Source organism: Nilaparvata lugens, chromosome 3 (assembly GCF_014356525.2).
Source record: "Nilaparvata lugens isolate BPH chromosome 3, ASM1435652v1, whole genome shotgun sequence".
NCBI lineage: Eukaryota > Metazoa > Arthropoda > Insecta > Hemiptera > Delphacidae > Nilaparvata > Nilaparvata lugens.
In genome coordinates, this window is record NC_052506.1 from 44128329 (window position 1) to 44200417 (window position 72089).

General features: G+C 37.1%; 1 protein-coding gene across 1 annotated transcript; it reads right to left on the minus strand.

Moving 5' to 3' along the window:
* Positions 1-25410: 25410 nt before the first annotated feature.
* On the minus strand, positions 25411-35253 carry LOC120350230. Its single transcript, XM_039422798.1, has 2 exons — positions 33905-35253; positions 25411-26236 (listed from the first exon to the last, which is right to left on the minus strand). Exons 1-2 carry the CDS (start codon positions 35251-35253, stop codon positions 25411-25413), a joined length of 2175 nt encoding a protein of 724 aa, XP_039278732.1.
* Positions 35254-72089: the final 36836 nt, after the last annotated feature.

Here is a 72089-nt window from a genome sequence, read left to right on the forward strand (position 1 = left end):
ATTCTATCGTATGTTCGATATATACCTTGGTGTCCTGCTGTGGGGGCATCATGATTGTAATTCATTATTTTAAGACGGCAATCACGAGGTACACATAATTTCCAATGATCACTGTGTTGACCGTCTGGTACTTGTCTCTGTGGCCATATATGTCTATATAGCAGCCCGTCTCTCACCACATAGTCCGAATATTTTTCGGGTGTCTCAGTAAGGCCTTTTTTTATCTTACGAGTCCAATTATCATCTTGTTCACGGTCAATACTGACTGGTATTACCTGTTTCTCGGGTTGAGTAGACTCGAGATCGTCTTGCTCAGTCAATGGGCCACGAGACAGAGCATCAGGGACCATATTAAATTTTCCCCTTCGATATTTAATTGTTAATTCATATTGTTGCATCTCCATGATCCACCTAGCAATCCTCCCTGTTGGATTAGGTATGGCTCGGAGCCATTTCAGAGATTGATGATCAGTTATTACTGTGGTTTCATAACCCTCAATGTAGGGTTTAAATTTCCTTAGCGCAAAAATTACCGCCAAACACTCCTTTTCAGTAGTGGTATATCTAAGCTCAGGTCCTTTCAGACCCCGACTCGCATAAGCTATGACCTTTTCTTCTCCAGCTATGTCTTGAGTCAACACGGCTCCAAGTCCATAATCCGACGCATCAGTCTGTAGTGTGAATGGGAGCTCGAAGTGCGGGTAAGTCAGTATGGGAGAGTGAGTGAGAGCATCCTTTAATTTCACGAATGCTTCCTCCTCTTCTTTGCCCCATCGCCACTTCACACCCACCTTTAATAAACGGTGTAAAGGGGTGGCTAAGTCTGAGAAATTCGGGACGAAGCGGCGATACCACGAGGCCAGTCCTAAAAAACTTCTAAGTGTTTTTATACGATTAGGTATCAGGAAATCGACAACAGCTTTTATGGTATCTGGGTCTGTCTGCAGCCCTTGTTCAGTTACAATATGTCCGAGGTAGCGGAGTTCAGTCCTCAAGAATTGGCATTTCTCTTCATTAATAATTAATCCGGCCTCTCTTAGCCTACAAAACACCTCAGTCAGGTGCTGTTTGTGCGCTTCAAGTGTTTCTCCAAGTACTATTAAATCGTCCAAATATGCGAACGCATAGGGCTCCAGCTCTGGGCCTATCACCCGGTCTAACAGCCGTTGGAAGGTAGCACCAGCTGAATGAAGTCCGAATGGCATCACCCTGAATTGGAAAAGTCCGCGTCCTGGCATGGTAAATGCTGTCAGCTCCTTACTGTCTTTAGCGAGAGGTACTTGCCAATATCCGCTTTTTAGATCTAATGAAGAGATGTAACGAGCGTTGCGGAGTCTATCCAAAATACCCGTCATGTTTGGTAGGGGATATGCATCACGATGTGTCACTCCATTAAGTTGCCTAAAGTCGATGCAAAATCTGACCTTCCCATTCGCTTTTTTCACGAGTACTATTGGTGAACTCCAAGCACTGCAGCTTGGTTCAATAACCCGTTGAGCAAGCATAGTATCCACTTCGTCATTTATCACCTTCTGCATGATTGGATTCCGGGGATAGGGACGCTGTCTGAATGGTTCAACTCCCTCCTTTAACTTGATCTTGTGTTCGAGTAGATGTGTGGATCCAGGTACATTATGAAATTTCTTCAACTCTGCTTCTAGGAACATTTCAAAATCCTCCTTTTCCGTTGCAAGTGCGATATTCTTCTGAAGCTTAGCCACTGGCAAGTGTAGCCTCCTCTGTTGAGTATTAAGTTGTGCTCTCATATCTCTCAGGTGTTTCAACCCCAGGATCATCTCGATTTTCAGATTATTACAAACTGAAACTCGCAAGTAGTGCTTCCTCTCACAAATTATGGCAGCTAGTCTCAATTCCTCGTCCACGGGTAATTTAGTGCCATCAAGAAGAGCAGGTTGATGAGTGATAGCTCTTCTACTGGTCTCTCCAGACCGTTTAACTTTGCCGGCTGCTTGCTTCGAAATGTATGACAACTCTGCTCCCGTATCAATCAAGGCATTGAGTTCAACTCCATTCAAACCAACCTGCATGAATATCCTTTTGTCGCGATCCTTGTTGTCCTGAGATTCGGATTGTACAGCTGCTATTGTTGGGATTATTGTTGTATTAGTTCCCAATAAGAGAGATCGCGACGTAATTAGCTGACATGAAGGATTCAATGGGTGAGGATCCCACTGTACCTCTCTCGTGAATGTGTCAATTGTCACTCTGTTCTCACGCATGAACTCCATGCCTAATAGTAACTCCTGCCCAAGTCCTTCCATTATAGACGCCGCTAGTGGAATTGTGGTTTGTTCAATGGTCACATTAGTAGTCACTTTCCCATTTAACGGGGTTGACCGTCCATCAGCTAATATCGCGCGGTGACGTGCTGGTCCTTTCCGTATCATCCCTATTTTCCGGATGACTTCATAGACCTCGTTGCTCATATAATTAGCTTCAGCACCCGTATCTAGCAAGGCCTGGCACTTTTTACCGCCGATTATTACGGCAATGAATAGTCGGTTGTCCCTTGGTGACTCTTTGATCACAGGAATCGTCCGTGTCGTTCGCACCACTGCTGTCTTGTTCGATGTTTCATTCCCCTTTTGCATGTCACAGACACAGTTCCGTGCCTTCTTCCCGCATTTTTTACATGGTGGGATTTCGGGACATTGTGATCTCCAGTGTCCCGGTTTTTTACATTGCCAACACACTGGTTCAGACTCATTAAGAGAGGGTCTGTTACTAGGAGTTTTCTCTATTTCCACCTTGGATCTTGTGGTTTTTTTTGTGTCCTCGGTCTTGTGAACTCTCAAACTCTGTCTGTTCTGTTTCTCCTCTGCTTTGATCTGTTCATACTCTTTCGCGAATTTTTCCAACTCATCAATACTAAAAACATCCGATTGCCGAATATACAATTTGTACCGTGGGAGAAGATTTTTATACACTCTCTGTAATTTATTCTCGTCTGTGAGACCTCCTCGTCGCCTCATGAGTGTCAGTACATCTTCGAGAAATTCGTCAAACGATTCACCTTCCCTTTGCTTCCTTGCCTGTATTAAATTCTCGAGGTCCTCCTCATAGGTGAGTGGGTAGTAGCGTGATCTGAAATCTGTCACAAAGTTGTCCCACGATTTCCACTGGTCACGACGATTACGCATCCATAGAGTAGCTTTACCAACTAGTAGCTCAGGTAGCGCGACTAGTAGTTGGTTGCCAGTGAGCCCATAGGCTTGTTGTAGCTCGTCTAGCCTTTCTAAGAAGCTGGGAGCATCTGACTGGCCGTCGAATGACAGTCTCCAGCTTCTTACTTTGTCACATACCACGCCTGGGTCCATGAGTGGGGTTTGTGTTAATGTTGGTTCTGAACCCAGCTTGGGCACCTGTCGCTGAGTGGTTCTTACTTTGTTGCCTCGTGCCCCAAGTGCGGGCGCCAATCTATCACGTACACCCTGAGTAGCTTCAGAGGTGGGTGATTGATACCCAGGTGTTGCTCCTGGATGACTTCGCTCAGTCGTAATGTGGGCGGGGAAAGGAGGCAAGTCGAAGTTCCTCTTCCTTCTTCTTTGTGCCTCAGCTGGCGTGAACAGCACCTCCTGGTGCTTCTGACGGCGTGAAGGTCGCTCTCTTCTCTGATGACACCACTTTGATGTAATTTTGTATCGGCCTTACGGCCTCGGTTCCGCTCCAGTGAAGTAGGAAAAGGAAGGACAGACAGGATAGGGACGGCAGACAACGGTCCGCTGTGCCCTGGGGAGAAGGAAGAATAGGGACGGCAGACAACGGTCCGCTGTGCCCTGGGGAGAAGGAAGAATAGGGATGGCAGACAACGGTCCGCTTTGCCCTGGGGAGAAGGAAGAATAGGGATGGCAGACAACGGTCTGCTGTGCCCTGAGGGGATGGAAAGAATAGGGACGGCAGACAACGGTCCGCTGTGCCCTGGGGAAATGGGAGGACAGGGACTGCAGACAACGGTCCGCTGTGCCCTAGGGAGATGGAAGAATAGGGACGGCAGACAACGGTCCGCTGTGCCCTGGGGGAATGGAAGGTCAGGGACGGCAGACAACGGTCTGCTGTGCCCTGGGGAAATGGGAGGACAGGGACGGCAGACAACGGTCCGCTGTGCCCTAGGGTGATGGGAGGTCAGGGACGGCAGACAACGGTCCGCTGTGCCCTGGGGAAATGGGAGGACAGGGACGGCAGACAACGGTCCGCTGTGCCCTAGGGTGATGGGAGGTCAGGGACGGCAGAAAACGTTCCGCTGTGCCCTGGGGAAATGGGAGGACAGGGACGGCAGACAACGGTCCGCTGTGCCCTAGGGAGATGGGAGGACAGGGATGGCAAACAACGGTCTGCTGTGCCCTAGGTAGATGGGAGGACAGGGACGGCAGACAACGGTCCGCTGTGCCCTAGGTAGATGGGAGGACAGGGACGGCAGACAACGGTCTGCTGTGCCCTAGGGAGATGGAAGGTTAGGGACGTATGGCAGCCAACGGGCCGCTGTACCAGGGCAGGAGGTCGGGGACGTACGGCAGCCAACGGGCCGCTGTACCAGGAGCAGGAAGGTTGTGAGCGGAATGCTGTGGTCTGGGGCTTGTCCGGCGTTTAAATACTCCCGCAAAGTGGAGGGGATGGAGTTGTGCCGCCGCCAGAGGCGGTGGAAATCGTCTTGATGCGCGGAAGATGATGCGCCATCGGTACCTTCCTTATCTCCGCGGTCGGCTAGCCTTGCTGATAGCCGAGCGTCTTTCAATAATATTATTTATTATTTTCTTGTCACAATTTTACTTTGTGACAATACAAAACGGAACATGTATCACTTTTTCATAAGGATTTTCAATAATATATTTGCAATATACACATTGCAGATATGATTTCTCATGTAAAAAGTATCCATTTATTGCAAAATAGTCTGCTCTATTAATAAATACCGAGAGCTTGAATGGTTCTGGACAATGGAAAGTTAAAACTCGTTCTTCATATTGTCGTAGAATATTATTATCAAAATTCTCCTCTTCACATGAAATATTATCTTCTTTGCACCATCCACAATTTGGACTACATCGCTCATGTTCCTTACTAGGATCGTCTGTTGCCAACCAATTTTGTAAAAATACTGAACAAAACACACATTGAACAACGTCAGGTGCTCGCACAAATTTAAAACCCTGTTTAGCCATATTTTGAGGTGACAACAGACTCGATTCTAATTTCCAACGATTATCAAATGTTAATAACCTCAATCGTTTGTGCATGAAAATCTGATCCTGAGATAGCATTTTTTTTTGCACTGTACTTGCAGCTTGTTAAATCACAACTGATTTTTAGATTAATGTTTACTTGTTTTTATATCTAATTCTGTGCCATAGTAATATATTCTTTGTTTGTTTTCAGTAACCCGCTAGTAGCAGAGATGGAGCATAGCAGAGAACACAGGGTTGGAGGCGTGAGTTTGCGAGCAATTCGCCATCGCATTTCCTTCGAAAACGTAGCACCTGACATTGAAAATGTGCTTCAAAACTCGAAAGCTCGTGTTTTCGAGATAATAAGAGAACATGCTGCACGTTTTGAAGGAAATGTGAAATGGTTTTTAGTATTAAATGTATTATTGTATAAGATGGTAGTTTTAGAATCAGAGGAATCCAAAGCTGTTTCATCCATTGTGAATCTTCATAGCTACTCGGCCATAGGCTTGAATGTCTTGGAGAGTTATGACGAATTGAATGAACAATTTATGTTAGCAGTAAGGAACATTTTAAGTTCATTCGATAACTTTGTTCGATTTGAGAGTGGGTGGGTGTTGAAGAAGATCGACTCGCTTGATGTAAATGTGATTAGATATAATCCAATATACACAAGCAGTTATATTCAAACACCCCAGTTCATCAAGAATAAGACATGTGTTATCAATGTCAAAAATCTTTCTGATAAAAAGTGTTTTCTGTGGAGTGTTCTAGCCTATTTTCACCAGAAACCAAATAAATCGAAATTAACGGTGAAATATTTGAGCAAATTTGCTCACAGGCTGAACACTCGCGGAGTTAATTTCCCAGCCACCGATTGCGACATGAAGAAATTTGAAATTCTCAATACAGACATCACAATTCATGTTATCGCATATGACAACAAAAAGTTTTTCCACTATCGAACAAGCATATTCCGTACGCGTAAATACCAAATTAATCTTTTAATGTTGAAAGGCGATGCAGGAAAAACTCATTTTTGTTTAATCAACACCGCAAACGGGAAAAACGGATTGTCTCGTCTTCTTTCTCACCTTTCGAAAAATACTCGTCAAGTAGATGTTTGTAATTTCTGTTTTCACAGATTTACAACAAACAAATCTAAAAATTGTGATGGGAAAGCAAATTTGATGAGACATCTAGAGCTCTGTTCAAAGTTCCAGTCTCAGAGAACTTCATACCCAAAATGAGGTGAGACAATCAAATTTAAAAAACTCGGTTCGACTTTGAAGAAAAAGTATACAATCAACGCGGATTTGGGAACATTTGTTGTGAATATGGATGGTAATGAATCTGAGGATGTACCTATTACCAGAAGTTACACCAAGAAAACAGTGCGTCATATTCCGTGCGGGTATTGTTTCGTTGTAATTGATGTGAATGGAGATATCGCGTACGGCCCAGTACTCTATAGATTGAGTAATATCAATGAAAAGATCATGGAGAAATTTCTCAAGGATATAATCGAACTGGGCGATTTATTTTGTGCGGATATAAAATGCGAAATTCCGATGGAGCATTTAAGTGAATGTCAGCAATGCGAATTTCAAAACGCTGATAAGTGCGGCCTTTGCGATGAAGTTTTTACCGAAACAGACACAAAGGTATGCCATCATGCACATGAAAATGGAAAGATTTTGTGTGCTGCTCATGTGTTGTGTAATTTAAATACTCGAACTGACGATACAATTAGCTGTTACTTCCATAATTTTAGCGGATTTGACAGTCATTTTATTCTAAAAGCTCTCGGAAAATGTAAAAAAGAAATTTCCTGTATCACCAATACATCAGAAAGATTTTTGACATTGACAGTGGGAGAAATCAAGTTTTTAAATTCATATAAATTTATGAATGAATCTTTAGAAGTATTAGTGCGCAACTTGGTAGATAGTTCAGATATGGAATCGAAGTTCAAACATCTGTTTTCAGTATTTAATGACCCCGATCTCAAACATAGGCAACTCTTGTTGAAAAAAGGAGTATATCCCCATTCGTACATATCTTGCCCTGAAAAATTCGCTGAGACTTCTCTCCCTCCAATAGAATGTTTTTATAATGATCTTAACGATACACCCCTCTTCCCCAAAGAATATGAGCATGCACAAAGAGTGTTCTCAACATTCAAGTTGAAATCTCTCGGCGAGTATCATGATTCCTATCTGTGCCTAGACATCATGCTATTAGTTGAGGTTTTTGAAGAAATGAGGTCAACGCTTTTTAGGTCATATGGCCTCGATGTGACTCATTTTCTTTCGCTTGCTCATTACACTTGGAATTGTATGTTAAAGTTCACCCCGGTTGAACTCCAATTGATTATCGATCCCGATATACATCTATTGTTTGAATCAGGAATGCGCGGTGGTGTTTTGTTTATTGGCAAGCATTATTGCAAAGCCAATAACAAACACATCCCTGACACATATGATCCCACAAAACCAAGTAACTATTTGCTTTATATAGATTGTAATTCTTTGTATGCCCACTCTATGAATCAATTCTTACCTTATGGAAATTTCAAGTTCCTCTCAGAGGAAGAAATCCATGCTCTTGACTTTACAAATTTGGAGAGTGAATCAGAAACTGGTTATGTAATTGAATGTGATCTCAAGTACCCACAGGAGTTACATGATATGCATGCCAATTTCCCTCTCGCTCCACTTCATCAAATTCCTCCTAGCGAATTGTTCTCTGAGTACCAAACCAATGAGAACGGTCAAACTCTGACTAAAAAACTCATGAACACACTTTTTGATCGAGAGAGGTACATTGTTCATTACATGAATTTGAAACTGTACCTTCAACTCGGATTGCAATTAACAAAAGTACATCGCATCATTAGCTTTTCCCAATCGCCTTGGTTGAAGAACTACATTGAGTTCAATACCTGTAATAGGCAAGCTGCGAAAAATAAATTTGAAGTATCTTTTTTCCAACAGATGAGCAATTTAATTTATGGGAAGACACTACAGAATACTCATCATCATTGTAATGTTCAAATTATCACAGACGCCAAGCGTGTAGATAAGTACATTTCAAATCCCCTATGTAAACGCTGGCAGATAATAAGTTCGGATGTGATTGCGGTTTTCTCGTGAAAGTTGGAACTAGAAATGAATAAGCCAATCTATTCAGGTTTCTGCATCCTGGATTTGAGTAAACTACACATGTATGATTTTTTCCATTGTAAATTGCAAAAAATCATACCATGGCAACGCATCCAGCTTTGTATGACTGATACAGATAGCTTCCTCTTATCGTTGGAGACACCCGACGTCTACCAACTGATAAGAGAAAATCTAGAATTGTTTGACACTTCAAATTACCCAGCTGAGCACGAATGCTTCTCCAATGAGAGGAATAAAGTTGTAGGGAAATTTAAGGATGAGGCAGCTTCAATTCCTTTAAAATCTTTTCTGGGATTATGGGCGAAATTATATTCATATCTTGTAAATAATGAGAAAGAGGAAACTGTAAATAAGTGTGTAGCAAAAGGTGTGAAGACACATGTGAAAAATAGAAAACTTAGTTTTGACTTGTATAAGAAATGTTTGATTGAACGATGCCAACATATAGAAAAATGTAATATGTTGAGATCCTTCAATCATAACATGCATCAAATTGAATGCGCAAAGGTTTGTTTAAGCCCGTTCGATGACAAGCGCTTTATTGCAGAGAACGGAATCGATACATTACCATTTGGTCACTACAAAATAGCAAACTGATCGCACAGATCAGTGTGTGTGTAACGAGGTAGTGACCAACACATCAAATTCTGTTTCAAGCATGTCTTCACACAAAGAAGAAGAATGAGTAATATTAGAGCAAAATTAGCAGCAGAGCTTCACTCTGCTGCACGTATAAATTACCCCACTCATAGATATGAGTTGAAGAATGAGAACGATTTATATCAATCAGATCTGATTGAGATGGGTAGCTTATCTAAATTCAATAAAGGATATCGTTATATCTTAGTTAATTGTCTTATCTTATAATTGTCTTAGTTAACTTATCTTATTAATTGTTTTACTAAGTACGCTTATTGTATACCTTTAAAGAATAAGACTGCACAAAGTGTTTATAATGCACTCGAACCCATTATTTGTAAGAATAAACATATGCGTTTTTTCCAGACAGATGGAGGGAAGGAGTATTTTAATAAGCATGTGAAAGATTTGTTAGATAAGTATAATATCAAGCATTATTCTGTTTTTACTGATAAGAAAGCTAGTATCGCTGAGAGATTTAATCGTACAATAAAAACAAAAATATATCGATCTTTAACTGAACGTGGGAGTAAAAACTGGGTTAATAACTTACAAAATATTGTAGATGATTATAACAATACAGTACACAGTAGCATTGGAATGCGACCTAAAGATGTAGCTAAAATTTTTTTTTTCTTTTTCCAAAAATGGATTGAGATTTAAACATATTTATTTAAATACTAAAAGTCAATATCAAGATAAGTACTTGTTTTTAAGAAAAGTCTTTTCAAAAATGAAAGGTATTGAATTTCATGTCAATGATATTCCTGAGAGAATTCCCCACCCGAATAAAATACCACAATTTTCTCTTGTTATATTCGATGATTTACAACTTAGTCACACACCTCAAATAAGAGATTATTTTACTATGGGTAGACATCGTAATATTGATACAGCATATTTAATTCAAAGTTATGGTGCAACACAAAAACATTTCACCAGAGATAATGCAAATATGATTGTTATATTCAAAATTGATCAATTATCACTCAAATTAATACATAGAGACTATGTGGGTGAAGATATTTGCTTCAGAGATTTCAGTAAATTGTGTTCAAATGTGTGGAATTCTAAGAAGCATAGTTTTCTTACTATTATGACCGAATGTGTAGCTAATAGTGGAAAATATAGGCAGGGTCTGGATAACTTTATTGACATTCAGTAGAGAGTGAGTAGCAGTGAAAGAATGAGGATGTCTCGTAGAAGACAGAATGCTAGTGTTGCTCTAATCGATAAGATAGAGAAATTGAGGAAAGTTATTAGAGATAAACATAGAAGCATTGTACATTTTGAAAAGCAATCTGACGATTACAGAGAAAAACTTTTTAAACCGATTATCACACCTCTAGTTGAAATGGGGAAAACTAAATCTTCTCACCACTCTGATCAGAGTTTTATACCAAAAAAGGAGGGACAAGAAGAAGAAGAAGACAAAGAAAGTATGGAACTGGGAGAAAAACATGATGATGATATTAGTGAAACAATAGAAGTTGCATCACCATCAGCAGCTGAAAAAGATCTAAGCATGAACAAATCAAGTATATTTAATTCAACTAGGCTTGAGAGTGATACAAGCAGCAAAATAAAGAAGATAAAGAATCAAGTGCTTGCACAATATTTGTATACATTTCATAGTGAAAAATTGGATAACTCGATTCCTTATGGAATTTCCTATGATTCTGACCGAAAATTATATTTTATGGGTGAGATGGTTGTTAGCTTTGATAACTACTTCTTTTATATTGATAACGAAAAATTCCGAATTACACATGGACTATTAGAACTGTTATTTGCCCAAAGACCAAATTCATATCTCTTTGATGAAAAAGATCCAAATAAATACAAGAAGATTTTATCAATAACAAAAGTTCATTTGGATAGACGAGGATATGTGAAACGTAACAGTGGTGTAAAGTCTCGCTTAATTCAAATGCTGTTTCCTGTTAAAAAAACAAGTAAGAGAGGTTCAGGGTTATTGAAATTTGCAAAAAATACTTCTAGCAATAGAATTTACCAATATTATGACAACTATGACAAATTGGTTCAGAGACTTCATTTATTAAAATCATCAAAACTTGCTGGACACTCGGGTCATGATGTTGAGATTGCATCAATTATAGAGGAATTGTGTGAAGGTAAAATTATTGTTTAGTTGCAGAATGAGTGTGCACAGATTCGGAGGTAAAAGCGAGAGAGTCGCTGCGAAGAAAGACATTGTATGGAATGAACCAGATCTTACCAGTTTTAGTGAGAGAATAATACAGGCAATTAATCAACAGGGTGTTAGTGAATCTCTGCATTCGTATTTAGATTCACAATTATCTAATATAGTTAAGAATATTGGATTGAACAAGATCGAAAAGGAACACATCTTCAGTACATTACAACAGTTATCTGACAATATCGATAGGGGACTTAAAGAGAAATCTATCAATTTGGAGAATTCTCTTCATGATCTCAAATCAACAGCAGAGATATTCAGATCACACTTGAATACAATCAACGATAATAAAGTTGACAAGAATTATTTGGATGAGAAATTGAAAGTTATCTCAGACAAGATTAAAGATTTGCAAGTATTAGATAGAAATTATCTAAATACCAGATTGAAACAGCTTAGCACAGAACTTTTTACTAGAGTAAATGAAACTCATTCATTATCGGTTGATAAGGAATATTTGGATAAAACTGTGCAGGCATTGAATAACATTGTTATAACAAAACAAGAGTTTGAAGATCGATTATCCGCAATGACTAATACGATAAAGACAAATCTTATGGAGGGGATTGAACAATTTGTTTCAAAAAACAATTTGAATACATTGCTAACTACTATAAAGCGTTTTTTAAAAACTTCACATATGTATAATCCTGTAATGCTACTTTTTAAATGTCTCACATTGTGTCGGCAAATCATGTAAAGCAGTTTTTTACTCGCCTCCCATACGTAGAGTGAATCTTGTACTAAATCGACGGTGTTGAGGTTATAAATCTTGTAACTGCGTGCGTGGACGCTAAGTGTACACCAGACTGATTGACTCACTACAAGATTCAATACAATTGTTGGAATCGCAGGAGGCCTAAACACTTGCTCACCCTTGATTCTTCTTATGACAGATTGTATGGTGATGAAATTTTTATAAGTAGTGTAGCGGACGCTAAACACTGGATACGGATACCTTAAAATTATTACCTGTGAAGAATGAGCATACAAAATCATACAGGTCGAGCAAAAATCCCGATGTAGATAATTTACGGGACTGTGTCTCTAATAAGTTCTGAAGGATTAAAATACGGTACTTGGACCAAATATCGTTCAGAATATATTTTGAGAACAGAGTCTTGTCGGGTTTTAAGCTCTATTGTAGGAAATTATATGATCTCTGGCTGCATCTGCTGTACTGTTGATGTATTCGCTTCTAAGTCGAGGTTGGTAACAGATAAAAGCTGATATATGAGCAGGTAAGGACAAAGAACAAATATCTCGATCTGACCCCACTCACTACATCCACTTAGACCTGTTCCAATATCCAGCTTAATTCAATTATTTCAATGATCGTATTCGATTGGTTCTTGATGATATAGAACGTATCAGACACAATAATTGACAGGCTTAAGAAATAATCGAACTCAGAAGACGAATTAACAAAATTGAAATATATTATAATAAAATATATGATCTCACAGTGCAGATTCAGAATATGATTTACAGATTGAAAGTGGTTTAACATTAACAAAAATGATTAGCAATTTTCTTGTACTTGCATGATACCATGCATGATCCGACAGAATTTTACAATTGATAAAAGTTAACAGTTTTGAAAAAATAATGAAAAATGAATAAAAAATGTTTTTTTTTTTTTTAAATTGTTCGGGGTCGTGGTTCTGGCAGCGGAGGATAGTTAATCAACTACAAGTTCTTATAAATTCTATATGAATAAATTCTAGGCTCTTAATAACTAAAAGCGCTTGTCGGCGTGGCCAATAATTTAACGAAGAAAATTTTATATTTTTCTGCACTGAAATATTTTCGAAGCGTAGATTGGGGCCCCTTTAAAGTTATAACTCACGTGAAATTCCTTGGCGGTCGTGGTTTTCTTCTTTAGATAAAAATCGTTTGATCGGCGGCGGGTCCAAGCTTCGGTCTCAGCACGTGGGGAAATTTAATTTAATATTTCCTTCACCAAATTAATTAAGGGATGATTTAACTTTAAACTTTTAATTTATCGATTGATGAAAATAGATTTACAAATAACAAATAGATTAGCCTAAAATATTGGCTCACAAATAGAACATATAAAATCGAACGAAAATCTTACAAATAGGTCTTGGTAACTTTAACGAGGTCTGAACGGTGAGGATTTCAAAAGGGAAGTGAAACGTCTTCTTCTAAGCTTCTTGGCTAGAATCTTTCTCTGAGAATCTCGGTGTAATAAATTTGCATGAAAATTTGCCATTGGTAGAACGATTGTGACATAGACGTGACGTCAGTGGCAAGCAGTAGAATATAATTCCTTTAATTACAATAATAACTCAATTTGTATAATTCTTACAACTGCTTAATCTCCTAGACATAGTTCCTCTTATACAATGTACATGTGCCAGCATATATGATAAGGCAGGTTTGTTGTCTGATAGTAGATTAACATGTGTTGTTTTCAAACGATCACCTTTTTGGTGCTATTTCTATGCACTATGATTGGCTTAGACTTGCCAAAGAGGTTCAATCACCATGTGGTTCAGTTGAAATAATAATTAATGAATGAATATTCTTATACAATTTTTATTATGTCTGAGACTGTTATAATTAATTTCTGCTGTTTTTATCAATAATATAATGTTCATGCTACGACCTAGTTAGTTACAATAATACTTGACATTATAATATAATTTTTTAAGTAATAAATAATTTCAACAATAATACATACATTTTATTTTTTATTCGAAATTCTTGGTCCTTTATTGATAGTTTTTACTTTTTTAGACATAAAATTATAGCTTGCATGAATCTGGCATGACATTTTAAAATTCGCTGAATCAGTCAGCTGTGTTTGAGCTGCTTTAAAACATCTGATCAGTAGTAAACAAAGTGTAACCTCAATATTCAATGAGTAATTCATAAATGGTTCGTGCTTTATTTGCAGAATAGTTATAATTATATTAAATAATTTTCTAGAAAATATGCAGTACAGAACGGTACTCTTATCTAATATACAGTTACTGATAAGTAAGCTTTATCGCTCGGTCGCTAACCATTCCTTTAGCAAATTCTTTCATTTTAAAAGGTAATCACAATTTTCCTCTCTTCTCATGAGGTCTATTTAAAAAATTCATCACACTACGTTTAGCGAAACTTATGTATTGAAAAATGATCTGAGTAGTGAAATGCAAGCATTTATTAAGAATGATGAATTACAAGCTACAGTCAAATCAATTCGTGAGGAAATAGCAACTTCAATTAAAAATACAGAGAATGATGGAGTGACGAGATTAAAATGTTCAGCTGCATTCACCGATTATCTAACTTTATTTATACATCGAATAGCATACCAAATAGTACGGAATTATGCTAAAGTTAGCTTTCATATGAATTGGATTGAGGCGAAACAACATAATTTGACAGAAGATCAAGTAGGTGATTTAATTACTGATAAAATGGGTCTCTCAATCTACGGTGATGTTCTAAAACCCTAAAGTTAGAATCATATCAATCTTTAACCAATTTTCACTATGCAAATTGCTTGGGAAAAATAGCTAGCTACATTCTATTTCAATGTGAGAGAGTGTTCACATGCATTTTTTCCAAGGTGAAACAAGATTATGCACGAAACGTGTTAATGCTCGAATTTGAGATGAATTAGAACAGAGATGCATTCGTCCTTGTGAACTCTGTGAAGTAAAATTGCAAAAACGTGCCAATGATTGAGTATTGAATTAGATCGGAACCGCATTCGTCCTTGTAAGCTATGTGAAGTAAAATTGCAAAAATGTGACAATGCTCGAGTATTGAATTAGACCGGAACCGCATTTGTCCTTGTAAGGTCTCTGAAGTGAAATTTTGAAAATTGTTAATCATCAGCCAAGAGCAGAATTGGTGCGTAATGATAACGTCCAAGGTTGTCTCACGGTAAGCTTATCTATAAACGTTGCTACATAGTGCTGTGAGATGAGTGAAAACTACAACAAGAAATGACAAACTTTGATATGCCAATGTTTTTCAGTTTGATTGGTTCTATGTTGAGAATGTAAGATTTGGTGAGAATGATTTAATTTATATCAATATAGATTCAGAAAAAGAACTTCGAATTCACTATTATTCTTCCAAAAGAATATTCAACTGTGCTGAATACACACACAAAGAGTTTTGAAAAGATGGGATTTGAATGTTACTGCTGGACATGTATTCTTGAAAGAATGGTAAAATCTCATCCTAGTTGTCAAGTACATCTGGAATTTATGACAGTAAGAAGTTCGTTTCACTTAAATCTGGCAGTGTTCGTTGTGTGTACAACCCACTGCTTCACATCGTTGTCAAGAACATGTTTCAGTTAAATCTGAGAGTAAGATATTCATTTCACTTAAATCTGGCAGAAGTTCGTTTCACTTAAATCTGTCAGTAGATTGCCTCTCTCTCTCTCACACATATCTCTCTCTCTACTATTAATCATCAAATAGACCATGACTAAATGTAATTGAGCATGACTGAATGTAATTAGCCATGACTATATTAACTAGAGCATGACAAGAGAGAGAGAGAGTATCATCGTTATCATCTTCTCCTTCTTCTTCTCCTTCTTCTTCCTCTTCTTCTTCCTCTTCTCCTTCTTCTTCCTCTTCTTCTTCTTCTTCTCCTTCTTCTAGAGAGAGAGAGAGAGAGAGCCTCTTCTCCTTCTAAGGGGGTGGGGGAAGGAGAGGGGCGGCAGGAGCGGGGGAGGTGGGGGGTAGGTAGGATAGGTGCGGGGGGAGGGGGGAAAGTAGGATGGGTGCGGGGGAGGGGGAGGGTAGGATGGGTCCGGTGGGAGGGGGGAGGGGGGGGAAAGTCATAAAAAAAGGTGATGGTTCATACAAACTCATACTACTCATACTATACTCATACTCTACTCATACTACTCATATTATTTATTTAGTAATGCACTCAGCATTGGTTACAGTGCAACAGATAACAGTGGATGTGAACCCCACTTCAACATTAGTCAACTTGCAAGAATGCCTACAATAGAGGTATGTGTAACTCAGCTTTACACTTTGCACTCAAGTTTAATTATAAATGTCAGACTGCCTACATCTGGCATTGTGAGATGACTTAACAAACAAGGAAAATTGTAAATAATTGATTGCAAACATTGTGCGATTGGTATGAGGATTGTATAGTGATAGTTTTGTGTGACTCTCACTCACTCTCTTTCACTCACTGTCTCACTCCCTCACCCACTGTCCACTCACTGTTCAATCACTGATCACTCACTATTCACTCTCTTTCTCTCTCACTATCTCTCACTTTCTCACTCTCAGCCCTACAGTGGGAACATTATTGAGATGTATAGGCATAGTTGAGGGATGATGTCATACAGACTTATTGGAAGCATTAGTCATGTGACAGGGGGGTGGAGTGGGGTCGTTGAAACAGCCTTCGTTGAAAGCATAGCAAGGTGATTTCTTACCTATATGATGCAATAATATTATGGTTCATAACAGTGTTTTTTTGTTCTCTACAGATTATAATGTTGGACAAATTAATTAAGAAAGTGACTACACATAGCACAATGGAAATTTCATCCGCAACAATTTAATGAATGACACATCATCATCTTCTTCTTCAACTTCTTCATAGCTGCAATAATAATAATAAGCATATAGCTTTTATTGGTGGACAGCCCTTACAGGTGGATCCATTTTGTCATATGAGCCATGACATTGGATACATGGACCCTACAATTTTAGGTGGACTCCGAGCTACCATGGAAGACACTAGTGCAGTGGGCATGGACCCTACAATTTTTAGGTGGACTCCAAGCCACCATGTAAGACACTAGTGCAGTGGGTGTGCACTAGGTGCAGTTGTATCTAACTATATGTGTAATAAATTTTTTTTCTCTCTCTTCTTCTTCTCTTAAATACCTACTCTTAACACTACAGTAATAGATAATAGAGATAATATTAGGAAGAACTACAATAGGGAGAAAATCAATTCAATTACAATTGAGGTAAGCTGCTTGACTGGTCAGTATGGGTTCACCTGTAATATAAGTTAGTGCCTGAACAAAATACTAAAACACTGAAATATTAAACTGAACTGGTGGTTCTTGTTCTAGAGGAAAATCAATATAGCAAGTTTGTCTTGTGGCAGTTTTTACATGCCCTACCCCAATGATGGGGAGGGGTAGAAAAACAAGTAGTTGTGTAGGCCACCAGAGCAATTTAATTCATAGTGCCAATTACAATTGAACAGTGCTAAGCTACCACCCCCTCCCACTCTTTCTCTCTTTCTCTTGCTCACCAACTGAAAACACTACAGTAATTGTATGACAAGGAAAATAACAGAGCTATGGACTCATTCCACTCTTTCTTTGTATTGGCCTTCCTGCTCCTGGGCGGAGGTGAACCTCAAAAAACGTGGAGACCATTACAAGAGGTAACCCCCCCAGGAAGCCCATTACAAGATGGCGCCCAACGTGGGGCCCCATCACAAGATGGCGCCCATCGTAGCAGCGTGATGAAGGAATGAGAAAAGCTACAATTTTTCTTTACAGGTATATTGGTGCTGAGAAAAAAATTTGTTTCTCTCCTGTGTGAAAATTCATACTCTGACAGATTAAAATCCGTAAAATCAAGGTATTGTGGTCAACACTCACAGTTGGTAAGTGCCTCTCCAAGGATCAGAGTAAACACACTGTACTGTTGTGGGTCTGCCAAACGCCCGAAACATTCTGGAAGTTATAAATTCTATTACAAGTAGTATAAAAAGGAGGAGTCTGGGGCACAAGTGCCCCAGACTCCCCCTTCAACTCAAGGTCACCCAAGTTGACCAAACCTAACCTCAAGGTCATCCAGGTCAACCAAACCTAACCTCAAGGTCATCCAGGTCAACCAAACCCAACCTCAAGGCCATCCAGGTCAACCAAACCTAACCTCAAGGCCATCCAGGTCAACCAAACCTAACCTCAAGGCCATCCAGGTCAACCAAACCTAACCTCAAGGCCATCCAGGTCAACCAAACCTAACCTCAAGGCCATCCAGGTCAACCAAACCTAACCTCAAGAGTAAACACACTGTACACAGTGGGTCTGCCAAACGCCCGAAACATTCTGAAAGTTATAAATTCTATTATAAGTAGTATAAAAAGGAGGAGTCTGGGGCACAAGTGCCCCAGACTCCCCCTTCAACTCAAGGTCATCCAAGTTGACCAAACCTAACCTCAAGGTCATCCAGGTCAGCCAAACCTAACCTGAAGGCCATCCAGGTCAACCAAACCCAACCTCAAGGCCATCCAGGTCAACCAAACCTAACCTCAAGGCCATCCAGGTCAACCATACCTGACCTCAAGGTAAAAAAAAAATAAAAATAAAAAAAAAAAAAATTAAAAAAAAAAAAAAATTAAAAACACATAAAATCGGGAATAAATGGGAAATAAATCACTGGGGATCTTGAACTGGGGCTATAAAACGAGTTGTTCTGCAAGGAGTGGGACATTGTGTCTTGTGCAGTCGTGCCACCAGTATGTGTGTGTGTGTGTGATTTTCATGTATTTGTTTTGGATTACTTTCATCTTTATCATCATCAAGAGTAAGTACCAATGCATTTTATATCTATATATATTTATATTATATTCCTGATTTGACAATTAAGTTCAAAAGAGTAGAATTTTGAAGTAGATGGTTTGAGACTGTCAATTTAATTCTAAAATGATGTAAATTCAAAAGTGACTAGTTTAATTGTGAATTAGGTTCCAATACATAGAGTAAATGACATAGTCAAAAATGACTAGTGTACATATGAATTAGGTTCCAATACATACAAGTTGAGAGTTTAATTGTGAATTAGGTTCTTTGAGTTGGTGGTTGTAATTCATCCTAACCTGAAAAATGTATGACAAGTCTTTGTCATAGAATTAGGCTGTACCCACAGTATGTTTGACATTGATAGTGATGAAGGTGTGTATGTCATTTCAGACATGAGCGGCAATTGTTCTAATGATCAGGAGCACCCATCCCACCTTCCCCCCTATCACGAAGTAGATCCTAGACCCCTATTCACATTCCCCACCCCCACCATACAGCTCCCGACCATCATCCCTAGAACATTTAATATAAACATCTATGAACCTCCATCCCCGACACACCCACACATCCGACCCTCAATCCTAGATATTTCTATCCCACCTAACCTTTTCTAACCGAACCTAACCAAACCCAACCTAACCTATCCTAACCATTCCTTAACCTATCATACCATTTCAGAACCTAACCAATCATTGCTTTGTTGAAGATGGCTGAGAGCAATATCTAACGGAGTCATCACAGTCCAATTGGGTCATCACAGTGATGATGGGTCCTGCTTCAGCAATTATGAGCCGCCTCACACAAATAATTAGGGGTCGTCTCATTTGTCAGCCAGCTCCTCATCTCGCCGCTGCCACCAGTCACCCCACCACCACCACCAGTCACCCCACCACCGCCGCCAGTCATCCAACCACCGCCGCCAGTCATCCAACCACCGCCACCAGTCATCCAACCACCACCAGTCACCCCACCACTGCCGCCAGTCAACCAACCACCGCCACCAGTCATCCAAGCGCCGCCAGTCAACCAACCACTGCCACCAGTCATCCAACCGCCGCCAGTCACCCCACCACCGCCACCAGTCATCCAACCACTGTCGCCAGTCATCCAACCACCGCCACCAGTCATCCAACCTCCGCCAATCACCCCACCACCACCACCAGTCACCCCACCACCGCCGCCAGTCATCCAACCACCGCCACCAGTCATCCAACCGCCACCAGTCACCCCACCACCACCACCAGTCATCCAACCGCCGCCAGTCACCCCACTGCCATCAATCATCCAACTGCCGCCACCAGTCATCCAACTGCCACCACCAGTCACCCCACCACCGCCAGTCATCCAACCGCAGCCACCAGTCACCTCACTACTACCACCAGTCATCCAGCCGCCGCCAATCATCCTACCGGCCGAGGCCAAGACAGCTTCAATTTGGCAGTAGCCCCTCATCACACCAATCAGCCTCACCGCAGGATCCAATAATACAAACTTCCACAAGGAACTGGGTGATCCCTAGAGCTCCCATGCCTCCCACGCCTCTTGAGAACTGGGAGTTAGCAAACTCAGAGGAGAACCTTAGGAATTGGGGACTGCTGAATTCTGGTCAGAACCAGACTCCAACACCAGCTTCCCCTTCACAAGATTTGGAGTCTTTAGCCCGGATTGAGCTGTGGGAGAATGAGGAGGAGATAGTTGATCCTCAGGTTTACAATGCAGTTGAACCTGAGGATGATCCACCTCCTCCTTACAACCCTGAGTGGGGAGTTGCCTTCAGAGACAGACAACAGCAAACAGGCAGTCCTCCACCTGCCAAGGAGATTTTAGACTATGAAATGGATGAAGAGGATCGGTTGGATGAAGCAGCTGGGACAAGTGTGGAAACTCCTTGTCCACTACCAGAAGAGATCTCTTGAAGAAATAAGTATGGTGGTGGTGTGTCATTTGCAAACTATTCCCCAACCATTGCTCCCAATATGTTACTCCCTAACCAATTGTATGATGGTTTGACACACTATCAACAACAGTAATGGTTATCTATTCTAGTCAGTATTATATATATTTATAAAATGTTATTTTATTGTACATAATATATATAATATATATATATATGTACAATATAATAACATTTGAATTCAATTTTTACAGAATGCCAGGCCCTCCCAGCCTCTACAAATTGGCGCAGTGTGCAACTGTTGAAGCTCTTTACTATGGTGTAGACATTTATCAGCTACCAAACTGCATAAAATATGATCTATATCGAATCCCAACTAATAATACCTTTCCCACACAAACTCAAGATTTGATGTCAACAGTCAACAAACGTTTCAACATGAGAGATCTGATAATAATGATGGAGAAGAGTGGCTACAATGAAGAGGAATACTTGGCTGCAACTGATGTCCTGGCAGAATATAGATTCGCACATAGAAAAACTATTTACCCAAGTCATCATCTACCCTATTGTATGAGTATATGTCTCCTCCAACCATTTAATTGCTTGGATGATGCACCCTGCCGGTGTTCTGACCTGCAAGAAATTTTACATTACTTGTCATATTCAATATTAACAACGGACCCCTTCTTGCTGGACTACTTAGGTTTAGAAGATAACTTTGAGGTGGAGGAGGTATTAAACCGCTATATAACTATGAATGATCATTATTTTATAGACTATAGGGACTATTTGGAGGGGAGAATCTCTCCTGAAGATTATGACTATCAACTATTATGACTACTATAATTACAATTGTGATTGCTGATTACAGAATGGAGGAGTATAGAGAACGTGTCTACCTTGAGGATCTTAGACAAAGAGTGGAAGGACTCATCAGACTGGTTGAAGCCATGAATCTACCTCATCAATCATATGCTCGAGCATATCAAAATGCTATAACAATGTCTGACACTATAGGTCATTTATCCTTGAGAATTCTACATGTACCCCCTTGCCACCTCAGTAGAGAGCCAGTAAGACTAGGAGATGTATGGTATTGCAAATGTCTGAATCTCACCTGCATGCTGAAACGGCTGTACCAAGACATTAACCTCAATCTTGATAAGGATGCAGATCTGCTAACAAGCTATAGCTGGTGGACATCATTGATACCAGATGGTGATAAAGAATCACCAGTAAGTTTGCTGCATGATATTGGAAAGTATTATTGTATTAACTGATTTTTGAAACAATGAATATTTTGAATTGCAGATGTCAAACATTGAGGGTGCTAACAGCTCTGTCAGTGGTCTAGCCAATACCTCTGCCAATGGTCCAGCCATTAGCTCTACCAGTGGGTCAGCAACCGCAAATCAAATCTTTGTTGATGGAGAGGACATAAAACCATTAATATTCGGCAACATGAAGGACCTGCAGCAGGGACAGCTGTATGACATGAAGGCGGTGCGGAGACTTACAACTAGATATGGAGAGAGAATCACAATCGACCTTGAAAAAGAGCATGAAATACTACGAGTCTTTGCGCCATCTCAATACACTGACACAATGTTCAAGAGTGTCACTACTGCTGAGCCGGTAAACATGAGTGGGTACAAAATTGCTATGTACTCGACAGGAAATACTCATAGACTGAGACTTTTCAAGAATTAAAATTATATCGAATGTATTACCATTTGTAATATATGATAATAAAGAAATAAACCCTCATTGGCTGATCCACTGTCTAAAACTTCTGTTCGATAAAGTCAAATACTATTGAATGTATAACCATTTGTAATATGATAATAAACAAATAAGCTCTCATTGGCTGATCCACTGTCTAAAACTAACTCTCATGTAATGATGTAAACATGTACAGAATAAACCTCATTTTGTGTGTTAACCATTGATTGAGAGTTTCATCAATTCATATAGGTAAAAAATCACCTTACTTTACTTTCGGCAATGCAATTTCAGCGACCCCCACTCCACCTCCCTCTGTCACATGACCAATGGCCATGCCCACCAGCATTAAGGGACTCTAGCTCAAGATGGTCATGCAGGACCTGTCACTCTACATGGTCATGGAGACCTATCACTCAAGATCAATATGTCCATGGTAGACCTACTGGATCAAGATGTCCATGAGAGACTCTAGAAGATAGATATTTTCAATGACTCCCACTCCACCTCCTCCATGTTCAGACATGACATATGGACATTCTCAATGACCCTCACTCCTCCTGTCACATGTCTGTATGGCATAATTGGGTCGTCCACTCAGTGGTCAGTCAGTCAGTCCAATTACTGATCAGTCACTGTTCAGTTACTGTTCAGTCACTGATCAGTCACTGTTCAGTCACTGTTCAGTCACTGATCAGTCACTGTTCAGTCACTGTTCAGTCACTGATCAGTCACTGTTCAGTCACTGTTCAGTCACTGTTCAATTACTGTTCAGTCACTGTTCAATTACTGATCAGTCACTGTTCAGTCAATGTTCAGTCACTGTTCAATCACTGTTCAGTTACTCATCAGTCACTGATCAGTCACTGTTCAGTTACTGTTCAGTCACTGATCAGTCACTGTTCAGCCACTGTTCACTTACAGCAAGCTGCAATGAGCTTGGACATAGTTGTTAAAGTATACATAGTATAGGAGTTACAAGAAGGGCCAGAATTGGTCATTATTGCAATCAAACAGGTATACTGTAGGAACAATAGTTGATATATTTTACAGTTTGAAAACCTTGAAGCATTGTATGTGTCAAACTATTGGATAGAGGAAGAATTTGAGAATCCCAACATAGATTTGAATTATGAAATTAGAATCAAGCTAGATGTTCTAGAGCATAACCCCAGTAGGAATAAGGGAAGAGTTATTTTCTGTATCTGATTGCCTTGACCACATCATCGGCTGACTTGCTTTTAATTGGTATAGCAAAGGCAAACTTACTAAGACAATTGATAATAGTAATTATGTATCTATAACCTTTGTTCTGTCGAGCATATGGTATCATCTCAACAAGGTCAGCTTGATAGAGGTCATCAAGACCTTTGACTGTAACCTTTCTTGTTGGGAAATTCCAACAAGCTTGCTTGTGCAGCTCTTGTGCTAATACTGTCTTATCCATACTGGATATATGAACTTGCTAATTAGCATTTATATAGGCATCAGGCTGTTGAGCTCAACCATCATGAACTTCCTGCATGGTATGATAAAGACAAGTTTATCATAGTAGGATGCTTCCTATTGTATTTACTCTATCTTAAATGTCTAACAGTGCTTACTCTAGAAGTTGAAGGGTACATGGAATAAGATGTACAACATCTTTCTCTTGAAATAACACACTCTCTCTTCTATTGATACACAGCATAATATATATATAAACTGAGAATTCATATGAATAATAAGATTATTTACATTACAATTCAATAGATTCAGTCCAATATATCAAGAACTATCCAGTGATATAATTCACCCAATCTATCACTTATTTTGCAGAATCCTCTGCAGAATGAGAATTTCAAGATGACTGCTCCCTCGCATGGATTGGTATAGCTTGACACTTCGGCATCATGAAAGATGGATGTTAGTGTCTCTTGAAAGCTTTGAGCTGTTCCAAACGGTTCTGGTAGGTCCTTATCTCCAAACTTCAGAAATGGTTTCACAATCCATTGGTTGCTGGTTACTAGTAGATAGTCTCCACACTTACACATATCTGCTTGCTCCACTGCAGGCTGATGTTGGCACTGGGTCTGGAGCAGTGGTACTGGTAACAGCAGGAGTACTAGCTGGAGTAGTAGCTGGATTTCTAGTTGCAGCTGATGCTAGTTCTTTACAGCACGGTGCACGGACCTCAACTGATGATGACCACTTCCAGAAAGTCCAGTGATGTGAATGTTGGGTGGAGACATGCGTGCAGATTGTATGCGCAGTGGATTTGATGACACTTCCTGGCATGAGGTATGATGTCACTTTTCAAGCAATTTTCTCAGTATGCTAAACTCAGATGCTGAGCCATCTTTGTTGATTTCATCAATGAGCTGATCTCACGATGATGGGGTGCATGGGCGTTTAGCTGTGGAAGGGTATGAGTTATCATCATCATCATCATCATTGTCAGATATATTCATTTCTTCATCTGTCCATAGTGTAACACTGCTGCTGTGTGACTTATCCTACTCCTCCTCCTCCTCCTTCTCCTCATCCCCATGTGCTAGAGTGGGGATCTTGTAATGTCCATGTGCAAGAGTTGTAATTCCATCATCTAGAATATACCTCTTCTCATCAACTTTGCTCAGTGCCTTCTTTCTCATGACTTGAGTCATGATCTGATGTTTCCTAGTGCCAAACATCACTTGTTCTCTATAGATATCCTCATCACCATATAGACAATCTAGATAGTCTTGGAAGACTATGTAACGTTCAGCATCTGGATGCATTTTTGAGAGTTCTCGCCCAAGTATTGGTCTCCGTACTCCTTTAGCTTTTTTTATCAATCCACTTGTCAACTGATTTGGATCACTATTGTAACACCTACAGGCATATAGCTTTGATTGTAAGCCTACATACTCAAGTAGCGCTCGGCCAGCATATTCATCTTTAAACTTTCCAAGCACCATTTTGTTTGCATCCGAGTAGCATGGGTGGTCTGCAGGGTACTCTGAAGTGTCAAAGGTATCTTTAAGCTATTGATTGTTGATGATATCTTTGTACATGTCCTCTGTCTTGACAAGGTAGAACAAGCTATCAGTATCTTGATATAAGAGTTGAAGACAGTCCTTGTAGATGGGCTTCATGATGTTATAATGGAATTTGTACATGAGGGTTTTGCTGATGTCAAGCACTGATAACCCTATATAGAATGGCTTATTGAGCTCCACTTTCTCTTTATGCATCGTAACAGCACAAATATTCTCTCCAAATATGATACGATCCTTGTACACTGGTCGAGCAATCAGTTTCTTCAAACACTTCTCATCATCCACTAGCTCCATGCTCATTCTTTTTCGCACATTCTCCATTGTTTTACCAAACACAGCATTGTTCATGAGTTTGAAAAAGTTATTTTCAAACTTATTCTTTGACTGCTGTCTTAGCTCTGTATTAAGCATGATGTATGATGCTAGAAAGTTTTTCTGCTCAAACCGCACACCTCGATGAGCCTTTTTAATCTTCAACCCATGCTGTATTGCCTGTTTTAGGGTGCGGTAGTGACATACATAATGTTCGCAATCAGACAGTGTTGTCATGAGTCGTACATGATTAGATTTAAGAGTTTTCTTGTTCTCTGCAAGAAATGGGAAATCATTGTGCTCACTGTGCAAGTTGGAAGGGTATTCAATGTCCACCTCTAGAATGTATCCAATCTCCATATTATCCCCTAAACCTGTAATACCCATTGTTACTGCTTCCAATTCTTCTTTATCCATCCATTGGAATTGGCGACATGGAAGTGGTTGGCACATTGCCCAGCCATATAGGTTGTTGGCATCTGTATATAACAGATAGGATGTAGGCTGGGTACGCGCCACCTTAGTCCTCCGATACACTCTGAACCTGACAGGAGTGGACAGCGACTATCTCATCCATCGACACCATATGCCAGCAACAGGGAAAGACTGTTTTGAAAGAGTCTCGAATTGGCGTGTGCATTAGGCGCCAAAACCGGACACTTTTTCATCCGTACAGAAACGACAAAGTCAGACACATCGAACCTCTGACACTTCAAAAACAAGATGGTCAGGTCATACTTCTTGGACGGACTGTACTACGCAGAGCTGTCTGGTTTTCAAACAATGGTATTGTTCTGATGAATCCCCAAATGTAGGCTATTCTTATTTCTGAAACCTATCACTCTTTCTATCCCTCTTCATAGTAATATCAGGTGATGACTTATCTTGTAACTGTATAATTCCTATTTATCAGTCCCATATATCTATTTATAAGTCCTATATATCATTCCTATTTTGTGCAGTTGTCTCTTTTTTCTGCAGTTATTTGGAGCTTAAATAATAGAACTATTAGTAAATTTCTTGACACGAGACAAAAATAACTTCACTTAATAGGTCGATTGTCAAGATTGGTGAGTACACTGAAACTTCTCTATAATTTGTAGTTTTGTCATCAAAAACACTGTAATTAGTATTCTCATAAAGATAAATACACTAATATGCCATAGTAATTCCAGTAATGAGTTCATCGAAGATTATGCTACAGTAACTAATAACTCCAGTGATGAGGAGACTGAAAATCACATCAACTGATGAAGTGAATTGGAAAAAAGGGTGTTGTGATTTATCATTAGTAAGCTGGAATATTAATTGCATGCAATCACCACAATTTACCCATTTATTCATAACAGCTAATGCTATTTAAGAATAAATACATAAATACTGTCCTTAATGCCCCGAATTCAGCTGATTAATATACAAATTTTACATCAACTTGCTTTTGTTAATGTCTGTCTGCCTGTCTAGGTATTGTTTGTTTCCAACATAGCCTATATGTATTAGATAATACAACTTGTGATAGCAATACCTTTAACGTTATAGTAATTGGTATTATTAGTTTAGGTATTTTGAATTCTGATTGTGAATTATTCACCCATACGGAGTGAACTTTAAAGTTCTATGGATTCACATATAACATGACATGAACAGTTGTATTGATCTCTGAAATCTTTTACAAGTATGTCAAATTAATATTTAACAATATTCTCTAATATTCATTCATAGAGGCTATATTATGAATTATGGGCAATGATGGGATCAGTATCAATGATATAATTTTCTCATATTTTGTTTTATCAGCCTCGATATTGCAGAGCTTGATATTAATTCATCACCCTCCAAAATTTGTATTGAATGCTTGGTCCCGTAAGCTACAAATTATATAGGTTCTACTGTGTTTAATGTAGTCTAGGCCTACTGGAGGGTTAATTACTCGAGAATTGAGAATTTTGAATATAATAAAATTATTCAGTATTGTTTTTCATTTTGAATGTAATTTTCAATACTGGAAGATATACAGTTATAATTTCCCAAAATAGCGGGAAAATGTTATTTTTTCATGATAATATTTTGATGATTGATTTTTCTGCGTTTCAACGACGGGATTTGCTTTTGTCTGTATATGTATGTTGGCATGTTTGTAAATTAGCTTTTGATGATTACAGCTTGGCAATGCTCGCGGTTTTATTTATAACAGGTAATATTGTCATTGTCAATACACGCCAGTCAGTCATTGGCCATTTCAACACTTATGATTTCTCGTCACAGTACCGGTTTCTTTTTCCCGATGTCCGAAGGGCTAATTGGGGTGACATATTGACAATGAGATCGGTTTATAAATGCTGTACGAGGTCTACTGTTCACAGAACCACTAGCTACAAGTATTCAACTGCAGAAGTCAGAAATAGACATTTCATTTTACTCATGGAAGACACCCACCCTTATCTATCTACTTCACGTCTATGAAGATAACAATATCAAAGAAACAGAGTTGAAAGTACAAAGACATAGAGATGGAAATTTAGAAGTGAATGAATTGTTATAATTCAATTACTCAGGTATATTAAAACTGACTACTTTAGCATTTACCTGATTAATATTACTGCAATCATTATGTTTCAAATTCAAATTTGTGTTGCATTGCTGTCACTCGGCTGCTCTCTGCACCTATTTTCTCGATTCATGCAATAACTTCAAAAAATTGACATCAACAAACTTGGTGACTCAACACATCTGCCACGTTTTCAACTGACAATGGCCAACTCTCTCGATCAGCTATTTTCAACTGACCATGAAAAACTCTCTTGATCAACTGTTTTCAACTGACGAAAAACAAAACTCTCTCAGTCAGCTGCTACTCGGTTGATGAATATTATTATACCGTACCTAATCATTTTTAAGTTCCCTCAGTGAGTTATCCTAAACATGAGTCCTAATCCAAATGATGATTTTCGTATCACAAACTCTATATTTCAAACTATCCTCTATATTTCAAACTTAATCAAAATTGTTAGAGCCATTTTCGATTTCCAACAGACATACAAACAAACTAGCAAACAGAAATTGAATACGATGATAAATACGTCTATAGTAACATCCATATGGGAACGTCTGCTATAGTAGACTGCACAAAACTAATCCGATGTTAGTTGGAAGAGCTGAGTACCTCCTCACCCCTTACCATAAACTTTGCCAATTCTTCAGGTGTACTGTATTATGGGAATATCAATATCAATTCTTACTTATAATCAGCTGCCTAGGGGGCCTAGGCCCCCCTCAAGGATCAGATAAATAATGAAAATGCGGGTCTATCTACACGAATCCTTGGAGTCTCATAATGATTTAATACTTTTCTTTATCAGCAGTAGTATAATTCCTTCTACAGTATCAACAATGTAGCAAAATTGCCTTGAAAGTATAGATACGGGTACAGAGTAATAAATAATATATTTTTCTCTGTCGTATAGTTTGAATACAGAATGGGTACACTTATTGATCAGAGCACAATAAGTGAGTTATTGAATAAATTTCAATGTGAGATTCAACAGGTTGCAAGATGTCACAGTGAAAGCAAAAGAAAGGGCACAATCAGACAATCAAGAATGTATGTAAAGGGTTGTTGAGAATTATGGGAACAGCTTGATGTATCTTTAGCTTTCTAACTGGAAGTTATTTTCCAATTAGAATATGATCCCCATTGAAATTGTTGACATTGTCATTGTAAAAGAAAAATTTATCTTTTTCCATGATTTTTAGGAAATCTGTTTCAGTGTATTCCTACTCTAGGGCCTCTCTGTAGACCCATATTTCTAATAAATATTCCATGATTGAATTTAATAACTAATAATGTATATGTTTGTATTGATACTTCAACCACATTTGTATGAAATTGGAAAAAATGAAGCATAATTATAATAACATCTTCTAATGTAACATTTATGGGGAAAAACCCAGGTCCCTCTATCCTTTGGGGGTATTCCTCCCCCCCCCAATACCTCTTGGTTTTTGCCCCCCCCCTTTAGCAGTTTGGTGAAATGGCAGCACTGAAGTTGAATGAAATCAACTTCAATTATTGTATGGTAATTGTATGGCAAGATTACGATACTTATGAGCTCTACTTAGAAATGGATTGTGAAACATATCAGATAACTGTACTGGTAAAATATTACAGTTAATTATTATTATTATTATTATTATTATTATTATTATCATTAATCATCCACTGACCACCTATAGAAGGGGTATTCGGATTTGTCAATCAATATTATTCAGAAGAATAAAAAAAAAAAAAAAAAAAAAATCATTTAACTTACATAAAACATTACAAACTAATTATTTTGTACCTCATAATAGGTAAGGAATTCTTCAATTGAATATGCACATATATTCAGTAATTCATTTTTCATCAAGGCCCTGAATTTACGGCCTGTCGTTGCTTTAAGGCTGGCAGGTAATTTGTTATAGAGTCGAATCCCAGCACTTTTAACTCCTCTCTCATATAAAGTTGTTCTGTGGGTATCATCTCTTAAATCTTCACGATGTCTAGTTCCGTAACTGTGGAAACGTGCACCAGTTTTAAATTTGTCCTTATTTTGATCAATAAAACACGAAGCCTCTAGAATATACAAACTGGGAAGAGGGAGAATTCTCATCTGTTTGAAGTGTGGTCTACAGCTTGATCGTATTGTCTCTCCAACCATCACTCTTATTGCCCACTTCTGGATTCGAAAGATGTCTATTACTTGAGTTGAGTTTCCCCAGAAAATGATTCCGTAGGCCAGAAGAGAATGAAACATTGCAAAATAGACATCTTTGAGGGTTCTATTGTCTAATAATAATTTCAAATTTCTAAGAACAAACACCACAGAGCTCAACTTGTTTTTTAAAGATTCTATATGAGGTTTCCATGAGATTTCAGAATACAATACAACTCCTAGAACTTTAATATCATTTACAGACTCCACATTGCTGTCTTCCACTCCCAAAGTTACTTCTCTAGCCGTTCTAAAAGGTAATTGCTTAGTCTTTCCATGATTCAATATCAGCATATTAGCAGTCAGCCACATCTCAAGTTTCTCAAAAGCAGTTTTGCACTCAGATTCCATTTCTTTCTGACAGTTATTCCTCAATAAAATGCTTACGTCATCAGCATATAACACACAGTGTGCCGGTTCCAGATAAGATGGTAAGTCATTTATATACAGAAGGAAGAGGAGTGGACCGAGCACCGATCCTTGAGGGACTCCACTCCTTGTCTTCAACCATTCTGAATTATATATATAGGGGGGTGACTGAATCTCAACCCGCTGATATCTATCACAGAGGTAAGAGTGAAACCATCCGAGAACCACATCCCGAAACCCATACATCTGTAACTTATGACACAAAATTTCTCCATTAACAAGGTCAAAAGCCTTGGAAAGATCAGCCACTAATCCACATGCCTTGGATCCACCATCCACAGAAGTAAGCACCTCATCCATGAATGGAAAAAGAGCATCGCCTGTTGAACAGCCAGGCCTAAAACCAAACTGTTTGGGTGACAACAATTGTAACTGGCTCAAATACTTTCTTAACCTTTTAAGTACAACATATTCAAAAATTTTTAGAAATATCGGAGGATTTGCCACAGGTCTATGATTCTCTGGAAGTTCATGTTGTCCTTTCTTATAGATGGGAACTATTTTTGACAGTTTAAGCTTGGATGGAACATAACCAGCTTGCATCCTTTCTGTATCACAGATATCCAAAAACGTAATTGTACTGGAATGTAATAAACTGTGTTATTTTCATGATTATATAGAAGCAATTGAGCCATTCATTTCAATCATTGAGAGAAAAACCAATAAGATGCTCATATTATCTTCTCGAATCTTAATTCATTAACAATACACTACCGGTAATTCACATGTAAATAATACTGATGTGGTCGATTTCAATGAACATTAAATGAAATGTTTGTTTTCTTCTGAATGTCTTTACTTGAGCATTCTGTTGATTTCGAACAGAGATCACTTTTACGGAGTTTTCTCAGATGATGCAGCAATCACTGAGGAATATCCAGGAGAGAGTCATCTAAAATTTAAACTATTAGTGCAATATTGCTAAATTATTAGTGTTATTCAATGAATTATTAATCCCATAAATGTCTCTCAATTAAATGATAAGTTATGAAGTTCCAAATATTATAATATTTTTCGCATTTCCATTTTTCTTTTTTTTATATTTGAATCGCTTCATTTGGGTCACTCATTGTTTAGTCGAATATAGTAGTATTTAATAGTATTATTCAGGTATATCTATCACATAAATCTCTCTCAGCAGCTACTATATAAATGCTTGAAATAGGTTGCTAGGGAACGATAATGATAAGAATATGTGATGAATAATCTATCCTGTTCTAGGCGAGCAATATTTCTGTATCACAGATATCCAAAAACTTCAACACTAAAATGTGAATATCTTTGAAACGGTTTGATATATTTATGAGCGATTTCCACCATTCATTGTCTCTTGAAATTCTTTATTATTTGAATCTTGTATTAAAACCTTCCCATAGAAAATTTCTTATTCAATGTGGCGGAACGAAGATGGCAGACCAAAATTATTTTGAAGCTACCTACAGAATTTTTTTTCAATTTGAATAAGAATCCCAGTGGAACCCACTGTTATATTATATTTGGAAAAGGAACATTAAACTGTTTTCCTATTAATATTATGCTGTAGGCCTACGTGAATCCATAGGACTTCATAGGTCTCTCTGTATGGGTAAATGATTCAAAATCAGAATTCAAATTTTGTTAAATCAATAATACCAACGACATAGCAACTCTGCCATCACAATTTGTATCATTAATATTACGTGTATGCTACTGAAGGATAATAGTCAGGCAGACACACAGGAGCAAGTACCTTTTTTGTCTCATGCAGTACTTTCAATGTTACTTTTATATCCTGAAAAAGGACGAAGAAGTGAGTAAAATATTATGTTGTTCAACAAACTTGACATGTAAAAAGGTTCGAAGAGTGTGTGTTCAAAATTTTAAGCTGATCGATCAACTCTTTCTAAAAGTTATTGTAGTGCATTCAAACAAACAAGCAAACCCTCAGACTGGCAACAACTTTGAACTTGAGTAAAAAGTAAGAACTTGCTAACACTCGTTCAACAAATATTATTGAGAGAACAACGGGCGGTATTATCAAGTTGGGAGCACATAACTTGAAGGAGTCAAATTATTTCAGTGTAGGGGATTGTGTATTTCACAAGAGAGTGTGGTTCTGAGGGATATAGGCCTATAGTGAGAAAGTGAAGAAGTGAGGATTTAATTGAATTGCAGTTTTAGTTTTTTTTGCACGGCCGGCCCTCTCTCACATTCAACCATCAACCCTCCAGTACGATGCTACATCAACTATATTATACAATCCTACTCGATGGAATGGGGGAATTCACAATATTACAAGCAAGAGTTGATAGTAATGAATATTATTGACACAAAGAAATTTACAAATCTAGGCATGGGAAAGTCAAATTCAAGATAGGTTGTAGATAATTATGTCTGAAGCATTGTATGAAATAATAACAAAACCCTGAGGGGTTTTGAAGAAAAGAGAGCATTAGCACACAACCGGGTAAGAGAGAGAGAGTTAGAGAGAGAGAGAGAGAGAGAGTGTGTGAGAGAGAGAGTGAGTGTGTGTGTGTGTGTTAGAGAGAGAGTGTGTGTGAGAGAAAGGCGCAGGAGTGATAGAGAGAGGGCAATGGAGGGGGAGAGAGAGAATGAGAGAGAGGAAGCAATAGAACTAAATAAGGTTGAGATAAGAGACAATGTCATGCAGGAGTATTGTCCAATGGTGGTCACACACACACTTCTACAGTCACACTAAGTTCTAAAAAGAATATTTCAAAGAGAGTACAGTCTGTGCCAAAATTGAAACCAGTTTACTTCCAAGCTATTCTGCCAGCTTAACAGACATAAGTGTCAAAAGCTGATAGCGACAACCAGAGACTGTTTTCCAGGTAGAGAAATTAGTCACGGACTTGCCCCGCCAAAACAAGACACTTCTTTTTCAGCACAAGAACGACAAAAGTGGCCACTGCCAAAACAAGACTGATTTTCAGTGCTAGGATGGATGTGTCTGACTTTGACGGTGGTGTATCCTGACATTGCCCCATGTAGGCTTCTCTGGATCCCAAGGTGCGCCAGTGCACTTGTTGTTGGCAATTGCATGACGGTGTATACAATTTGTTATTCCTCCTCTGATACCTCGCTCAATAAACATGTACATGTCATAGTCAGTAAGGAGCTCAAGCTCAACTTTAGTATATTTCAGCATGACATCAAAGGAAAAGCCTGGAGATGTAAAGTAGTGCGCACAATCCAAATCATAAGTCTTCATGCATACATCACGGAAGCTCTCAAAGATATCGGCCAACAGGAGAACATCTGTTTTCAAGTACAGGTCACTGTACTCTCCCAGAGTTCTACAACTGAATCGGTTCCACACAGTTTGAGCATGTTCATAATCATCACTGCTAACACTCCTATCAGCCAGCTTGCTGAAAAATGCCTCTTTGGGTGGTAGCAATGTTTCTTCGAGTCTCTGCCATGAATCGCAGTAGTCATATGGAAACACTCCTTTCCTTGAGACGAGGCTCAATTTGTTTCCAAACACTTTGGCAGTATGTAGCAGCACTTTGGACAAGTCTTCCGGATTCGATGCTGATTTGACTAGGTTAGTAACCAGGTTGTCTAAACTATCAGGCATGAACCGGAATGTATCGATGAATTGAAGGTGCATTTTTGGAGATATTCGTTTGGTGAATGATATATACTTCTCCAATGAGTTTGGGATGACAAACAGCTGATCCTTATCTCTACCCAGCTCTGGAATAATGAAGTGTGTATCGTAGTTTGAAGAGTTGTGGAGAAACACTGGCATGAATGATTGTCGCCGTCGCTGCAGGTTGCATTTACGACACAATGCATTCCAGTAGATACCAGTTATATGACAATGGTCATACACCTTATCTTCATTGAACCGTTCATTGCAGGCCTCACAGAAGTTAGCCGCATTATGTAGTGCTTGTTCTCTTTTGGTTAGTGGGAGCAACTTGATATTCCTGCAGTCAATTGCCTCATCTAAATCTTTTGCATGCATGGTGAGGGTCTTCATTAAATGTTTGGTGGCATCAGGACCCCTGTAGACAATCGGCTCATGAGGGATTAGGTTAGTGATTGTCAGCCAGGAATCTTCCAAATCTGGGTCCCGCACAAAGTATAAGCAGTAACTCATTGCCCGATGATACTGGATAACTTTGGTAGCTTTACCAATCCATTGTTCATTGTCTCCATCAGGTTTCTCCAGGATGCACTCAAAATCAGCGTATGCTACAACAGGTACTCTATACTTTTGCACATGTTTCTCAAACTTTAAGGTTGGAGGTTTATCATCTTTTCCAACCTGTGGCATGATGATTCTTGCTATATTATTGCTAGCACAATACTCTTCATGCTCAGCCATCCTGCGTTCTCCATTTCTGTTGAGGGTGTAATGGGTGAAACATTGTCTGCAGATGATAATTTCACCTTTACGTTTTGTGAGTTGGGATCTCACAAGTCTTTCAAAATTTTTAATGTAGCAGTAGTGGCTATTTAATTTATGTTCATTGTCATCCTCAAGGGTACTGTTTTCATCATCAACATCATTACTCTCATAGAGGAGGAGAAGATCAAAGTGATCTGCCTTCATTGCAATTCCAACTCTTCTTGGAAATATAACGTTCTCCTCATCCACACCATAAATATTAACTGATACCCCTGGATTATCTTTCTCAAATCTATCGATTTGACTGATGGCAGTGGGAAATCCAATGCTTGAAAAGTTGTATCTCTCCTCCAATTGATGGTATCGGTTGTTGACTCATTCATTACTGCCTTGTACATGTTTGGCGAGGATAGCCCATTTGAAACATTGCTGGTCCCTGTTTATAGGATTGATGATTGCCTTTCGTGCTGATAGAAGAGGTGGAAGACTGATGTAGGATGATCCATGCAGGGGAATATGTTTGCTGATCCTGATGAGCAATCCATCGATGATAAGCAAACTCCATCCACTGGAATTTCCTTCAAATTTCGACTCCTCATCCAGTAGGATCATGCACGCTTTGTTGATGATGTCTGGAAGATTGATGATACTGAAGATGGTGTAGTTTGGAGTTTTGAAGGCGACATTCTGAAACTCATCTAGTTCGAGGATGTTCTTATCAAGGGTGCTGCGGAAATATGTTGCCTCCAATACTAGATTGAACTTCATTGCTCCATGTGTCTGCTGTTGCTGACTGATGATGTGAACAATTTTATCCTTCAGACCATTCAGAAAAGTGTGGAAATCTTTGGCAGGCTCATCCTTGTATGCATTATTGTAGTATAGAGTCTGGAGCCGAGATATAATGCCTCCTCCAGAACAACAAACTCGTCCACTGAGTTTACTGTTTGTTGACATTGTGCAGCTTTGCTCATCTGGAACAATGCAATACAATATTGTATAACTATGGTATGCAGTATTCAACTCTATATATATACCTTCATCACTATCAACAGATGTTGGGGATGAAGGCTGTGATTCAGTATCAATATCTAGGATCGAGGGTCGGATGTGTGGGGTGTGTCGGGGATGGAGGTTCATAGATGTTTATATTAAATGTTCTAGGGATGATGGTCGGGAGCTGTTTGGTGGGGGTGGGGAATGTGAATGGGGGTCTAGGATCTACTTTGTGATAGGGGGGAAGGTGGGATGGGTGCTCCTGATCATTAGAACCATTGCCACTCATGTCTGAAACGACATACACACCTTCATCACTATCAATGTCAAACATACTGTGGATACAGCCTAATTCTATGGCAAAGACTTGTTATACGTTTTTTAGGTTAGGATGAATTACAACCACCAAATCAAAGAACCTAATTCACAATTAAACTCTCAACTTGTATGTATTGGAACCTAATTCATAATTACACTAGTCATTTTTGACTATGTCATTTACTCTATGTATTGGAACCTAATTCACAATTAAACTAGTCACTTTTGAATTTACATCATTTTAGAATTTAATTGACAGTCTCAAACCATCTACTTCAAAATTCAACTCTTTTGAACTTAATTGTCAAATCAGGAATATAATCTAAATATATATAGCTATAAAATGCATTGGTACTTACTCTTGATGATGATAAAGATGAAAGTAATCCAAAACAAATACACGAAAATCACACACACACATGTACAGGTGGCATTACTGCACAAGACACAATGTCCCACTCCTTGCAGAACAACTCGTTTTATAGCCCCAGTTCATGATCCCCAGTGATTTATTTCCCATTTATTCCCAATTTTATGTGTTTTTAATTTTTTTTTTTTTAAATTTTTATTTATTATTTTTTTTTTTGACTTGAGGTTAGGTTTGGTTGACCTTGATGGCCTTGAGGTTGGGTTTGGTTGACCTGGATGGCCTAGAGGTTAGGTTTGGTTGACCTGGATGGCCTTGAGGTTAGGTTTGGTTGACCTGGATGGCCTTGAGGTTAGGTTTGGTTGACCTGGATGGCCTTGAGGTTAGGTTTGGTTGACCTGGATGACCTTGAGGTTAGGTTTGGTTGACCTGGATGACCTTGAGGTTAGGTTTGGTCAACTTGGGTGACCTTGAGGTGAAGGGGGAGTCTGGGGCACTTGTGCCCCAGACTCCTCCTTTTTATACTACTATTATATTTGGTGCTGATAGAGTCCCCAATGTCGAACCTCAAATAGAGAGCTTAGTTGAATCTAATATTTTTAAGGGTCAAGCTCCATTAAGTCTATTACTTATGCAACTTAAAAATAGTACTTTTAAATTACAACTTAAATAGTACATATTTTCATTCTACAACTATTTTAGTATTCTGGTTATAGGACTATTGGTTACTTTATTTATTGTGTTCCCCTATTTGTTTTTGAGGTTTGTAGTTGCACTTATTTGTATTCTAGTGTAAGCACTCAACCGTCAACACACACACACAACGTGCTACCAAGTTTCACCATATCGCACGCGCGCATCGCGATCGCACCTCACAAGCATTCTATTATCTCAGCCTATTCCATTGCCCAGTTGTTCCACCGTTTAGCTTAGAGATGTTGCACTCACCCGCGAATTCCAATATATCATATGTGGATGTCGGGGGCCCTACATATGGTACAACCCAGGCTACAACCACCCCAGAACATACACACCAGGCCGAAGAGCACCATACACCGCGCACAGAGAGAGGGGACGACATCTGTTCAGTGGGCTTCAACCCTGATAACATGGGACACCTATCATCCATACAGGCTGAGCCCGTCGACCAACCAACATCCACACCGGCTTCACCTGAGACACCCGAGGAGTATAAGGTGGATCCAGTGAGTGCAATCTCGAATGATACTTCAACTGACCTGCACAAACTGTTCCAGATGATTGGTGAAAGCATACTCACTACCTGGAGGAAGGAATGTGAAATGGTGAGAGACCAGATGCACACTTTTGGTACTAAAAACGACCAAAGACATATCGAGCTTACCACAAATCTCGCATCAATCGTTTCAAGTGTCGCTAAAAATGACCAAAGACATACCGAGCTTACCACAAGTCTCACATCACTCACTTCAGATGTTGCGGCGATAAGCACAAGAATGGATACCATGGAAGCTAAGTTGGATACGAGATTCAAATTCGTGTGAATCTTCAAAAAATGAATCATCATATATCCACCGGACTACAGATCACTACCACCAGAGTCAAGCCTTTAGTTACACCAACAGCTGAATCCTGTAACCCAATTCATTTGAAGAGACCCCGAGTACATGGAGGCATCTCACAACACTGGCGACATGTACGTTTCAAACCTGACAAAAATAATCATCATCCGAGATCTTAAGGATATGGGGCCCTATCACAACACCGGCGACATATACGCTTCAAATATGTCACAAATAGTCACAGAAAAAGATCTCGAGTATGCAGAGACATCTCAAATCATTGGCGTCATGTGCGGTTCAAATCTATTGGCAATAATCACTGGGCAGGATTCCAGGTAAATAGAGACTTTTCTCAACACAGGCGACATACACGCATCAAACCTAAGTTACCTCGGGTTAAACAGCTTACTTCTGTATATGTGCTGGGGCCCGACATGCTTCATAGATTTAAAAATAAAGTAGTGATCAAATTGTCTAACCTAAAAAGTCAACATAACCTTTGTACCTGTCATATACGATACCAACGGAAGAAAGCAGCCAACCAAAGTAAAAGATATTATCACAAGGCATCAAAACGAGTTAATACGCAACATTGGAGACAAAATAACAATAAAAAGTTGATAGAAAATAAGAGTCAAATACAACATGAAGCAGTCCAAAACAAGATAGCCTATTCTCAGAAAAACCCATCAACAATGCCTAGGTTATTTGTGAGGTACTATCATGACTACAGTAATTATACAAGTTATTGTCTAGTATGCACAATAAACGTAACAAATATATTTGATAAATTTTGATTTTCAACAATTTGTAAACTCATTACGTGAACATGAAAACTCCACTCAAACGTAAATCGTTGTAAAGAAAAAATTACCCAATGCAAAATTGATTTTTTGCACACCATAATGCATTGATGACTTATATAAAATTGTTTGTGTACGGTGTTTCCCTGTTTATCGAAAAAGGAGATAAGTCATTTATATTTTTATACCATATGTAAGTTATTTGGGGTTAAACTACCAAAATTTCTGTTTGTTTATGTTTTTTTTTTTAATGGTACGTCATCAGCTGTTTCCAGTCTATGATCACCGATGGAAACCGACTAGCACTTGAATAATTTCATGTTTATAAAAAAAAAACCTAACCTCAAAAAAAAAATGTAAATTATGTTCAAAGTTTGTCATAAAATTATTATTGTCAATTAAAAATTCATAAAATGTTCTGATGAACTAAAATAATAATTTGAATGTCAGTTTCGGGAAATAATATATAAGAACATTTTTACATAGTGAATTTCATAAGCGGTACTGTATTACCAAAAGCACAACAAAGACCAACTGTCAAAAAGTTTTATAATTCAAATGCCTTGTATGTTGCAAAATAATTTTATTGTCAAATTCCAAATTGTGAATATATTATGTTTAAAGAGTCTGTTACTGTCTAAAATTAGGTGAGCATTGTCGGTCGACTTGAGATCAAATCTAACCTCTATGTACAATCATACTTGCAGACCGCAGTGTCAAATTTTTGTAGTGGCGAACCTGCACCCTTTTTGAATTTGTGATAAGCGGGATTCTTCAAATAATCCACATATCTCGTGTAACGAGTTTTATTGTGATTTATCATTTATTTTGTACATAAGATGATTGCAGACATGGTTCCAACATCTTACTATTTTTTTTTTTAGTATTAATTTATAGAAATGCTGTTGTACGCCCTATGAATTGTCAAGTCATTGTAAGGAAATTGTTTAGTTCTGAGTAGGTACAATTTTAGCTCGCAATCATGACATTGATTTAGATTCATTTGAAATTCTCACCATGTACCGGTACTCTTTATGCAAAAGCTCAATTTGTTCAAATTTAAATAAATTGGGGCCCTTGTGTCACGATATCCTTCTTTTTAAGGAACTAAAATTTATAAATAAATTATAGGGAATCAAATTATAGAAAATAGAAATATTCCTATCATGAGAAGCTGTTGTAAACCAATACAAGACCTAGCTAATATAATTACTGCTATTATCTCACCTTATGTTTATAATGTTTCACTATGTATCTTTTCTTGTATGTCATTTATTTATAATAATAAATTTATTGTACAATCTTTTCCATATAAAATCATTGTTATGAGTAGGAATATTATTGGAAAACTAACATCATTTAGTCAACATGTTTTTAAATACGGTATGTCAAAGGGGCACAGCCTCATGAATTATTTACCTGTCAATAAGATGAGAAGAATGTTCTTTATTTTTCATATTTGAATTTATAAAATATCTTGAAGATGTTGAATAAGAAAATATTGATAGACAACATGCAATAAAATAAATAAATTAAAGTAGTGTTTACTCACCGGTATATAGTAGTTGAATTGTTGTTATAAGCAGACAATCACCTGTCAAGCGCTTATCTTTGTACCATTATTATCAAAATTAGCCTCCCTTGCTATTGCCTTATTTTCTTTCATAGAATTAAAATTTATTTATTGTAATTATTTTTTATTTCCTCGCACTTCACATCACTGTATCACATGGCTTGTGCCAATGTTATCGTAGGTCAGTAATTCTTGTAATCACCACGTGAGTGTGATGTCTGATAAGGGAGAAGCTAGCTTCATACGGTATGTTCTAGTGATAAGAGGTTCGACTTTTGTTTGTATTAAAAAATATCCCGGTTTCAAATTTATGTAAATTGCTGATTTTGAATCACTACATCTGGGAACTACTTTCTTTATTTGCAAACGTCATTGTGACGAAAGCCATTTTGAATTATTTCAACCTATCAGAAGCCCAGATTTAATTATCCAAGGGTGTATGAACTGAAGTATCTTGAAAAATAACCACTTCCGAGATGATCATCTAGCGGTAGACAACCATGGTTGGATGTTCCCCGTTTAATTGTTTTAAATGTTAAAGTAAATGTCTCAAATAATTGTATATCAGCACCAAATACCGTCTCTTATATATTTTCTGATTAATTACGGAGTGAAGTGAAAAAATAAAAAAATTAAAACGTCACCGAACTTAGCCGCCGACACTGCCTGTACCACAACGTGAGCGATCCACATCCGAGGTCCAGTTAATTTTCATCCGAAGACATCGAGTGAGTAATTTCATTTCATCATTTTGTATTGGGCCCAATGCACAGTGCAGTGCATCGATAAAATATAACAAAGCGCTAACGACGAGTTATTTGAAACTGAGAGTCTCCGACAATACATGAAATTTGTATTAATTGTAATCTCATTTCTTGCTTTCCACGCCAGCCCCCTGAGTCTCAGTCGCTCAAGGCTAGTAATTAACTTATTTTTTCAAATATTATCAAATCTCTCCAATTCAATATCTGGACTTTGTTCGATCAAATATCCTGCTAAGAACTTCAAATATAGTAACTCTTCAAATTATCATCACAGTGTTGAATGTGTTGTACACATTAGACTGTGATTTTTTGTATAAAGTGTGGATTTTTTGTGCGCATTATATTTGCAGTTTATTATCAACTTATAGCAATTCATTTCATCCCGTGTTTGGCAAACTCACAAGGTATAGTTATAAGACGAGCAACGGTCTCCCTGAACTATATTCTTGGCTGTGGGGGTCAGCCGGAAGTGTTGAGCTTATTGATATATTCGCAAACGCCACGTTACACCACATTCCATCATTTGTGATTGGATATTATCTTTATATATTTTTTGAGTTCTATGAAGATGGTGTAATCGAGTTGAAAGGAGAGAATAACTACCTCCCAGACCGATTACTCCGGACTCATTCCACTCTTTCTTTGTATTGGCCTTCCTGCTCCCGGGCGGAGGTGAACCTCAAAAAACGTGGAGACCATTACAAGAGGTAACCCCCCCAGGAAGCCCATTACACCAGATAGCCAGACATAAAAATAGAAAAATATAAACAGATATACAGAAATTGCTCGCTCAATATAATAGGATAACAACTTATAGTCCAGTCAAATGATCGTTTTTTCCCCATGATCCCCAAATGATTTTTCCCCAAATGATCAGTTCCCCCATTTTCACAGTCTCGCAACGTTGCGTATCTTGTGGAACACTTCATATAAAAAATCCAAAAAGTAGTCGAGGTTGTGATGAATTTTCTCCTCTTTTCACTCCCATGAATTATACCTCTGTTTTCAATACCGTTAAAAAGTTACAGCCAATTGAATGATGATCTTTATTTTCTCATTTTTCTTGCGATTTTACTGTTATTAAAGAGTCTCTAAAATGAGTACAATACATGATAGAAACTTGCGATTGGTCTTAAATGAGAAAAAATTTCATGTTCTATAAGCTGAGTTGCCTTAAATTGATCTTGCATCACTGTTTATATTGAAAAACTGTCGAGACTGTGAAAATGAGAAAAATATCGAAAATTTCTTGATTTTTTTAATCAAACGTATCTTTACGATTATATTTTTACAAAAATCATCCACCTCACATAAAAGAGGAGATTCTTTTCTTCAAATCAAGACCAAGTATCATTTTGAGTTACCGAGACACACCATTTTGAATATAGAAATCGGTCATTTTTCTATGCATTGAAATATGGTCGAAAATACACGAAAGGAGGAATTTCCTATTCTTTTAACAAATTCTAGTGAGATGATACATGATTTTCAACCGCCTTGATGAGCTGATATGAACGAGCTGTAGTACGAGGAGATGTGATCATTCAGTCAAAAGTTATAAGTGTTTAAAGTTCTGATCCTGGACGTATCCTTATGTGTGCCCACCACTGGGAATTACTGAAATCTAACGAGCGATTCTCATAGAACATAACCCTCGTAAGGTGATTTCAGCCGGAATATGTTTCTTTTTTGTTAGGAAGGCCATGAAAAGGTATTATAATAAAAAATTTGAATTTTGGCTGTAGGACATGATCTTCTATTTTTGGTATACCCCCTCCTACCACTACTAAATTCAAAAATAGGTACCTCAGGAATTCTGTTCAGAATTAATATTGTTAATTCACGTGATTTGTGGCTTTCTATCATTACTAGAAAAAATCCTAGTTGTAAAGGGTAGAAGTGGTAGGTTTTTATGATGCTAAAACTTTGGTTGACATTTTTGCATCATATGCCTTATCCCCCAATTTCAACACCCCAACCAGAGTAACATCAATTTCTGCTACCTGCATCGACAATATCTTTTCTAAAAATGATGTGAAAGTCAGCAACGGAATCGTCCTCAGCATGGGGTTCTCTGACCATGAGGGGTTGTTTTTACCCATGTCAGAGAGAGTCACACCTGAGTCAAAAGTTCAAAAAAGTGTGAAAATGAGAAACTTCTCTTTTAACAACTTCAAGGTATTCAGAGACAAGCTCTCTGTTGTAAATTGGGATTTCAATGAGTCTCTCACAGTCAATGAGAACTTTGATTGCTTTCTAGGAAAATTCCTGCCTATATTCAATGAAACATTCTGTGCCATTTCAATAAAACAAACTAATAGAAAGGGTTGAATTACTGCTGGAATTGTAACGTCAAGTAGGAAGAAAAGAGAATTACATAAACTGTACATGGAAACACAGGATCAAAACTTTAAAAATTATTACAGATCGTATAATAGAATATTCAAAAGTGTCATTAAACTTGCCAAAAGGAAAATAATATCATGAGAAGTACTTAGAGATAGCCAACAACAAAGTAAAGGCCGCATGGGACATAGTGAAATTTGAGCTAGGTAAGCACAAGGATAAAGCAAGAAGTACAATCCCATCTAGAGCAAGAATCAATCCTAGTTCAGTAGCAGAGGATTTTAACAGTTTTTTCATCAATGTTCCAAACCGTGTTGGAAGTACTCACAATCTGCTTGCTTCAACAAGAAACGTGGTAGATAACTGCAGCTCTAGGATGAGATTTAAACTTCTTAGTCCCAAGCAAGTGGAGGTGCTCATTAAATCGCTTAAAAATGAAAATTCAGCTGGATGGGATGAAATTCCAGTGAAAGTTTTCAGGATGGTTGCTGATATATTGTCTGAACCCTTGTCCAGGATACTCAACCAGTCTTTTACTGTTGGCGAGTTCCCTCATAAAATGAAGTATGCACTGGTAAGACCTATTTTCAAGAAAAATGACAAAGAGGACTTTAACAATTACAGACCCATTGCCATCCTCACAGCCTTTTCCAAACTTTTTGAGAAGGCAGCTAATGAACAAATTCTTCATTTTATGAGAGTGAATAATATAGTCTCAAAAACACAACTTGGCTTCTTAAGGGGACTTGATACAGAAGCAGCTCTAATAAATTTTTCAATACTGTGTCGGCAAGTTTAGACGCCTCCCAGCAGGTATGTGGAGTGCTATGCGATCTGTCAAATGCATTCGATTGCGTAAATCATGATATTCTTGTTGAAAAGTTGAGAAAATATGGCATTCGGGGAAGGGAGCTGTGGTGGTTCAATTCGTTTTTGAAAGAGAGGATGCAGGCCACCCTAATAAACCATAACAATAAAAATTATCAATCAAAATGGGCTGTAATCAATGCTGGTGTACCACAGGGCTCCATTCTTGGTCCCACATTATTTATTATATACGTAAATGATCTGTCATCTTGCTCTACTAAGCCACTTATTCAGTATGCCGATGACACATCTTCTATTATTACTAATTCAAGTTTGAGAGCTGTAGTCACCCAAACACAGGAAGAGCTACTGAATATCAAGAAATGGTTTGCTGCAAATGGTCTGTCCATGAACTCAAGTAAGACAAACTTCATTACCACCAACCCCCCATTTTGCAGCCAGAAACTTTAATGAGTTGGCCGATTTGAGTGTACCCCAGCAGAGCGTTGCTGTTGATCTTCTAGGAGTAACACTAGATAGTAGATTGGACTGGTCAGTACACATTCAAAAAATATGCTCCAGGGTTAACTCGGCTATTTTCTCTCTGCGAGTGCTCAGAAACACATTGAGCTTCAAAGCCCTAATGGTGGTATATTACGGTTATCTTTTTCCTTTCCCCAAGTATGGCATAACCCTTTGGGGAAGATCAAAATTCTTCATCCAAGTATTCAGATCTCAGAAAAAAGCATTAAGAGTTATTTTTGGTAAGCCCCCCGATATCCCTGTCGAGAACTATTCCTGAGTAGCAGGATACTTACACTGCTGTCACTGAATATCTTGGAGATCAGTTCATACGTTCACAAAAACCTACCAAACTTCACCCGCAATAATGAAATCCACAGTTACAATACAAGGCACTCAGCCTCCCTATCAGTGGCTGCTCATAGAACCGTCATGTTTGAAAAATCTCCGCAATATCCTCAGGATATTAGAGACATGGCGGACTTACGAAGATTCAGAGGAATGTTAAAGAGGATGTTACTTGAAAGGCCATACTATTCTGTGGATGAGTTTCTGCAGGAGTGATATATTATTGTTCCTTGTCTTTGATTCTTCCCAGGTCCTTGTACATAGGTAATCTTGACTAACTGTGTTTTTATATGTATTAATATTTCATGTGACTATTGTACCGGGTGATTTTTTAGTCATGTTACCCTATTTTTAATACATGGTAATTTTTCCCTAATAAAGGGAAATTTTATTTTGTTGCACGAAGTTGGTAGCCCTACTCACTCAGTATACACAAGGCAGTGCGAGTTTATTATCCTTAAGCTGTGTAACATTTTGTGATGATTCCGGTCGTGTTATGAACAGAATGTCTTTTACCATAGAACAACAAGAAGCAAGGGTTTATGGCCTCAAGGTCTCCAGACCCCACATCCCCTGATTACTTTTTGTGGGGCTACATTAAGTCTGAGGCCTTCAAAAACAATCCTCACAATATTGATGAACTGAAAGCCAATATCAATTTTCTTCTGTAAATAACAAATATTATTTTTTTATTAATATCCAAATATCTGTTTATAAATTACATAAAAATTGGGTAACAGGACTAAAAATCACCCTGTATAATTACAGTATTTTATAAATGTATTATGATATGTGTTGAGAACCTCCTTTAGGTTGCTCTTTTTGACTTATACCCAGTCTGATTATCCGGATGTTTGGGATGCAATAAAAATAATAATAATAATAATAAAATGTAAAAAAATCGTGCCCACCCCCCAAAAATGTTGATGGCGCAAATTGCGCCATGCCCCCTCCCCCCTTGTGGGCACCCCTGGACTTTGGTTATATTCTTTTCTTTCAACCAAGATTGCCAAAATTCACTGGCCCTCATGACCAGCATAGTTTCCTATTGTGCTAAGCAGCTTTATTTGAGTACTCTCAAATAAGGTTGGTTACAAATTGGTACCCAGAACGTGGTTTATTTATGTGGAGATCTTGGTTGAAATAAAATCTATACTTATAAAATTCTTATCTCACTGACTCACTGATCACGATTTCTGGAAAACTACTGGACGGATTGCAACAAAACTTGGAATATAGCTTCCTTATAAGTCCTAGGTGCTCACTAAGAAATCTTTTGGCGATATTTTAACTCTAAGGGTGGGTTTTAAGGGTTCAAAGTTCGTCTTTTAGCATGTATATTCTTCTTATTCCAATCTCTTAATTATAATTGGAATGTCCATACCATATGTTAATATAGAACTATAATCTAGAGAGAGTACCTCTCGAAACATTTGTTAACTGGTAACCAAATTAATAATTTTGTCAGGTTTTTTGACATTAAGTTGAGTTAACTTTGTTAGGTTGGCACCAAGTTGAAGATTAAAATGCATTTATCGCGGAAAAATTGATTGGGCACTGCTTGAGCTATAATATTGAATATTATATTATTTATTTTCCAATAACTTGATAATGGCATTATTTATAGCCGAAACATGACATGTTGAATAATTTTAAAAAGGGTAATCAGATTTATAAATATTAGAATATAGATATAAGAATAAATACTTTTATTGCTATTCCTGGGAGCATAGATAATTTGTATGTTTGTATATTTGAATGGAGGGTATTTTTAAAACTTCAGGAGTGTTCGTTGTGGAATCTGTGTGCAAAAAATGAGGAAATTCGGCCAGAATTCAACTTGACGAAAGAAAGGGTTTTTTTATTAAAACGGCCAAATAGCTGTTGTTGCTTTTTCTGATGTAAAAATATCTTAGTAATACGCTTTCCCCATGAATCAATTATTCCCAAACATCAGTTGTGTTTCCAAAGAAAATAGAAGGTAGCTTTCGATAAAAATATTGGAGAATATTGTGAAGTGGTGCTTCCTGAGGGGTTATCTCTTATGATAGAGTCCCACGTTGTGAAGCCTTTACGTAAAGTGGTAAACCTTTGCCCCACTGGTTGGGTGACATTGTGTAAAGTGGTAAGTTGTAAATCCTTTACAGATGATACGATGTTCTTGATATTTATAAGAGCAGTTGCTAAGTTCCCTCTTTTGCGAATAAATTCACAAAAAATAAAGGCTGTCCCGCTCGCAAAATTACTGGGTTCAAACCTCAGCTCTAGCTCAGTGGTAGATACATGAATTTTCCAAATACAATTAATCACCATAAGGTTCGATGACCGGTGATTATTAATTCTTACCGCTGCTTCTATGAAGTTCTTGAAGAATACCAAAGAGGGAACCAAAAGAATATTTTTGATGACTGATTATCATTTACCATGTACCCACTAGAGAATAATAAAGACCAACTATAGTTTTTTCTAGTTGATTCTTAAAACGCTCGTCATGAATACAGGTATTCACCAATTTATCCTTCTGAAATTCATCAGAACCTACAGCGCCAGTTCTTGGAGCTCTCTGGATCCTTATATGATATAACTGGAACCTTATTAATATAATTTTCAATATACTTGTTCTGGCGGACTAAAATGATTATCATCAAAGGATGATAAATACTGAGTGCTCTTAATAAGATCAATATTAATTGATTCAATAATTTTATGTGCTGCTGAATATTTATTGGTACCAAAACAGCTCAAACTGTATATCACGAGATGAGTTAGGATATAATAAAAATTCTATGATTTTGTATGCTGACATAAAACACAAAATATATTCCCATGAAACAGTGTATATAAAATTTTCTTATATCTATAATTTTTCCTCAATAAATTCTTTTCTAAAATCTGAATAATCATGTTTAATAGTTTTCACAATAGTGAATTTCAAAATTCATAAAAATATTATACTTAATACTGATACTTAGACTTCCAGTCAATTCAAAATTCTACAAATAAAAACCTGTTTGGTCTCTAGATTTGATATGATATACTTTGATCAATTAGCAAAATAGTAATAATTAAAATTGATATTCAACATGAGATCTCAGGGTCTTATATGAGTTTGGGCCGTGCATGGAAGTAAGCTTCCTACATATATCAAATAAATTTATAAAATGTTTTTATAAACTATGTGATAGTACTCAACACGTTGTGACTTTTTCTTTAATTCAAGTTAATTTTAATAGCGCTTTCTGATTAATTCCCCCACTGTACGTAGAAAGGCCTTAAAACGAGCTCGTTTGACTTATCACTCACATTCATGAAGTTCTTGACGGTCTCGTGGATTGAATTAATTATTTCCAATAATTAATTAGGCCGGTCTCTTCCGTCACTGCTGGGCTAACACATGGTCCAGATTTCTCTTAGATTTCTTTCTAAATTAAAGATATATTTATGGGGAATAATTACAATTACGAACTCTTCAACAACACTGAGTTCACAGATAATTTTACATTAATTATAAATATTTCACATTTAAAAAAGGGTTGGCTTGGTAATTTTTGAAATTTAAAGGAAGAAAGAACCCTAAACTCTATGTGCATCCTCTCAGGTCAAGATCTTGAGCCAGAAGAAGGTGGTTTACAGAAAAATTTAATCTCTTCCTAGAACAATTTTGTAAGCTTCCTTCTGATTGGTCTTCAATTTAGTAAATTCAATACAATTGGTCGCCTCAGAATCAGGGCTTCTTCAACTTTATAATAGAAAAAATTAAATAAAAAGTTTTTATATAAATATATGGAGTGATTATCTTAAATTATATTCATAAATAAATCACAATATACAGTGTTAATAAACAATATACATTTCGTTTTTTATATGAGTTTTGTATACTCTGGATTTTCGTGCTTTTTAGATTATAATAAATATTTATACAGCAATAATAGTTGTCCGTATTTCTATACATCAACCTTCCTTAGTATATATAATACATCTTTTGTGAGTAAATTTTTATAATTCAACCTATTATACTGGTTGATCGAACGATCAGCTGATTTGCTCAGTATTGATTCAAATAACTATCGATTTATTCAAGATTGATTGATTCATTTAAAGTTGTAAACAAATAATTCTAACCTCAATGTACATGCAAGCTTTTATTTTTTATAATCTGCCAATAATAAATAAGCCGCTTTATAATTTTTAATTCTGCCAATGGATTCATTAGTTGTTGAATCACAGTTATGCATGTTTTCTTATCATTTTAGATAATACTATTACTCTTTATCGCTAACAATATTCGATTTAAGTTGATTGATCCTTTGACTAGGTCTAACTTTCTTTTCCATTTTATAATTCTATTAAAATTCACTGGTTCATTTCAAAATATTTGATGGTACTAAAATACCACGTGACAATATGCATAACAGTTCGTTGATATTCACTTGAAACAGCCAGTACAGCTCATTAATAGCATCAATTCTCCCCATTCAAATAATGCTGACACATTGATGTGAATCTTACTATAATTTGTTTACATTAGATCAGATGGAGATAAGATGATAGCTACTGTTTCAATTTCAAAATATATGATTGACATTTTTGCTTTTTATGCCAGCTGTTATTAGCTTCGATTTCAATTATGTTTGACATTTTCGCTTTTTATACCCATTATTATTATTATGTGAAATAAGCTCTCATCAAATGAAATGGTGTGGCAGAGTGGAGTAAAGTCAGGTGCTGTTTTTTTTTTTTTTTTTGGACCTAAGCTCAGCTCATGACACAGTATGGGAGGCCGGGCTACTCACAAAGATGGCTCAAACTCTGAAATGCAGAAAGTTGTTGGTGAGTCTCTTTAGAGCTTTTTTAAGTGACCGAACATTCAGAGTGAGGCATTGAGGAAAAGAGAGTTCCTTGAGGTTTTTCAGAATGGACTACCTCAGGGCTCAGTGCTGTCACCCTTGCTTTTCAATCTCTACACTGCAGACATTCCAGACACCAGGGCACGAAAGTTCATCTATGCAGATGATATTGCTCTTATAGCCCAGGGACCAACATATGAATTGGTGGAGAGAGAACTGAATAAGGACCTGAGTGTTCTGAGGAAGTATTTTTCTGACTGGAAACTTAGGCCAAATCCAGCTAAGACACTGAGCACAGCATTCCATCTTAATAACAGAGAAGCTAATCATCAACTCAATCTTGTCTTCTGTGAGGAGAGAGTAAATCACTGTGAGGCCCCTCGCTACTTGGGAGTGAAGCTGGATAGAACTCTAACCTTTCGACATCATCTTGAGTGTCTCAAGAACAAACTGAAGACTAGGAACAACATTATAAGTAAGTTGGCTGGTACAAGCTGGGGATGCAGTGTGAAGGCTCTGAAAACATCTGGCCTGACACTAGTATATAGTGCAGCAGAATACTGTTCATCAGTATGGGAGTACAGCATTCATACTAAGAAAATAGACATCACCCTGAATGAGACGATGAGGAAAATAAGTGGTACCATAAGACCCACTGAAACTGAGTGGTTGCCTGTCCTATGCAACATTGTTCCACCAGCATTGAGAAGAAAAGAAAGAACTTATCAGTTGATGAACCGCTTATCCTCCAGACAAGAGCTGCCACTGATGAAGTATATGCTGAATCCACCCCTTAAAAGATTGAGGTCTAGGCATTATCTTCGACTGGCAGAAGTTGAGAGACAAGATATTATAGAATTGTGGCGGCAGGAATGGTTTCAGGTCAACATTAAGAATAAGACGTTGGTGGAAAACCCATCTGTGCCTTTGCCTGGAATGAATTTGAAGAGGAAACTTTTGTGCAGGTTGAATCGCTTTCGTACATCTACAGGCAGGTGTGCTCAAGCACAGACTATTTGGGGCATAGCCACTGACCCCCACTGCACCTGTGGAGTTGTGCAGACGATGCAGCACTTAGTTGAAGACTGTCCACTGTATTCCTATGAAGGGGAACTCAGAGGTATTCACCTGGCGGATGAGCGTGCCATGTCATGGCTGGAGGGGACTGTGGGAGAGCTTGGCATTTGACCTACCAAAAATGAAGAAAGCCCGACGAGACATATTTATGTTGAATATTATAAACCCAATATGTACGTTTGATTGATTAGTTTGTCTATATGTTGTTGTTTGTGTGTTTTATTAATTAACTGGGCCTGAAAAAAAGCATAAGCATATATATATCAAATGAAATCATAATCATTGATGTCAATTATACTAAGCGAACAATTTCTGTTTAAATATGTGTGTTTGCGGATATGTATGTATCTGATGGATCTCGAAAACGCCTCTAAGATTTTTTTATTAAATCAGGAATAGAGTACATTTGCGATAGAAAATTATTTCGGAACAGGTCTCAACTCTGGGAAAAATCGCTGAAGCTCTTTCAGAAAGGATTATTGGTCCCTCAAGTAGCAGCTGATCAAGAACCGTTTCCATACTCTGTTGAAAACGTGAGAAAGAAAATGTGAGCAAGTGAAAAACATTATAATAGCTGTAGTTGAGTTACCAAATTTAGCGATCTTATTTTAAAACATTGCAGTGTATTCATGGAACATCTGGAAAAATAGGTACAGAAAGTGACCGGATGATAGCAAAATAAATTTAAAATATCTCCAAACATATGGTAGTTGAATTGATGTTTATTGTGAGATGATAGAAATGTGACTAATTTCTTCAGCTTCTGTTGTATTGGTTCGTCTGTTGCTCTATGTTTCTACGCAGCCATGGCCTTGAGAGAGCCAGTTGTCCTGTCGGTTAATTCCTAATCCGGACTAAATACCACGAGAACCAATTAGAGAAGCCTTCTATTAAAGAAACCCCTGCTCTGATTAGTTCTCATGGAATTTGATCATGATTGAAATTGAACAGGCTTTTGAGCTACACTGGACCTGATATTTTCATGTTTCAAAATCAGCTAAAAACTATATAAAAAAAACATGATATTCCATCAGCTGGTCCTATTTCCTTCCACCCTATACTATTAAACGAGCAATTTCTGTTTATATGTTTAGATGCTCAGATGTTTGGATGTTTAGATATTTAGATGTTTATATGTTTGTATATCACCAGATCTCGAAAACGGCTCTAACAATTCTCACGAAATTCAGATCATAGTAGGTTCATAAGATGAAAATTCTATTGCACTGAAAACTATAATAAGTTGACTCAGATGTTGAACTTTTGTAATTATTAAATCAGGAACTTAGTGCCGGTTGCAAAAAATCTGGATTATTTTCAATCCTGATAAATTCCAGTAGGTCCATCTTTTTGAAATGGTCTTCTCTGATTTGGTTCACGTGAAATTAATCAGGATTAAATTCAACCGGCTTTTGTGCAACCGGGCTTTAGTGAGGGAGATTTTTGCATTCTTCTTGGTAATCCCGTCCTGTCCCCAAACCTATGGATTGGGGTACAGTTAACATTTAATTCACGAAAACGTCGACAACCCCAAAAGTAAGTCCTTAATTTGCACTAACCTTGGAACTGGCAAGGAAGTGGACTGTATCTCGTGTTTAGAAGTTACTGCTGACAATATCCTGTCTTTATGCGTAGGCCTATATGATATTGTACATATATCACAAAACGAAACGAGGTAATTGCATTCAGCTCGAACGCCACAGAAACAGGAGAAACGGAATGGAAACGATGTTGACTTCTCGAGCACGCTTCTTGAAGTGCTGGTTTGAAAGATAAACGGGGAGGATGAAGGAGGGGTGAGGGAGAGAGGTTATCTTGCCTCTTTGGGAGAGGGGGAAGGGGAGGAAAGTACAAACTAATCAACCCACATTCAAGGCTGCCGATCCTCCGTGAATCCACCATCTCCGCCCACCTTGGAATGCCCCATTCCCAAGAACATAAACTCAAAAAAAACTAAAATTTAAAAGTAAAAGAAAAACAAAACAACATGCACTGAACGGTAGAAGAGGAAAAACGAAAGGAAAAGGAAATAGAAAAGGAAAACGGAAAACTTGGTGTGTGGGTTAAACTAATAGGGAATTATGGGGGCAAGTTTCCCAACTGGCCTAACATACTCACCAGAGTTAGTTTTCACGTGAGCTGAGCGCACAACACCCTTAGCATCACTTATGATTTGGGTGACTCTACCTAACGGGTATGATAAGGGTGATGAATTGTCCTCTTTAATCCATACTAACTGCCCTACCTGAAGGTTTGTGTCACTCTCAAACCACTTATTCTTCTGTTGAAGAGTGTGGAGGTATTCACTCTCCCACCTCTTCCACAATCTCTGAGTGAAGCGATTAACCTTTTCCCAATGAGACAGTCTGTGCTCGTTGACATCACTCACGTCAATTTCAGGAACCGCCAACAGAGGGCGATGAACAAGGAAATGTCCGGGAGTCAGCGCCTCGTAGTCATCAGGAGATGAAGAGAGCGCATACAACGGTCTCGAATTGAGTATGGCCTCAATTTTCACCAACAGAGTGGAAAGCTCAACAATAGTTAGGACCAAATTTCCCACTTCACGAAACAAATGGAATTTCACATTTTTAATATTAGACTCACAGATTCCATTCATGAAAGGAGCATGTGGGATATTAAAACGAAATTGGATGCTTTTAGATGACATCGCATCACAGACGTTGGATTGATTTTCTGATGATCTGAGAAATTCAACAATTTCCTTCAATTGTTGTGCAGCACCTTTGAAATTCGTCCCTTGATCACAGGATATTTCTTTAGGCAATCCACGCCTAGAAACAAAACGATGGAGAGTGTTAATAAACTCTTCGGATGAAAGACTTGTAATCACCTCAATATGACAAGCTTTTGTTGCCAGACAGACAAACAGTGCAAAGTATGCCTTGTACGTACGAGCTTTGAGCCGAATACTCTCTTTGACAGTGGAAGGACCAGCTAGATCGACCGCAGCCTTCAGAAAGGGAGCACTGGGAACAACACGAGAGCTGGGAAGATCACCCATGACGGGAGCAACAGGAGTTGCATTGAATAAACGGCTATGAGTACAATTGAAAATCACATTTCTGATTACACTGTGTGCTCCAACAATCCAAAAATAACGCTGAATAAGAGCACGCACTATTCTTGGTCCAGCATGAAGATGAGAAATATGATAATACTCAATGAGGAGTTTAGTAGAATGACTATCTTTATGTATCAAACAAGGATGCTTGGCTTCATATCCTAAAGCACTATTTACCAATCTGCCACCAACACAAATCACACCATCACAATCCAAGAATACAGACAATTTTTGTAAACTCTTATCACAAGGTTTACCCTCTTTCAATAGGTCGAGTTCACGATTGAAATGACACTTTTGAACAATTTTAACACAATAAATTTGTACACATTTCAACTCTTGAACACTAAGTGCACCTGATTTACGACAGACACCACTAATTGATGCTTTACAGTTATTCACAAAACATAAGCACAGGAACGTAAAAATCTCATGTTTGAGGAGAAACGTGTTATCTGAAAAACAGCAGTCTCTTCAGTGATATTCAAAACAACACCTTTATTTTGTTTCACATCAGGCAGAATTTCAGTAGCAGGGTAAGTCATAGATGACAACGGCCAACATGACAACGAATTAGAACACCACGTTGGAGCATTGAACCAATCTTGCGAATTGCACAAGTTTTGGGGAGAAACGCCTCTTGATCCAATGTCGGCAATATTGAAATCAGTACCAATGTGATTCCAATCTGAAATATTAGTCAACTCTGATATTCTCACAACACGATTTGCAACAAACGTTTGCAACTTGTAAGGAGGTATATGCAACCAAGATAAAACAATAGTTGAATCACTGAACAGAAATGTAGATTGAAGATTGATTTTTTCCAGTGAAGGAAGGACTGAAACATATTATCGTGAAAGCAACAACGCAGCTTGAAGCTCTAATTGAGGAATAGACAGAGTTTTCAACAACGCAACTTTAGTTTTAGCTTTCAACAGGAAGCATTTCACCGTATATTCTGATGACACAACTCTCAAGAAGATACAAGCACAGATTCCTTTCTGCGATGCATCGGAAAACCCAAGTATTTGACAAGAAAAAGCATCGCCATAAACGCATCGAGGAATTGAAATTGAACTTAGAGCAGGAAGCTCTCTCATCAGCTCGTTCCAGCATTTGTTGTTGTCAACAGGAATCGGCGTATCCCAATCGATGTCCAACTTCCACAGCTCTTGTAAAAAACATTTCATTTTGAATATTACTGGAGCTATAAAACCGAGAGGGTCATACAGACGCGCGATAACGGACAGAACAGTGCGCTTAGAGTTTTTCTTTTGAAACTCTGGAATGGAGACTTTAATATGAAAACAATCAGTAGTTGGGTTCCACATTATGCCAAGAACTTTCACATTTGAATTAGGCTCATCACTGATATGAAGTGGTATTTGAGTGTTTTCAGAACGAATCAAATCCAAGAACTCAGGAGAATTACTGCTCCATTTATTCAACTTGATATGAGCACAGTTTAGAAGATTACAAAGTTGTGATTTTATTTCACAGATTTCTCCCAACGAGTTAGCACCTGTGAGAAAATCGTCGTGATATATATCATCACGAATAGCTGCTGCTGCCAACGGAAATTTATCTCCTTCATCTTTCGCCAGTTGAATGAGAGCACGTTGAGCAAGAAAACCAGACGGTTTCAAACCATATGTGATTGTTTTGAGCTCATAAACGACAATATCATCGGAAGGATCTTTACGAAACAATATGTGAAGGAAAGAACGATCTTCTTCATCAACAAGGATAGCACAATACATTTTCGTAACATCACACGTGAATACGAATGAGTGAAGTCTGAATCTAGTTATCACATCACATATGTCATTTAACAATTTTGGACCTGAATGAAGAACTTGATTCAACGAAATGTGACTCTTTTTAGCAGACCCATCAAATACAACATGAACCTTTGTTGTAGGTGATGACGGATTGAATACACAAAAATAAGGAATAAAATTTACCTGGTTTTTTAGCAACTTCCATATGATCCAAAAGAAGATACTCTTCCATAAATGATATGCAATCAGATTTCAAACGAGCATCATGCAGCATACGACACTCCAACGACAGAAAACGATAAAAAAGCAATATCATGAGATTCATGAAACTTGAGTTGATTAGTGTCAACTTTGAAAGGAAGACGAACAACATATCTTCCTTCAGTATCACGCATGTGAGTTTCAGCAAAATGTTTCTCACAAAACTCATCATCGGGACTAGGAAATTTATGATTAGGAATTTCTCCACTTTCCCAAAACTTATGAACCAAATTATTCAACGAGTTCTCAGAGGTGGGACACGTCATTAATGCAGTCAATGACTGATTGAGAAGACCGGAATGATTTGGAAATTCACCCAAAATAATGTCACCAAACACGGTAGGAATCACGCAAAACGAACACTCTTCACTAGATGAGACTTGACTATGATGACGTAATATTTTGTTGAATAACTGACATCCCAATAGAAGATCAATGGAACGTTGTTCATAGAACACAGGATCAGCAAGGTTGAATTTTTTCAACTCGTTTTGCACTTTCGAACTGAGATAAATAGGGGGCAATGAACCAACTATTTTATCAATCACGTAAGCCTCAGCTTATAAACGAGGGTGATTTGAGCCCTTAGGTTTCAACAAACATTTCACAACACCAGAAGAATTCCCTACACTCGAGGAATTCAAACCAGAGAAATTTTGTTGACAATCATGAACAGATAAACCAAGTTTCATAACAAGATCTTTTGTGATGAAATTAGCAGTACTACCAGAATCAATCATTAAACGAACACCAATAAACGAACCAGATGAATTTTTAATAACTGCTTGAGCAGTACCTAGAACAACACTCGTTTTAGGAATTAAACTAACAATTGATGACTTATCAATAACATAATCAGTGATACCACAATGCTTAGAAGAATTTGAATTCATAGTGCTATCAGTTTGAGTGATCGAATCAACGGATTTCGATTCCAAAGCAACTTTAGAGATGTTATCAGTAGACTTCTGATAATAACGAACAGGAGAATTCGAACGGCTATTATCACTACTACGAGGATAATGAAGTAATTTATTATGCATACGACCACAATAACACAACGATTTAGACTTGCATTGGTTTACAGCGTGGAATTTGGAGAAACAATTGAAACAGACTCTCAATGATTTAATAAATTCATTCCTAGCTTTTGGATCTCTTTTCAAGAAAGCAGGACATTTGAATAACGAATGATTCGTTGAGTTGCAAAATGAGCATTTTGTTTCAGCACTATCATTCAATTCACAAGTAACTAAGCTGCTTTTATTTCGAACGCTGTTATCAGCCTGAGTAGATAAGACAACCTTTTTCTGAAAAGACTTATTTTTCGGCTTTTCGATAGATTTTTGTTCATTAACAGACGGCACATCAGATGCAGATAATTGATAAGATCTAACTCTCTTATTCACGAAATCAATCAACTGTTGACAAGAAGGAAAGCTCTTATCAGCTACCTCGAGCTCAAACGATTCACGTGATATTTTGTCTAATTGACAAATAGCTAATGAGTACAAGATATAATCAGCCAAATCAGGAACTTTCAACGATTTCAGAGTGGTAATACTATCACCTACTTTAACAAGAAAATCTTGAAGCGATTGTAACGAAGGTTTAAATGGGATTGAACTAGTTTTCAAAATCTCATTTACGTAGTAGTTAGCTAGCACCCTATCACTTTCATAACGCTTGCATAGAGTTTTCCATGCCAAATCAAAATCACTACTTATCTGAAAAGATTTCACTACTCTGGCTGCTTCGCCTTTCAACAAATTATGCAAAATATGAGATTTATGAACAGGAGAATAATATTTATCATCCACAATCAATGATGAAAAGATATTTTCGAATCTAGGCCAGTCTGAAATATCAGAACCATCAAACGGTTTTATTTCAGTTGGAGGTAATATCATGTTCAAACGGGGAGAATGAGAGGTTGAAGGTGAAGGTTCACTTTTCTCCTTCGGCTTCTAATTTTTCATTTGATTCAATTTATCATGAGCATTTATTATTGCACAGGATAAATTATCAATAACGGTAAGTGATTGATATTCAGGTTCTTTAGTAGGTTCAACTTGAATAGATAATTCATTGATTTCATCTAAGAATGCAGAATATTCTTTCACAGTATTTTCAATAGATATGCTTCTTATCAAAAATTGAGATTGAATTTTAGGATCATTGATGTCCTTCAACAAGTCATAAGCTTGTTGAACATGGCTAAACAAAGTTTCTTTCTTCTTCACAAGAATAGTAAGCAAGGCTTGTGGGCTTGCCATTGTAACTAAGTAACTGATTGGATAAACAAGGAGATTTGGAAAGGAACTTTGTAACTAGATTTAACATGGATATCAGTGCATGTATCAACAAGTAACTCTACTATTAACAAATTGATATTTAAATTGAAAAATAAATCTCTTGGAAATAGAACATATCCCAGGCCTGGTCGGACCATGTGGTAATCCCGTCCTGTCCCCAAACCTATGGATTGGGGTACAGTTAAGATTTAATTCACAAAAACGTCGACAACCCCAAAAGTAAGTCCTTAATTTGCACTAACCTTAGAACTGGCGAGGAAGTGGACTGTATCTCGTGTGTAGAAGTTACTGCTGATGATATCCTGTCTTTATGCGTAGGCCTATGAATGATATTGTACATATATCATGAAACGAAACAAGGTAATTGCATTCAGCTCGAATGCCACGGAAACAGGAGAAATGGAACGAAAACGATGTTGACTTCTCGAGCACGCTTCTTGAAGTGCTGGTTTGAAAGATAAACGGGAAGGATGAAGGATGGGTGGGGGAGAGAGGTTATCTTGCCTCTTTGGGAGAGGGGGAAGGGGAGGAAAGTACAAACTAATCAACCCACAATCAAGGCTGCCGATCCTCCGTGAATTTCCGTGAACCACTTCTGGGAATTAATCTCAATTTACTGTGATTAGATAGAACATTTCAGTATGAACTATGAATGTTATTATAATATATTTTTCGTGTTTTTAGTTGGGTTTTCAAGTTGTTGTTGGTTCTAAATGCTGTTTTGAAGCCTGATTTTTTGAATACCTATGTTTGCTATGGATTGTGATTTTTGATTGAAATATGTTAGTGTGACATATTTGTTGGAATTGTGGGGTTTCTGTTTCTTGTTTTTCATTTTATGAAGTATTTTGTCTATTACATTGGATGAGTAGCCATTGTTTTGTGCCAGATACTTTATAGTGTTCAATTCTGTCTGGTAATCTTCTTTTGTAAGTGGAATGCTTATTAGTCTATGGATCATGGAGTTAAAGGCAGCAAGTTTGTGTTGAGGTGGATGGTTTGATGTTTCATGTATTAGTGTATCTGTCATTGTGGGCTTTCTGAAAATACTAAATCTTGGTTAGTTGTCCTGTTTTGATATGGAGAGGTCCAGAAAGTTTAGGGCATTGTTGGTTTCATATTCTGCAGTGAAATGCATGTTTTTGTGTATTTTGTTCAATTCTGAGAGGAGTTGATCACATTGTCTGGCATTTCCTTTGTAAAATGCAACTAGACTTTTGAATGTACTTTTAGGAATAGCCTAAGTTTGTTTTTTTTTTTGGGTTCGTGTTTAAAAATTTCTCTAATAAGTGATTATTCTCTATTTTAAAAATAACTGAGTGTTTATTATTATTATTATTTTGGTATTTGGAACATCTAAATTCAAAAGAATGGTTTGTATGAATATTTTTGGACTGAAAATTCTGTGGAAATCTAGAAGACATAACCTCATTTTGGACTTTTAATGTTACCTAAATTTGGGAGAAAAATAGTACAAGGTATTCTTAGTTTTTCTCTCCCGATCTGTGCTCCATTGTAAAAAGAATAAATAAAGAATAAAAGAATAATGTAAAGAGCAGTATTATGTCATCAACATATTTTTTCCAATAAATGATATTTTCTGCATGTTTATTTTTGAATATTTTTGTTTCTTCCATGTGTTGCAGGAAAATTTCAGCTAGTATACAGGAGATTGGGCTTCCCATTGGAAGGCCCTCTTTTTGACTGAAGTATTTTTGATCATGAGTGAAGTAATTTTGTGATGTTATGATTTTTAATATTTCTATTATCTCTCTGGTGTGTTCTGGTGGATTGTTCTTGTTGTTCAGGATTTTTTCAATAATAGCTATGGTTTCTTTTACTGGGATGTTGGTGTAGAGGTTCTTGATATCAAAATGATGTTAGAGTGGAATTATTTTGGATGTGAATGTCTTTAATTTTATTTACAAGGTCCAAGCTGTTTTTTAAATATGCAGGATGCTGGTCTACTGGTATCAGTTTCCTTAGTTGTGAATCCATTTGTTTAGCTAATTTGTATGCTGGAGCTTTTTTGTAGTCTATGATAGGTCTTACTGGTGTGTTCTCTTTGTGGAGTTTGGGAAGTGCTTGGAGAGTAGGTGCAGAAGGGTGAATTTCTTTTAAATATCTTTTTTCATTTTCTTTGAGAATGTGTTTTGTTCTGTTTATAGCTAGTTTAATTTCATTCTGATATCTTGTTGTTGGGTCTTTCTGGATTTGCTTTATATTATTTTCCAGGATAAATTCATCTATATTTTTGTTTAGATCATCATTGTGGATTATAACCATGCTGTTTCCTTTGTCAGCTTTTGTGAATGTTAAATTGTGAGTTTTTGCCTTTTCTTTTATGGAGAGTAAAGTTTTTTCCTCTGTCAATGTAGGGTAGTGATGACTTTGGTTGGACTTTTTTATGATCTTTGATGCTTCATGTCTCACTTGATCCTGCTCATCTGAGGTCATTTTTTGGATGTTAGTTTCTACATCTATTGCTTCATTTAGTTTTTATTTTTGATTTTGTTTCTTCATGTTATATTTTAGCCCCTTATTCAATAATTTCATCTCATTGTTGTCAGATGATATTTGTGTCAGGTTTACTGTTCTAGGATGGAATTTTTGTGTTGTGGTGAACAATTTTTCTTTTTGGGTTAGGTTTGCAATTTTTCTATCATGATTTTCCTGAATTTTCTTCAATTTGTGTTCTACCCATGAGTTTGTATGGTTAATAGTTTCTAATACAATGTGCTCTTTGTATTTGTGGGCTATTTCCAGGTGTAACCTATACAGTTTGAGGTTAAGATCATCTTTCTGCTTGTGTTGCTGTTTTATTGATTCTTTTATAAATAGTATTTGAGACTTTGTTTTGGTTATTTGAGCAGCTTTGTCTTTTGATTTTATGTTGATTCTAGCATAAGATGGTGTGATATTAAGTTTAAGACATTCCTTATTGAATCTTATGTGTAAGGCCAAAGTCCTAACCTTCAAAGCAAGTTTCCTGAAGTTTTGGAAGTCTGCTGGTCCTGCAGTGTTGAAATTGAAGTTGCTTTCCATGACGAAACACTATATAATAACTTTGTTGAAGTTCTGACACTGTGTTACTATTAAATATTTGAAAAAACACTTACTTTTGATTGAAGTCTTGAGGAATGCATTTCACTCCTGAGGAGGAGCTTCATCAGCCTGACACCAGGGGCGCTTGCTCTTATGGGTTGGACTGTGTGGCCAATATGTGGGAAAATATAACATTTGATTTGAAGTTAAGTTGATCATTTAATAAGTTGGATTTGTCATAGTGGAGGTGTTTGAAAATTTCGTATTGTTCTAGTGTGTTGAGTCTCTGGCTTTTTTGAAGAATGTGTAGGATTTCGATATCTGTATGTATGTTTTTGTGATTGTGTCCTGTGGCTATTAAATGTTCTGCATATGTGGATTCTGAATTTGAATTTACTGCTTTTATGTGCTCATTGTATCTTATTTTGAAGCTACGGCCGGTCTGCCCAATAAAGAATTTTGGGCATGTATTACATTTTAGTTTATAAATTCCTGTCTTTTCAAATTGTGAGCTGTCTATTTTTCGTGTTTTTAGTTGGGTTTTCAAGTTGTTGGTTCTAAATGCTGTTTTGTAGCCTGATTTTTTGAATATGTTTGCTATGGATTGTGATTTTTGATTGAAATATGTTAGTGTGACATATTTGTTGGGATTTGGGGGTTTCTGTTTCTTGTTTTTCATTTTATGGAGTATTTTGTCTATTACATTGGATGAGTAGCCATTGTTTTGTGCCAGATACTTTATAGTGTTCAATTCTGTCTGGTAATCTTCTTTTGTAAGTGGAATGCTTATTAGTCTATGGATCATGGAGTTAAAGGCAGCAAGTTTGTGTTGAGGTGGATGGTTTGATGTTTCATGTATGAGTGTATCTGTCATTGTGGGCTTTCTTAAAATACTAAATCTTGGTTTGTTGTCCTGTTTTGATATGGAGAGGTCTAGAAAGTTTAGGGCATTGTTGGTTTCATATTCTGCAGTGAAATGTATGTTTTTGTGTATTTTGTTCAATTCTGAGAGGAGTTGATATCTCTCTGCTGTGTTCTGGTGGATTGTTCTTGTTGTTCAGGATTTTTTCAATAATAGCTATGTTTTCTTTTACTGGGATGTTGGTGTAGAGGTTCTTGATATCAAATGATGCTAGAGTGGAATTATATGGGATGTGAATGTCTTTAATTTTATTTACAAGGTCCAAGCTGTTTTTTAAATATGCAGGATGCTGGTCTACTGGTATCAGTTTCCTTAGTTGTGAATCCATTTGTTTAGCTAATTTGTATGCTGGAGCTTTTTTGTAGTCTATGATAGGTCTTACTGGTGTGTTCTCTTTGTGGAGTTTGGGAAGTGCTTGGAGAGTAGGTGCAGAAGGGTGAATTTCTTTTAAATATCTTTTTTCATTTTCTTTGAGAATGTGTTTTGTTCTGTTTATAGCTAGTTTAATTTCATTCTGATATCTTGTTGTTGGGTCTTTCTGGATTTGCTTTATATTATTTTCCAGGATAAATTAATCTATTTTTTTGTTTAGATCATCATTGTGGATTATAACCATGCTGTTTCCTTTGTCAGCTTTTGTGAATGTTAAATTGTGAGTTTTTGCCTTTTCTTTTATGGAGAGTAAAGATTCTTCCTCTGTTAATGTAGGGTAGTGATGACTTTGGTTGGACTTTTTTATGATCTTTGATGCTTCATGTCTCACTTGATCCTGCTCATCTGAGGTCATTTTTTGGATGTTAGTTTCTACATCTATTGCTTCATTTAGTTTTTATTTTTGATTTTGTTTCTTCATGTTATATTTTAGCCCCTTATTCAATAATTTCATCTCATTGTTGTCAAATGATATTTGTGTCAGGTTTACTGTTCTAGGATGGAATTTTTGTGTTGTGGTGGACAATTTTTCTTTTTGGGTTAGGTTTGCAATTTTTCTATCATGATTTTCCTGAATTTTCTTCAATTTGTGTTCTACCCATGAGTTTGTATGGTTAATAGTTTCTAATACAATGTGCTCTTTGTATTTGTGGGCTATTTCCAGGTGTAACCTATACAGTTTGAGGTTAAGATCATCTTTCTGTTTGTGTTGCTGTTTTATTGATTCTTTTATAAATAGTATTTGAGACTTTGTTTTGGTTATTTGAGCAGCTTTTGTCTTTTGATTTTATGTTGATTCTAGCATAAGATGGTGTGATATTAAGTTTAAGACATTTCTTATTGAATCTTATGTGTAAGGCCAAAGTCCTAACCTTCAAAGCAAGTTTCCTGAAGTTTTGGAAGTCTGCTGGTCCTGCAGTGTTGAAATTGAAGTTGCTTTCCATGACGAAACACTATATAATAACTTTGTTGAAGTTCTGACACTGTGTTACTAGTAAATATTTGAAAAAACACTTACTTTTGATTGAAGTCTTGAGGAATGCATTTCACTCCTGAGGAGGAGCTTCATCAGCCTGACACCAGGGGCGCTTGCTCTTATGGGTTGGACTGTGTGGCCAAAATGTGGGAAAATATTACATTTGATTTGAAGTTTAGTTGATCATTTAATAAGTTGGATTTGTCATAGTGGAGGTGTTTGAAAATTTCGTATTGTTCTAGTGTGTTGAGTCTCTGGCTTTTTTGAAGAATGTGTGGGATTTCGATATCTGTATGTATGTTTTTGTGATTGTGTCCTGTGGCTATTAAATGTTCTGCATATGTGGATTCTGAATTTGAATTTACTGCTTTTTTGAGCTCATTGTATCTTATTTTGAAGCTACGGCCGGTCTGCCCAATATAGAATTTTGGGTGTGTGTATTACATTTTAGTTTATAAATTCCTGTCTTTTCAAATTGTGAGCTGTCTATTTTTCGTGTTTTTAGTTGGGTTTTCAAGTTGTTGTTGGTTCTAAATGCTGTTTTGTAGCCTGATTTTTTGAATATGTCTGCTATGGATTGTGATTTTTGATTGAAATATGTTAGTGTGACATATTTGTTGGGATTTGGGGGTTTCTGTTTCTTGTTTTTCATTTTATGAAGTATTTTGTCTATTACATTGGATGAGTAGCCATTGTTTTCTGCCAGATACTTTATAGTGTTCAATTCTGTCTGGTAATCTTCTTTTGTAAGTGGAATGCTTATTAGTCTATGGATCATGGAGTTAAAGGCAGCAAGTTTGTGTTGAGGTGGATGGTTTGATGTTTCATGTATGAGTGTATCTGTCATTGTGGGCTTTCTGAAAATACTAAATCTTGGTTTGTTGTCCTGTTTTGGTATGGAGAGGTCCAGAAAGTTTAGGGCATTGTTGGTTTCATATTCTGCAGTGAAATGTATGTTTTTGTGTATTTTGTTCAATTCTGAGAGAAGTTGATCACATTGTCTGGCATTCTGAAATTTTCCTGCAACACATGGAAGAAACAAAAATATTTAAAAAAAAACATGCAGAAAAAATCATTTATTGGAAAAGATATGTTGATGACATAATACTGCTCTACAAAGGAAATGCCAGACAATGTGATCAACTCCTCTCAGAATTGAACAAATTTTTTCAACAAAAAATTCCATCCTAGAACAGTAAACCTGACACAAATATCATTTGACAACAATGAGATGAAATTATTGAATAAGGGGCTAAAATATAACATGAAGGAACAAAATCAAAAATCAAAACTAAATGAAGCAATAGATGTAGAAACTAACATCCAAAAAATGACCTCAGATGAGCAGGATCAAGTGAGACATGAAGCATTAAAGATCATAAAAAAGTCCAACCAAAGTCATCACTACCCTACATTAACAGAGGAAAAAACTTTACTCTCCATAAAAGAAAAGGCAAAAACTCACAATTTAACATTCACAAAAGCTGACAAAGGAAACAGCATGGTTATAATCCACAATGATGATCTAAACAAAAAAATAGATGAATTTATCCTGGAAAATAATATAAAGCAAATCCAGAAAGACCCAACAACAAGATATCAGAATGAAATTGAACTAGCTATAAACAGAACAAAACACATTCTCAAAGAAAATGAAAAAAGATATTTAAAAGAAATTCACCCTTCTGCACCTACTCTCCAAGCACTTCCCAAACTCCACAAAGAGAACACACCAGTAAGACCTATCATAGACTACAAAAAAGCTCCAGCATACAAATTAGCTAAACAAATGGATTCACAACTAAGGAAACTGATACCAGTAGACCAGCATCCTGCATATTTAAAAAACAGCTTGGACCTTGTAAATAGAATTAAAGACATTCACATCCCATATAATTCCACTCTAGCATCATTTGATATCAAGAACCTCTACACCAACATCCCAGTAAAAGAAAACATAGCTATTATTGAAAAAATCCTGAACAACAAGAACAATCCACCAGAACACACCAGAGAGATAATAGAAATATTGAAAATCATAACATCACAAAATTACTTCACTCATGATCAAAAATACTGCAGTCAAAAAGAGGGCCTTCCAATGGGAAGCCCAATCTCCTGTATACTAGCTGAAATTTTCCTGCAACACATGGAAGAAACAAAAATATTCAAAAATGAACATGCAGAAAATATCATTTATTGGAAAAGATATGTTGATGACATAATACTGCTCTACAAAGGAAATGCCAGACAATGTGATCAACTCCTCTCAGAATTGAACAAAATAAACAAAAACATACATTTCACTGCAGAATATGAAACCAACAATGCCCTAAACTTTCTGGACCTCTCCATATCAAAACAGGTCAACAAACCAAGATTTAGTATTTTCAGAAAGCCCACAATGACAGATACACTCATACATGAAACATCAAACCATCCACCTCAACACAAACTTGCTGCCTTTAACTCCATGATCCATAGACTAATAAGCATTCCACTTACAAAAGAAGATTACCAGACAGAATTACTTCACTCATGATCAAAAATACTTCAGTCAAAAAGAGGGCCTTCCAATGGGAAGCCCAATCTCCTGTATACTAGCTGAAATTCTCCTGCAACACATGGAAGAAACAAAAATATTCAAAAATGAACATGCAGAAAATATCATTTATTGGAAAAGATATGTTGATGACATAATACTGCTCTACAAAGGAAATGCCAGACAATGTGATCAACTCCTCTCAGAATTGAACAAAATAAACAAAAACATACATTTCACTGCAGAATATGAAACCAACAATGCCCTAAACTTTCTGGATCTCTCCATATCAAAACAGGACAACAAACCAAGATTTAGTATTTTCAGAAAGCCCACAATGACAGATACACTCATACATGAAACATCAAACTATCCACCTCAACACAAACTTGCTGCCTTTAACTCCATGATCCATAGACTAATAAGCATTCCACTTACAAAAGAAGATTACCAGACAGAATTGAACACTATAAAGTATCTGGCACAAAACAATGGCTACTCATCCAATGTAATAGACAAAATACTTCATAAAATGAAAAACAAGAAACAGAAACCCCCAAATCCCAACAAATATGTCACACTAACATATTTCAATCAAAAATCACAATCCATAGCAAACATATTCAAAAAATCAGGCTACAAAACAGCATTAAGAACCAACAACAAGTTGAAAACCCAACTAAAAACACGAAAAATAGACAGCTCACAATTTGAAAAGACAGGAATTTATAAACTGAAATGTAATACATGCCCAAAATTCTATATTGGGCAGACCGGCCGTAGCTTCAAAATAAGATACAATGAGCACATAAAAGCAGTAAATTCAAATTCAGAATCCACATATGCAGAACATTCAATAGCCACAGGACACAATCACAAAAACATACATACAGATATCGAAATCCTACACATTCTTCAAAAAAGCCACAGACTCAACACACTAGAACAATACGAAATTTTCAAACACATCCACTATGACAAATCCAACTCATTAAATGATCAACTCAACTTCAAATCAAATGTAATATTTTCCCACATTTTTGCCACACAGTCCAACCCATAAGAGCAAGTGCCCCTGGTGTCAGGCTGATGAAGCTCCTCTTCAGGAGTGAAATGCACTCCTCAAGACTTCAATCAAAAGTAAGTGTTTTTTCAAATATTCACTAGTAACACAGTGTCAGAACTTCAACAAAGTTATTATATAGTGTTTCGTCATGCAAAGCAACTTCAATTTCAACACTGCAGGACCAGCAGACTTCCAACACTTCAGGAAACTTGCTTTGAAGGTTAGGACTTTGGCCTTACACATAAAATTCAATAAGAAATGTCTTAAACTTAATATCACACCATCTTATGCTAGAATCAACATAAAATCAAAAGACAAAGCTGCTCAAATAACCAAAACAAAGTCTCAAATACTATTTATAAAGGAATCAATAAAACAGCAACACAAGCAGAAAGATGATCTTAACCTCAAACTGTATAGGTTACACCTGGAAATAGCCCACAAATACAAAGAGCACATTGTATTAGAAACTATTAACCATACAAACTCATGGGTAGAACACAAATTGAAGAAAATTCAGGAAAATCATGATAGAAAAATTGCAAACTCAACCCCAAAAGAAAAATTGTTCACCACAACACAAAAATTCCATCCTAGAACAGTAAACCTGACACAAATATCATTTGACAACAATGAGATGAAATTATTGAATAAGGGGCTAAAATATAACATGAAGGAACAAAATCAAAAATCAAAACTAAATGATGCAATAGATGTAGAAACTAACTTCAAAAAATGACCTCAAATGAGCAGGATCAAGTGAGACATGAAGCATTAAAGATCATAAAAAAGTCCAACCAAAGTCATCACTACCCTACATTAACAGAGGAAAAAACTTTACTTTCCATAAAAGAAAAGGCAAAAACTCACAATTTAACATTCACAAAAGCTGACAAAGGAAACAGCATTGTTATAATCCACAATGATGATCTAAACAAAAGAATAGATGAATTTATCCTGGAAAATAATATAAAGCAAATCCAGAAAGACCCAACAACAAGATATCAGAATGAAATTAAACTAGCTATAAACAGAACAAAACACATTCTCAAAGAAAATGAAAAAAGATATTTAAAAGAAATTCACCCTTCTGCACCTACTCTCCAAGCACTTCCCAAACTCCACAGAGAGAACACACCAGTAAGACCTATCATAGACTACAAAAAAGCTCCAGCATACAAATTAGCTAAACAAATGGATTCACAACTAAGGAAACTGATACCAGTAGACCAGCATCCTGCATATTTAAAAAACAGCTTGGACCTTGTCAATAAAATTAAAGACATTCACATCCCATATAATTCCACTCTAGCATCATTTGATATCAAGAACCTCTACACCAACATCCCAGTAAAAGAAAACATAGCTATTATTGAAAAAATCCTGAACAACAAGAACAATCCACCAGAACACACCAGAGAGATAATAGAAATATTGAAAATCATAACATCACAAAATTACTTCACTCATGATCAAAATTACTCCAGTCAAAAAGAGGGCCTTCCAATGGGAAGCCCAATCTCCTGTATACTAGCTGAAATTTTCCTGCAACACATGGAAGAAACAAAAATATTCAAAAATAAACATGCAGAAAATATCATTTATTGGAAAAGATATGTTGATGACATAATACTGCTCTACAAAGGAAATGCAAGACAATGTGATCAACTCCTCTCAGAATTGAACAAAATACACAAAAACATACATTTCACTGCAGAATATGAAACCAACAATGCCCTAAACTTTCTGGACCTCTCCATATCAAAACAGGACAACAAACCAAGATTTAGTATTTTCAGAAAGCCCACAATGACAGATACACTCATACATGGAACATCAAACCATCCACCTCAACACAAACCTGCTGCCTTTAACTCCATGATCCATAGACTAATAAGCATTCCACTTACAAAAGAAGATTACCAGACAGAATTGAACACTATAAAGTATCTGGACAAAACAATGGCTACTCATCCAATGTGATAGACAAAATACTTCATAAAATGAAAAACAAGAAACAGAAACCCCCAAATCCCAACAAATATGTCACACTAACATATTTCAATCAAAAATCACAATACATAGCAAACATATTCAAAAAATCAGGCTACAAAACAGCATTTAGAACCAACAACAACTTGAAAACCCAACTAAAAACACGAAAAAAAGACAGCTCACAATTTGAAAAGATAGGAATTATAAACTAAAATGTAATACACGCCAAAAATTCTATATTGGGCAGACCGGCCGTAGCTTCAAAATAAGATACAATGAGCACATGAAAGCAGTAAATCCAAATTCAGAATCCACATATGCAGAACATTTAATAGCCACAGGACACAATCACAAAAACATACATACAGATATCGAAATCCTACACATTCTTCAAAAAAGCCAGAGACTCAACACACTAGAACAATATGAAATTTTCAAACACCTCCACTATGATAAATCCAACTTATTTAATGATCAACCCAACTTCAAATCAAATGTAATATTTTCCCACATTTTGGCCACACAGTCCAACCCATAAGAGCAAGTGCCCCTGGTGTCAGGCTGATGAAGCTCCTCTTCAGGAGTGAAATGCATTCCTCAAGACTTCAATCAAAAGTAAGTGTTTTTTCAAATATTTACTAGTAACACAGTGTCAGAACTTCAACAAAGTTATTATATAGTGTTTCGTCATGGAAAGCAACTTCAATTTCAACACTGCAGGACCAGCAGACTTCCAAAACTTCAGGAAACTTGCTTTGAAGGTTAGGACTTTGGCCTCACACATAAAATTCAATAAGAAATGTCTTAAACTTAATATCACACCATCTTATGCTAGAATCAACATAAAATCAAAAGACAAAGCTGCTCAAATAACCAAAACAAAGTCTCAAATACTATTTATAAAAGAATCAATAAAACAGCAACACAAACAGAAAGATGATCTTAACCTCAAACTGTATAGGTTACACCTGGAAATAGCCCACAAATACAAAGAGCACATTGTATTAGAAACTGAGGCGGTAGCTACAAGAAGGGCACTTACAGCTATATGCCCTTATTGCGGAGAACGTTTTAAACGATCCGCCATTGCTTCCTCTATATATCCTGAAAGTTTCATAATGATATCTTGTGTTGTCATGTTGGTATGTGTGTTTTTGTAAATGAATGTCAGCTGATTTCTGTAAAATTTTTGGCTTTCAACTGTCAGTTTGCTAACTACCTTATAAGACTATTATTTGGTGAATACATTTTGTTATCTTATTTGAGTTTGTTATGGCACTTTATTATTGATAATTGGAATAGAACTCTTATATCCTTGAAAATGTGGAAGAAATGAGTGATGAAGACGACTATTACTTGTTGTAAATTGGTTGCGAAATAAAGAATATTATCTTATCTTATCTTATCTATGAAGACTGTAACAGCGAATGAATGAATGAAGACTATTGACACCAAAGATGAGACTGGAAAATTTTTTTATTTTTGAAATTTAAAATTAGTTTTTAGACAATAGATCTAATATTCAAAAATAAACATGCAGAAAATATCATTTATTGGAAAAGATATGTTGATGACATAATACTGCTCTACAAAGGAAATGCAAGACAATGTGATCAACTCCTCTCAGAATTGAACAAAATACACAAAAACATACATTTCACTGCAGAATATGAAACCAACAATGCCCTAAACTTTCTGGACCTCTCCATATCAAAACAGGACAACAAACCAAGATTTAGTATTTTCAGAAAGCCCACAATGACAGATACACTCATACATGGAACATCAAACCATCCACCTCAACACAAACCTGCTGCCTTTAACTCCATGATCCATAGACTAATAAGCATTCCACTTACAAAAGAAGATTACCAGACAGAATTGAACACTATAAAGTATCTGGACAAAACAATGGCTACTCATCCAATGTGATAGACAAAATACTTCATAAAATGAAAAACAAGAAACAGAAACCCCCAAATCCCAACAAATATGTCACACTAACATATTTCAATCAAAAATCACAATACATAGCAAACATATTCAAAAAATCAGGCTACAAAACAGCATTTAGAACCAA

Coding starts and splice junctions, on each gene's coding strand:
- LOC120350230 (XM_039422798.1), bottom strand. CDS start 35,253: ATGGCTGAGCATGAAGAGTATTGTGCTAGCAATAATATAGCAAGAATC. Junction 26,237..33,904: donor TGGGATCCAGAGAAGCCTAC/ATGGGGCAATGT, acceptor TACCCAGCCTAC/ATCCTATCTGTTATATACAG.